This window comes from Vigna unguiculata, chromosome 4, assembly GCF_004118075.2.
Source record: "Vigna unguiculata cultivar IT97K-499-35 chromosome 4, ASM411807v1, whole genome shotgun sequence".
Classification (NCBI taxonomy): Eukaryota; Viridiplantae; Streptophyta; class Magnoliopsida; order Fabales; family Fabaceae; genus Vigna; species Vigna unguiculata.
The window spans coordinates 39,498,819-39,554,655 of NC_040282.1; the positions used below are offsets into that span (position 1 = coordinate 39,498,819).

The following is a 55,837-nucleotide window of genomic DNA, read 5'->3' on the forward strand; positions in this document are numbered from 1 at the left end:
TTAGCAGAAAAAGATTTGGTGAATAAAGTTTAGCCACTATTATAACTTTCAAGATTGTAATCTATAACTTTTATTAACACTATCATTCAAAATTATTCAAATGGGGACATGCCGTACTACAAAAGGTACATAAATTTTGGTGCATTATTGGTGTTAGGGATTGATGCATGCATTACAATTAAAAATTTGGTCACTGAGAGGGCAACTTGTGTTGATAATTAAGGACATAATTCAACAATTTTATTCTATATATTAAAGTCGTAAACAAAAAGGTTAATTTTTATAAAATGTTAAATTTGATACAGAAGAATCAGCTTTTTTTTTCCCTCAAACTAAAGTTATCACTTTTGGGAGCACCAAAAAAGTGATCTCCCTCTTGTAAATAAAAAGTGTCACTAAAAATGTGTCAGCTTAAATCATCAATATTAAAAATTGCACATTTGATCACTTATAATCGTTCTGTACATTTTATCGTTTCTTTAAACATTTTATTATTATCTTTCTTAATTTATATATTTTATTATTACGTTAAATGTATAACGATATGTGGACGTTTTTCCGAAAAGATTACAAAAATGCAAAACGTTAATGGACATACATAGGAATTAAAAGTAGGAGTAGAATTTTTTACTCCATTTATTAATTCACTTAAAAAAAAGGACAAGTGATTAAGCATATTCTATCGCTATTTACACTCCCATTTTGCTAAATGCACCAAAGTTTTTTTATTCATCGTTATATATTTACCCTAGTTTAATAATATACGAATAAAATTCTTTCTTTTGTGTTCACATTTCAAAATATCAATTTTGTCCTTTAAAATATAATTATTTATTATATTTTTGAAAATTGACCGTTACTTTTACAAGCTTTTCTAAAAATCGTCTATCTCAGCTTTTACTCTTTTTCTCTATTTATCAACAGTCATTCTCTCATCTTTTTTATATATTTCACTTTATTTTTAATAAATATAATTTTATTTTATATATTAACTTTAAAATATTACATTATCGTCTCCTACTAATATAATATCACGCATAAAAAATGCGTACACACAGACGCAACGCTAGTATTAAGAAATTAAATTGCGTTCCGAAAATGTTAAAATGTTAAGAATATATATCCTGAAATATGAAAAAAAAGTACTATTTAGAAGTTTTTGTCTTGTAAAAAGTACTTTCTAAACTTTTTTTATTTTCATTAATTGAAAGCAATTTTTGAAAGGTTTAAGAAAATAAAAAATAAAAAATTGTTTCAAAAAGTATATTTTGAAATATAAATAAGAAGTAAAAAAAGTGTTTTAGAAACTAATTTCCGTAAAACTCTTTTTTAAATTCTTTGATGTACTTTCCAAAACGCATTTTATTTTCTTAACGTAAAGAAAATTCGTATATTGGAAAGTATTTTTCAGAATGTAAAAAACGTGTTCTTAAAAGCATTATCTTAAGTGGTCATATTTCTTTTCACATTAATTCATAACGTACATGTTTCAAAACATATTTATTTTTTTAATATTCAGAAAAGTAACTTTAGAACATAGAATAAAAAAGGAAGTAAAAACAAAATATATCATTTTAAATAAAAAAACTAAATGGATTATTTAGCAAAAAAATGGTGTAAATAGCAAGAGCCTTAAGTATAGTATTGTTTGGATTTCAAGTTCTAAGAATTCAGCCCAATGAAAAAAGTAGAAACATGATCCTATCTAGAGATGGCAAATAAACCCGTCCCCGTGGGTATTGTCCGAACCCGTCCTCGTTTTGACGGGGAATCCCCGCATTGACTGGGTATGGGTATGGGTATGGGGAATCCCCGACTTTTTCAGTTGGGTATGGGGATGGGTATGGGGATGTACATATACCCGCCATAATACCCGTTCCCGCCATATCTTCATTCTCGTTTAAATTATTAAAATATTCACAATTAATCAAGTAACCCATATATATATATATATATATATATATATATATATATATATATATATTCTATTTTTTATTTCTTTTAATTATTTCATTTGTCATTAAACTCATTCTCATCTCCAATATATTTTTTATCTTATCATAACCTTTATGTAATTATGTTAAAATAATGTATGTTAATAAAAAAATTATGCCTTACATTTGAATATTTATATTATTTTTTAATATTTTTATTTATTATAAATTTTCCTTTCACATGAGAATGTTTATACTCTCAATTTAAGGTAATATAAAAAAAATTCTTTACTTATTATTATTATTATTATTAATTTTTGTTTAATTTGAAGAACTCTTTTGTTTCATTAAAGTAATTTTCGTTATTTTTCAACCATTAAGTATATATGTTGATATTTGAAAAGTTTTCTTAGTTCTCTGAGATATTTTTCGTCTTATCATACCTTAGTTATACATTTGATTTCCTTTGTGTGATTTTTTTCGATAGTTTCTCAAATTATTTCTAAAACACACATTTGTTAGTTTTTTAATATTTTTATTTATTGTTTTTATTTTCATCATGTAGAATAATATATCATAATGTAATTGTTTCACTTTAAATTCTGTTTGAAGTGGTTAAAATTATATATATATATATATATATATATAATGATATTTAGGAATAGTATATGATAATTCACTACAAGAAAAAATGAAATGGTGACTGATTTAGTCAGTAACCCATATCAGTCACTATTTTTCGTCATTGGTGATAGTAGTTGATTTATTGTCTAAATTAATGACTGATTCAATGATCGAATCGGTACTTGATTTAGTGACCAATTTAATTACTAATTTATTTGTAATTTAATGATAAATTTTTTGGTCACTAATGATATTTCTATTTATTTTTAACCACTTCAAACATAATTTAATAATTAGTTCTCTAAGGTTTTTTTCATTTTATCATACCTTAATTATACATTTGATTTCCTTTGTGCGATTTCTTTCGATAGTCTCTCAAATTATTTCTAAAACACACATTTGTTAGTTTTTTAATATTTTTATTTATTGTTTATTTTCATCATGTAGAATAAAATATTTCGATATATTCTATCTAATTATTTGTTATTTTATAACTCACTATTAATCATACTGTAATTTTTTTTACTTTAATTGTATAAATAACTTTTATTTACTACAATATAAAAATTTAATGTAATTTCTATGAATATTTTTTTGTCACTATGCAATATATATTGAAGTTCAAAAGATACAAAATCTATGTCAAAATTTTATTATTATGTTTATTATTTGTTTTTTGTGTTATTTTGATCAAGTGATGTATTATAACTTTTTATTAGTGTATAAAAAAGAGATTCATTATAATTTAAAAAATTGAAGTAAACAAATATTTAAAATATATTTTAATTTGAATATTTGTTCTTTGTGTCATTTTGATCAAGTGATATATTATAACTTTTATTAGTGTATAAAAAAGAGATTCATTAGAATTTAAAAAATTGAAGTAAACAAACATTTAAAATATATTTTAATTTGAATATTTGTTTTCCTTTTATACTTTTTTGAAATATTTTTTAATTTTATCAACTAAGTTCATTAATGTTGTAGTTTGCAAATTTAATAAATGTTTTGGTTCACATGAAATTTTATTTGGTATTCTAATATAAAATATAAACAATTATAATTTATTTTAATGTATTTGGCATCGAAGAAAATCCTCCTAATATTGAATATTTCATAATATTATGTTTTCTTTACCGTAATTTTTTTTCTTTTATAAAAATTAATATTGAAGTAGTTAGAACATGGGTACGGGTATGGGTACGAGATTATACCCGTTACCCGGTGGGGATGGGGATGGGAAAAAAGTTTGATACCCGTTGGGTTTGGGTATGGGGATGGGGATGAATTTTTTATACGGGAATGGGTATGGGATAGTGAAACTCGTCCCCGCCCCGCCCCGTTGCCATCCCTAATCCTATCCAAACTAATAAGGCTCATTAATAAATAGTCCAATTAATTTAGTTCACTCGAATCTTTTTAATACACATAATAATAAGATCTAACATTATTAAATAATTCCCTTAACAATTACAAGAAAAAATAAATGATAATGAAGATAATTCCCAAAATACTTTTTTTTTCAAACAGGATATTAGAAAAGAAAGAGCCTCCAAATTTTATAAATCAAGACATTTTTTTCCTCTAAATTATTTTTTTTATCCATATTCAATGTATTAGTTGTTGTTGAATTAACATTTTTCCCATTATTAAGGTCGTGGGGCTCATTCCTAAAGTGGGAACAATGAAAATGAGTTTGAACTTAAGAATGCTTCTAAAATTGTCTTTTGCATTATGGTATTCACATGGTTTTCATCTACTTTTGCTTGCATTACAACACAAGATTGAAACCATAAACATGTTTGTTTTATTTATTACCAAGAAGGGAGAATAAGGCTTTGTGAGTAGGGTTTGCAACTGGTAAAACTTTCAAAAAAAATGGGGTTATCTTTGTATATAATCAAGGTTGTTTTAAACTATTTTTTTTAAGTTCTAATATATGTTGGATTGTGTAAACATGATTTTGAGAACATTAAATTATTATATTATAATAATGATTTTCATGTAATTGTAGTGGTAAAATTATACTTACGGGAAAAAGAATTAGAAAATAAAAATATTATATAAAGAATTATCAAAAAAATATTTTACATAATAAAAATTAAAAAAATAAGTAAAAAAGATAAAAATGATTTGACACATCATTGAATAAAATTGTACAAAGAAAAAAATGTATAATTAATAATATGGTAAAATAAGAAATACCTTGAAGATTGATAAAATTTTATAAAAAATAGTCGAATAGGTGAGAGATGATAAAAGTTGTTATAGCAAAATTAAAGTTTTTTAAATAAAACAAAAATTGAGGATAAAAAAATATAAAAGTGTTGGTAGGCAGAGCTACTTCACCTATGAATGAAGAATGGTTTTGATGATGTCTACTGGATTAGAATAAAACATAGATTTGGTCTAGTTAGGTTATGCATTAGGCTAATAGTTTTTCTTTATCAGATGTAAATTAGGCCTGCTTTGTGCTGCTTTGGACCATTACACTCTTGTTGGTGCAAACATGAATGGCTGGTTGTTTAACTAATGGATTAGTTGTGAGTACTGCACTAAGGCCATGAAAATACACTCACGATAATCGACTAGGTAAATTGCTAATCAATTAATGACAGCAGAAAACTCTGTATAAAAGCTGGTTTTAGAATCTGTTTTGGGACTGGACAGCATTGACAAATCACGCAGTTTTTCCTTCTGAGAGAGAGCCTTCTGATAGTCACAGAGAGATTGATCATTCTGGAAGATCATTCAAGTGCAGATCCAAGAAGATTGATAGTTGATTCTACCATGATGGGTCTTGCTTGAATCAAGGAGCATATTGTCAAATCTGCACAACATAGGTGTATTTGTTTCTTGTTGATTCTGTTTATTGTATTCCTGATTACAGTTGCTTCATTGTGTGAAGTGTAGGCCTAGGTACAATTGCGTGGATGCATTGCTCCTAGGGGGAGTTCTTGATTAGTAGATCAAGTTCTTGGGTTTTAGGTTCTAGAATTATATAGGTGTTCTTGTAATTCTTGGATTCTAATTGTATTAGTGGTAAAGTGGATTTACTTAGGAGAAGACTGGACGTAGATTCTTTTTGAATCGAACCAGTATAAATTGTGGTGTATTGCTTCTTTCTCTTCTATCACAATCTTTCTTAATTGTTTTTAAACAGTCCATTAACCCATAACAACGAAATTGATTAATTGAGCTTTAAGACTTAAAGACTCCTTCAAGATTCACATTAAACAAGTGAAAAACTCATTAATCAATTCAGATCCCTTCGTGGTTAAGAATATTAGACAGATCTATTTTTTTAACAAAAAGAAGATAAGTTTTTATGTTACCTAGTAAGTGAATGGCTAACTTGATAGAATACTTCAAATTAAGAGTCAAACTTTTTTTTATGTGAAAAAAATAAGTAATAAATAAAGTATTAAGTAAAAATAATCAAATGTGAGACATAAAATCTATTTTATTCATTGAAGTTGATAATACATTATTTGAATATAAAATCATACAAAAAAATAAAAAATATAATCAAGATTATAATAAGAGAGAAAGTACTTTATGTGAATTTTGTAAATATAGACCAAGTCAAATACTTAAATAATTTAAATGGAAACATGATGATATATATATCAATGCAATATGAGAATCAAGAACTAAAGCATTACATGTATATACATAATCATCCCATCCCCTTATATCCATACTCGTCTTCATATACCCATACTCAATTTAAGAAGATTGAGTCGTAGCCCATAGATGATTTTTTATCAAAACGATAACAACTTAAAATAATGTGTACCAGACAAGTTAATTTACCATCTCTAGTCAAATATATAAAAACTTCATTTAATATAATAGACAATTCTAAATTTAATATAATACAGAAGAAACAAAATTAAAAATATATTTTTCTATTATTAAATGTTTAATCGTCATTATATATAATACTTATTTGTAAAAGAATGAATGAAATGACACTTGCACTTGCAGTTCTTTAATTCTCTTTTTCCTTTTTTTTTTTTTTTGTCTCTTTCTCTTATAGTTGTTGTTGTGATAATGGAATGATCCTTACACACTATCACACCATTGGGAAATTTGCGTGGCTTCTACTTATGCCACAGAATTGAAGAATATGACTGTTGCAGAGAATAAAATTTTGTACCCTTTTATCTTTATGCTTAGAGTTTTTATCACTGTGGGACCATGCAAGGGAGAAAGATGAAGATGACTATGTATGGTATGGTAGGTGAGGTACAAGAATCAATTATAATGCATATATGTCAAAATTCTATCAATTAGAATCAATTACAACATAGGAAGGAACAATGTGAAATAGGTTTAGGTTTTCACGTTCTTTACGTTAAAAACCTCAAATCAATTACTCTGGTTAATTAATCTTCTATCATCTCTTCTACTACTAAACTGTTTTTCTTTTCACCAAAACATAACCCATCTTACTTTTTTATATTTTTTTTTGGTGGAAACAAAGAAAGAGTAAGTTAAAAAAGAAACTATGTAGCATCCCCATTTGAAGAAAATGATGTATCTTTTGCACCAAGTTCAACTACTTTTTATCTATTCCATTAAATATTGCTGTTCAATACAGTTACATCATTGATGAGTACCACACACATTCATAACATTAGTTGGTTGGAGAAGAATTTCAAATTTCAAAATAATAGTTAATTTCAAATCTTAGGTGTACATGGGCATGTGAAAGAAAAGAGGTGTGGTCTTGTGCATTGTTTAGACCTTTGAAATAGAACAAAAGATTTACAAAAACTGAAAGTGTTAAAATGCAAGAAACAATATCCATGAAAATACTAAAATATAAGAAACAATATATCGGAAAAATAATATATCAAATGTAACTCGTCTTCAGTAATAACAAACTGTGGCAAGATTTTATGAAATTCGCAATAAGGGAAAAGAAATAACTAAACAATTTAAATCTTTTATAATATTTTATATAAAGATAATATTATTGGTAAGATGTCAAACATATAAAACATTTAGATAATTCTAAAATTATATATATATTATTAATAAGAAGAAGAAAAAATTAAAAATGTATTTTTCTATTATTACATATTTAATTCTCATTATATACAATATCTATTTGTAACAGAATGAATGAAGTAACACTTAGTTGCAGTTCTTTAATTCTCTTCTCCCTTTTTTTGTCTCTTTTTCTTATGATGAAATGGTCCTTACACACCATTGACAATGTGGCTTGTACATTATACAGGTAAGAAACCTATCTACTTCTGCTGCAGAGTTGAAGAATATCATTGATCCAGACACGAAAATTCAAATATATTTTGTTGACACGCTTACTTCGGTTGAGAACTCAATTCTAAAGATATTTAGTTATTAAAAATAATAATTTTTATATTTACAAAAAATAGAGAAATTGAAAAAAAAAACCCTTAATATGTAAACAAATTTGTTGAGTGAGAAGATAATAGTATCTAAAACAAATTTTGTACTAATCATCATGTCTCAGGGAATTGTTTTCAAAAAACGTTTCGAATGATGAAGAGAATGACAACATTGTTAGGATCAATCATCCCATTTCTTTAAAATGTCTAAAAATATAAGAGAAAGAAGAAGAATTCAAACTACATTTAATCTTTTTAATCTTAACTCTTAAATAATGGAGAATTATTAAATATATCGGAACATAATTATTATCACGGTAGTACAATATCAAGAAAGAAGACGATATTTGATAAATAAGATACAAGGATGATTATATATATATATATATATATATATATATATATATATATATATATATATATATATATATAAATAATGGGTGAAAAGATAAGCGAAAATACGTGAAATATTTATAATACTTGTAATTTTTCATAATTCGTGTACAAGTTTATTCTTATTATTTATTCTTAGATATGTTAAATAAAAGAAATTAAGATATTTTCTTTATTTTATGCATCTTTTAAATTTTATCGAATGAAATTATGTTCTTCTTAATTTAGTATTTTTTATTCTTAAATAACTTTTATATTTATATTTTTTTTAATTTTAGTTAATCCCAAAAAAAAAAGCTGTTTAATCTATCACAACAATTGAATAGGTATCAGTGTAACTTATTTGAGAACTACAAATACTTTTTTTTAATAATTAAGATAATTTTATAAAATGTGGTGAATATTATTTTAACCCACATAATCCATGTTATAATAAAACCAATTATTTTCTCACCCCTGTTTACTATGTATCCTATTCATTTATGGTAATGCTTACTATCTTAAACAATATAAAATATATTCAATATTTATATGTAATAACTATAAATATGATTTGATAATTAACAGGTGACCAAATTTATATATAGTAAGTAAGTAAGAAGAAGAAGACCATATACAAGAAGAAGAAGAGGAAGACCATATACAAAAACCAATAATTTAGAACCATTATTAGATTAGAGGTTCTAACAGATTTTTATTTATTTATTTTATATATATATATATATATATGTATGTATATATGTATGTATGTATACACGGATTTCCAATTAAGTTAAGAAACCAAGAAAATTTAGTTTTAAAAATACTTTATCTAATTTAATGTTGTACAACTTTTTCCTCTCACAATCCAAAGAAAGAAAAATAAATTTGTTTGTTGTTTAGATGATAATAGCAAGCAACCTTATATGGTAGGTGTAAAATATTGAGATCACGTAAGGAATGGTTTCAATTTTGCATATATTCCGCAAATAACACGTTCCCAAAAGAAAGACCCATTATGGACATCAATAATGTGTAAATAAAATATTAATCTCATCAATAGATTAATGATAATTTATTTAGTAACTTCACATAAAACTTTTCTTTTTTTCATTTAAAATTATATAGATGGGACTGAGATAGTAAGACGGTTATTAGAACAATAAAAGGTTTAATATCAGAAATAATGCACCCTAAACATCTTTATACTATGTATAAATTACAAAATGATATTAAAAGAAATTATTTACAAAATAAGAATGTTCATTTACTTCTGCAAGAATAAAAAAAGAAATTTAATTATTTTTTAATAAAAATAAAAGTTGTGGACCCCACATCTCTCGTTTTTCTTTGGAAAGATTACCAACTACCATAGCGGCTGTTATTGCAGGACTATTAAACTAAGGCTCACACTTCCATTGTCACAAAGAACCAAACAAGACACAAACAATGCCTTCTCAAACGGAAAAACCAAAGCTTGTTCTGCCTCTCAAAACCCGAGTTACGTTATCCTTTCTCTCCGCCGTAACGGATTTTGCGCGCCGCTGCGACGGCACCGTTAATCGCGGTTTCATGAAATTCCTCGATTACAAGACCCCATCCAAAGCCAAATCCGTTAACGGCGTTTCTACTAAAGACGTCACTGTTGACGCCAACAGAAACCTCTGGATTCGCGTCTTTACTCCCAAAGGCTACTCCGGTGACGGCGTTCTTCCCGTCGTCATTTTCTTCCACGGCGGCGGCTTCGCTTTCCTCTCGCCGGACTCCTTTGCTTATGACGCCGTGTGCCGCCGATTCTGCCGCCGGATCCCTGCCGTTATTGTCTCTGTGAACTATCGCCACACGCCGGAGCACCGGTTCCCTTCGCAATACGACGACGGCGAGGACGTCCTCAAGTTCCTTGCCGAGAATCCCGCGGTGCTGCCGGAATATGCTGATTTGTCAAAGTGCTTCCTCGCTGGCGACAGCGCCGGCGCGAATTTGGCTCACCAGGTGGCGGTCCGGGTCGCCAAGTCGGGTCTCCGTGGAGTTCGGCTCGTCGGGTTGGTTTCCATTCAGCCGTGGTTTGGCGGGGAGGAGCGTACTGCCGCGGAGGTGAAATTTGAGGGTGCGCCGCTGGTGTCGACGTCAAGAACCGATTGGCTGTGGAAGGCGTTTTTGCCGGAGGGATCAGATCGCGATCACTGGGCGGTAAATGTGAGCGGAGCGAATTCGGAGGATTTGTCGGGTCTGGATTACCCGAATACCCTTGTGATTGTGGGTGGATTTGACCCGTTACAAGATTGGCAAAGAAGGTATTGTGAGTGGTTGAAAAAATCAGGGAAAAAGGCACAACTAATTGAATATCCAACCATGATTCATGCATTTTATATTTTCCCTGAATTGCCAGAATCATCTCAATTGATCTCACAGGTCAAAGATTTCATCACCAACAGAATCTCTGATTTGAAATTATCACTGTGAGTTCAAAAATCAAAGATTTCATATAACTGTTGGAGTCTACCGTTGAGGTTTTGCAAATTTTTTTCTTTAGGCCTTAAAAATATTTAGTATTTTGTATTTCTAAATTTTTATCATTAGTTTCGGGTTTAAGGTTGTGATGATGATTAAGGTGTGTTGTTTAGTAGTATATGCTAGTTTGAATCTTTATAAATGAAAAATCAGTTTTATTGTTGTAAGGTTTATATCCCTGTTCTATTATCTGTTGCTCGAAAATTAATTAGCCGTTAGTTTTAATAAAAAATTATCTTTTTTTTTTGTGTTGAGTATTAAAAATATACTAATATTTAAAATATTTTTTTAATATATTTTTAAATATCAAAATTAATGATAATCGATATATAAAAAATATATGATAGAAAAACAGAGAAACAGTATAGGAAAAATCATCAAAAAAATCCATTTTTTTTTAGTTTGATACACCGTCCCTTTTCATTGCTAATTCTTACCCAGTTGGCTAATTGTGTGGTTTATATTGAAAGTCGCTTTCAAAAAAATAATTATTTTATGGTGAGGGAAATATAATTATATACTTATGGTGCACATACTATACACCAACATATTTAGCAAGACAACAAATTGGGAACATGTGGACAAATTTATCACAAAAATAATAATTTGGTTCAATATGTTACATCAACTTTATCAACTCAACCCATTTTTCTTTCCAATAATAACTCAATTTTTAATAATATTAATGTCTTTTTCTAGTAAGAACATTGGAATAGTCTTTAAGGTAGTTTGTATAAGATATATTTTATATGTTAGACATTATATTGTCTTTTATTTATAATAAATTACAAACTTATACGAACATTTAAGACGATATTAAATAAATGAGTTCGATTTAAAATGTTAATGTTATTACTTAAGTACATAATATAAAAAATATTAATGTTAAATCTACAAGTCTTTTGATGTATATGATAGTGTGTTTATTATGATTATCTCGAGTCTATTGTCTTTTGTAAGTTATATAGAACATTTTCATTCCTAATGTATATAATCAATTAAACCTTAAATCTTGAAAAATGTATCTTCCCTAACGGTGGTTAGTATTGAATGTTATTTATCTTAGATCTTGTCGAATACGTTGGCCCAAATAATTTGGTGGTACCTTTGACAAATTTCTCTTGCCATTTTATGGTAGTTTTTTTTCACTAATTTGAACATATTCAATTACATTACATATGTTAGTCGGTATACGAATCACCACAATAAATATTTGTAATGGTGAAATACATTATTTTTCTGTTTCATTGAATCTTGTTTGGAAGTACTCATCATGATTACTCATAGTATATACAATTTGAAGGGATGAGTTCTTTGACATTTGAAATCGTCGTCAAAATTGATTGTTAGTTTTTATATAACTTTAAATAAATAGTGAATGAATAACTAATTATGTTCTTTTTGATAACCTCGATATCACCTTTCTTCTTAGAATTTATTGTTGTATTTTATATAATTTTATTATATAAAATTATTATTCTCTATTTTATTATTATTATTATTATTATGGATTACTATTAATTAATAAATTATATTATTTGTAAATATCAATTATATTGTCCAATTATTATTAATTTATGGATAATATATATTGAGTTTCTGATGAATGATCCGTGATGGGTTGGATTGTTCAATGAACGGTCTGTGATAGACTTAAGTATTCAGGAACTTGTTGAGAGGTCCCTGGTCTCTATTGGCAAGGATATAAAATTGATATCCCATTAATCAGTTTATTATTATGACGTAACATTACACTTAGATATGAAATACGTTTTAGAATAACCTACCAGAAAGAGAACAACATGGTCTCAACACACTTACCATGGATCTTTTATTGATTTCATGTGTTCTACAAGTGCTAATTTTCCACCTACTCTCTCAATAATGAGGTACCTTTCTCGTTTTGTTTGTTTAAGTATTGAGAACTGTTCAATTAATTTAGGGTTTGGTTTATGTTCTGGTCAAGAAAAGTGCTGAATAATTCTTAACCAAAAACAAAAAGAAAGAAATATCTTTAACCTTAGCTTAAGATATGCTTAGGTAAAAAATAATATGTTCCTGGATCATGGGAGTAACATTCTTATTTATAATAGGTAAATCAGTTACAAATATCATAGATATACATAATTAATACATAATAATCTTAAAGATAATCACAAATATCTTTCTAAATCTCAACTAAAATATTACATCAACTAGCCCAAATAACAACTAATATATCTATAACAATCACCAATCTCATCTTTGCAATCTTATCAGTTCTGATTTGGTCTGCTTTATGACGATGCTACCTTTCTACATATCTCCATCACCATGTCTACATTTCTTCATCACCACGTCGGCTTTATGACGATGCTACCCTTCTATATCTCTCCATCACCATGTTTACATTTCTTCATCACCATGTCGACTTTATGACGATGCTACCCTTCTACATATCTCCATCACCATGTCTACATTTCTTCCCTTGTCTTATTACCGTCGTGTTCTTGGTGAGTACAGTTTATATGATTGATCTTTGTGATTCATAGTCTAACATTTATTTGCTAGAGTTATCAACTATATGTTGTCTTTTCCTTTTGACTAGTTTCAAAATGTACTCTTCTTCATGGATGTTCATAATTTCTTCTTCCATGATTCCTGTATCATTCATGTACTTTGTGTTTTTTGAGATCCACCAAATTCTTTGTATTATTTGGTTATGAAAATGGAAATATGGTTGAGAGAACGAGATAAAAATTTGCTTATATATATATATATATATATATATATATATATATATATATATATATATACAAGTGACGGATCTTTAGACAAAATTTAAGAAGCGTCAAGATAAATGATTAAGTATGTTTCTAATCACTGAATTTTGACACGAGATTGAAATTCGTCATTATTTGAAACTTTGAAACATTTTGGTTCTTAAACTTTATAAATGAATAAATATAATTCTTTTATGTATTAAACACGTTTCCAAATAGTTATTGAAGCGGGAACATGTTAGATAATATAAACAATAAAAGTACTAGCATGAACGTGTTTAACACTTCAAAAGCATTTAACGTAATTTAATTTAATTTAAAGAACTATATTTATTCATTTTTAAAGTTTAAAGATTAAAATATATTGAAGTTTTGGACGATGAACGAATTCTAATTTCGCATCAAGACTCAAAAACTAAAAAAACATATTTAAATGCAAGATAAATATATACAGATTTTAGAGGTATCAAATTCATAAAATATATTAAAATATATATATCTATATATATAAATATATTAATTTTAATGTATAACTAATTTAATTTTAATGTGTTATTCAAAATATTCTAATCAATTTTTAAGATTATATATATATATGATTGCTTCTTAGTCAGGTGACCACCTCCTCAACTTCTTATTTTACCCTCTCCTATTCAAGTATTTTTAATAATGGTCCATCCCACTAATTCACGTCCCCTAACATACCTTAAAAAATCATCACAATAATTGACTTAAAATCCTCATTTTACATTAGGAATGTATAAACAAACCCATAAACAATTTTACTTAAAGCCTCCTCATCTTAGACCTAAATCTCAATTGGCCTATGACCTATCACTACACAATTCCCTGACCTCAGCTTTCTAGAAGTTCATTACTATAGACAAAAATATCTTTCAATTCTTTTACTTAAGGCCCCTTCGGTCTTGGACCTAATACACCCAATTAATTTACTTATATTTTTCAAAATTTTCAAAATTTCAATTTCATAATACACTCAATTATTATTATTATTATTATTAAATATAAAAGAATAAAAATGTTTTTTTTCTCTACTTCCTATAATAAATAGCTGCAACAAACACAAACAAAACACAATTTTCTTAAACAAAGCATGGCTCAATTGGTATTATTTGACCACTACCACTGTAAAAAGAGATAACTAACAACATTAATTTATTCTATTGGGCGAGTTTCTTGTTAATGAAATCCTTGATCTGTGTCATCATTTGAGAAGACTCAGGCAAGTCAGGAAAAACATAAAAAGCATGAAACATTTTCGGATATTCAACCAATTGGGCCTTTTTACCCGATTTTGTTAACCACTCGTAATACCTTCTTTGCCAATCTTGTAAAGGATCAAACCCACCCACAATCACAAGGGTATCCGGGTAATCCAAACCCGACAAATCCTCCGAATTCGGCCCACTCACGTTGCATGCTCCGTGATCACGATCCGATCCGTCAGGCAAAAACGCCTTCCACATCCAATCGGCCCTCTCCATTGACACCAGCGGCGCACCTTCAAACTTCACCTCAGCCTCCGTCCGCTCCTCCCCGCCGAAAAATGGCTGGATCGTCACCAACCCGAGGACCTGGATTCTCCGAAACCCCGAATTCTCAACTAGATTTTCCCGGATTCCCATCTTCCCGACCCGAACTGCGACGTTGTGAGCTAAGTTAGCACCGGCGCTGTCGCCGGCAAGGAAACATTTTGACACATCAGCGTTCTCCGGCAGTACCATGCGATTCTCGTCAAGGAAGTGGAGGAAATTCTGGCCGTCGTCGTACTGCGACGGGTACCGGTGCTCCGGTGTGAGGCGGTAATTAACAGAGAGCACAACGGCGGGGACGTGGCGGCAGATTCGGCGACAGACGGCGTCGTAGCCGAAGGAGTCCGGCGAGAGGAACGCGAAGCCGCCTCCGTGAAAGTAGACGACGACGGGGAGAGTGCCGGCGGCGGGGGAGACTGCGGGGGCGAAGACGCGGAACCAGAGTTTGTTTTCGGCGTGAATGGTGACATCTTTGGAGGTAACACCATTAACGGCGGAGGAGCAGGCTTGGGCCTTGATATCGAGAAGGTTGGTTAGACAGCGATTAATGGTGCCGTTAGAGCGGCGCGCGGCGTCGGTGATCGTAGAAATAAAGCTTATTGAAATGCGTGCCTTCCATGGCATAGCCGGTTTGGGTTTTGCCGTTTCAGACCCTTTGGATGGCACCATTGTCGTTCCTGCGTTTCCAAGAATGAGAAAAGCTTCAGATGGGAAAATTGCAGAAGAACGACAACATGTGCCAACACGGACACTTATTTTGTTTCAAATGTTTGTTCGATGAAAGTTGCTTATTTAGTACAAATATGAAAACAGTATTTTGGTGATTTCAGTTAAAACAAGGTATTCCCTAAATTTAGTGTTCTAGTTTGATGAAATACATTTTAGGCCAATAGATCTTTGATTTTATGTTTTCTGTCTTTTAATAATCTTTAAATTAGTTATTACAAAATCAACATCTTTTAATTATATGATGATTGCATAGAAAATTCCAATGTGCTCACATGTTTTTCACGTGTAATTTGAAATTGAGATAAGAAACTAAGACATGAGGTGATAGAACCAACCATTCCTAGGATAGCCAAAAGATAAGAATTCTGCCTTAGATATTTTGTTACATTCTTTTACTACATACATTCATATATTTATATATTTGTTATAATAATTACTTTATAATCTATCTTTCATATTATTACTGATTAATTAATTGTGTAACTTTTACATAAATTGTATATATTTGTTTAATTTAAAAAATTCAAGCGAGACCCGATGGTTTCGTACGAAATAACAGATTGGTATTGGAGGGCTTTTTTGCCCAGCGGGTCGAACCGTGACCACGGAGCGGTTAATGTGAGTGGACCCAACGGGGTGGATATTTCGGGTTTGGACTATCCGAAAACTCTCTTGGCTGTGGCGGGTTGTGACCCAATACAGGATTGGCGAAAAAAGTACTATGAATGGTTAAGGAAATCGGGTAAGGATGTTGAAATAATTGAATACCCGAATATGATCCATGCGTTTCAATTGTTTCCGATTTTACCCGAGGCTTCTCAGTTTCTTTCTGACTTCAACCATTTCGTCAAAAAACAAGTTGCTGGTAGTTAGAGTTTAGTGTCATGTTTGATATTGTAATATTATAATTATGGTAATAAGATTTTATTTTCTTATAATATTATGGTTTTTTAGTGTGAAATAAAAAGACGTAAATTGCATTATGTTTATGTTGGGTTGTGAAATGGAGCTGGGTAATCATATTACATAGTTATTGAAGATGTATTTAGTCGTATGCAATTATTGTAAGTGTCATAAAAATATAACTTTATTCATATATTTTGTAACCAAAGTATGCGAATGCCTTAAGTAAGTTTTACTAACTTTAATTAAATCAATAATAAGAACTTTGTAAATAAATTTATAATAATGATAATAATAAACACGCGAAAAAATACCAAGAAATAAGTATTGTGTTGATAGTGTACTAAAGTGAAGAATTCAATTATTTATTAACATATCTTTTCGCTTTTATATATATATTTTTTACTTTAAAATAATTTTAAAAAATAGAACATAAGTAAACTACTGCAACTATTTTCGTTCTTCGATATATTTGATATGTATGAGTTTAGGAAAAAAAAAAAACTTGATAAATAGGTATCTTGAAAATACAGACAAAAATAAAATAAACATTCCTTCAAAAGGATCTGACCTTTAGATGGTAGCAAAATTTGTTAAATCTAAATTTGTACTTGTCCAATAAATTAATTAAATTTCATAACAATATACTTCCATGTTATATTTGAAAGTAAAGTTAAGTAAATATTTTAAAATTATTTATCTATACTCTTACATTTAAATGTCTTTTATTATTTTTGTAATCATATCAATTTCAAATCAATTTCAAAGTTTCCCATGTTTTTCCTAAAGAAAATTTTTATGGTGAAAAATTAGTTATTTTTATTTTGATTCATAAAAAATAATATAAGTGGTTTAATATTTTACTTCCACATATTTATTTATATTTTTTTATAATAAATATAATTTGTTTATGTTTCATGAAGACAAATGATTAATGGACTCTGGAGTATCAACATAGCTCGAATGTCAACATTCATATTGATCTCTAAGATGACTTTATTTAGATGTCTCTTATTATATAATTTTTTTTCTACACACAATATAAAACTTCTTACAAGCAAATAATTTCTCTAAACAAAAGTTCTTCTTAATCATCAAATTAACATTTTTTTATAAAAGAAATTGTTTAAATTGTTTCGAGTATTGGATCAAACATCCACTAAAATAATTTATTGATTTTCTCGCTTCAATGCGACCCTCTTCTTGCTAAAGTAATATGTTCGTCAACTGATCGAAGTACCTCTTACAAGTACTTTGATGCTAAAGTTAGTTTAAACTCAATCGAAATAGTTAATGATATAATAAATGTATAATGAATGTACCAACAAACAACCATACATTTGACTGTAGTTATAGTTTTCTCTATGACTTTTGATTAAGGACGACCTAGTTACAACCTAATTCCCTTTAAACTTGTTTACTAACTTGTTTATGCTAATTGTGTGTTTAACTGACTTTAACAATGATCAATCAGTTTTCTCTTCAACCGTCTGATTTATTATATCCAATTTCATTGGATTTGTAACAGTTGACACATATAGTACATACATCATATATAAGAGTAAAGATATTATTATGTCATTTATCAAAATAATAAAAATTATAATTTCATATAAATAAATATATATTTTGTTTTAAGTAAAACTAGTATTATAAATATTTTAACTTTATCTAAGTAATTAATATTTCACCTTGTTTAAAATATAAAAAATATAAATAGTTATGTATGTGAAACATCAATATTAATATATTAATATATTAATATATTAATATATATATATATATATATATATATATATATAGAGAGAGAGAGAGAGAGAGAGAGAAGTGTTGTGGGGAAGTGTTTTACTGATTCTCACATACATTATCAAAATGTTCTAACAAAAACTAGAGAAATATTGCTTAAGTCAGTAACATTCAATATCCCTTTAGAATTTTTTATTTTTTATCTGCAAAGAACATTTTAATTTTTTTATGGAGCATGATGTTGAAATTCTATTATATTTATATATAATTTTTGTTTCTTTATGAGAAGTTATCTTTATAGTTCTAGAAACACTTATTATTATTTTATTACAAGAGATAATAGGTTTGTGAAATACCAAAGAATGAAATTAAGGTCTATTTCCCCGAGTGAGTCTCAAATTCAATTTTAGAAACCAAAATATATTAAACTTCTCATACTAAAATTATACGACTAGTGTATTGTGTAATACCATAACTTACGAAACAACATAACTTGAGGAAAATTTTCTAATAAATCATCATTATTTACTTTGAATATTTATTACTTAAATAATGTATTGTTTGCCATGTTTATTATGTTTATTATATGAATATTCAAGGAAATTTAATAAAATGAAGCAATAAATAGTTCTATTCAAGTTCCAATTCAATAAAAAGAAAAAAAATTAAGCTTAGTAAATAAACTAGACAAGTTTCAACAAACAATAATTAAACCCAACCTTGAACTTTATTGAATATACCATTAAACTACCTATAACACTCCAAAATAATAGTCTAAACGATTTGACAGAATCTTATATGGTTACTATATAAAAAAAACATACATAAAGTATATAAATCACTTCATTTATAGACATCCATAAAGATAAAATTGTAAAAAAGATAAGTTCAAATTCAGCCTAAGAATATGAGCTAGAAAGAGTGATAACTACAGAGTTTTCAAAAGATAACAAGTAGCAAAATGCTAGCTAAAATCTAAACAATTGCACTGTTATCACCATCACTATGGGAGTCAACACCTAAATCATCATCTGTTCACACCAAATATTAGTGATCATTGCAAAAGAAGAACAACAACACAAGAAACACACACACATGCACAAACAAGAGAGGGTAAGGTAATATAAAAATAAATATTCCATTTATCATAAATTAAATCATATTAGGGAGATAGTAATTCACAATATTATGAGCAACAAGTCATATCGTGAAAGACCCATTACACTCAGTTATCCAGATAACCAACATTGAGATAACTACTTGGAAGCTTTGACACTTTTGATGCATAACCTCCACCCACAAGGTTAATCCTACACAGGTTCCTAAAACTACAAATGGTTCTTCCAACCAGGACCTTCTGCTACTCTCTACTCTTAATTTATTTCCTCTACATGAATTTGAATGATTAGTAGAGTGTCAGGATAAACTTCCAAATTTTGAGTGCCTACATCAATGCACACCAAAACACGCATACTTTAAAAGGTTTTTTCCATGAAAATTGTTTCATCATTCTCAATTCATAGTTAAACAAGTCTCATACATTATATCATCAATGTAAAACACACATATCCATTGGCAAGGTCATCATCATCACAGTTTCATACATCATTGTATTCCAAAAGTTCATATCATCCTCACACATTCACTAATCACCAAGTAATTTACACAATAACTTAACAACACCTATGAAAATTGGTTGAGGGTTTTAAAAATAAAACTGCAATTTGTACAAAGCTCAAAAAATTATGTTCTCACATTCAAATGAAAGATAATCGAATCAAGAACTCAATGCAAAAAATAATCAATCCAATTGCGTAGTTGTAGAAAAAGTTATACACTAAACAAGTGACAAATGTCAAAGTTGTCAATAACCTAATGTACAGGAACCTTACAAGAAAAAATTGTTTTCACTATAAACTTTCAAACAAAGAGCACATCGATCAAAACAAAGCATCATATGTTTAGAACTTGTTGTACAATTTTTCAACTTGATCCGACGATTAACGAAACGAGAATTGAAAATTTTGCATGACTCAAAGCTGGAAAAACCCACCTGCCCAGCGAGAGGATTGCTCACCCAGTGAGGAAAACTCTCTGTTAAAATTAATTTTGGCACTCGCTAAGCACGTCATTTGCTTGCCCAACGAGTCTGCAAACACAAAAGCTCAAAATATGCAGTTTTGTCACTGCCCAACAACCAAACTCAATTATATCAAGTCAAAAACAATCTCAAACTAGTTACAACCTCTAAATAATAGAAATATACCTTAGTTAACATGCATTCAAAAAAACTCCCAATTTTTCATAACACGTACAAATCAAGACATGTAAAAAATTAGAGATTTCTCCCTTCACACTCATAAGGAATAAAGTAAATAGCTCATGGATCAAAACACCCATTATGCATCATAACAACAGTACCCATAACATAAATTTAACATGCAAGCAACAAATTTGGCAAAAAAACCATCATGCAATTTGTGAAAACCTAGCTCCCTTCACCTCCGAAGATAACGAGCTTTAAGAACCCTCGAGACACCTTCAAACTCGCGAAAGGTTAACCTCGACCTAACACAATGAAAAAAAATCTGATCTTGCCCACATAACCACCGATTAGAAGAGATACAAGATGGAAATAAAAGAGGCAAATGTAAGCAAGGAAGACTTGCATGCATGTAGAAGAAGCGAAAAAGGCAAGAAAAACTAACTTACTCCAAACAAGAAATTGATCGATAAGAATCAACTGCCTCACTGCGAAAAACGACCCTAAAATCTTGATTCTACAAACGAATAAACAGAGAGTAAAAGGTAGAGGTTCAAAAATGGGTATGGAATTGTGGAAAAGGAAAAAAAAAAGAGTTTTTACTTCTTTTTGAAAACAAAAGAATTAGAATTTGGAAATTTGGAGTTATTTATGAAAGAAAATAGATTTTACATGATATTACACTACAAATATAATTTTTTTGTAATACAACACATCTCTAATATACCATGTGTTTTCATAAGTATATTTTGATTTTACATATTTTACTTTTTGTAAATTTAAATTATAAATCATATTTTAAATCAATAACTTTAAATTATTTTAGTGATATTATCATTTCTTAATTAGATATTTATTTTACATTATGATTTTCATGATTTAGTTATTACAACTATAACTTTTACATCACAAATTTCAACTAGTATTATTTTAAATTATACGATTCATAATATGGGTAATATACTTTTTATACTAGCATACATAATAAAAAATATATTTTAAAAACTATAATTATTACATTAAAAAAGATAAATTGATCATTTTAAATAAATGGAGCTACATGTGCATATCATAGTTCCAATAACAAATAGCCCTTCGATGATTTTATAACTATAACAACTTCACTATAAATTTTCTTACACAAATTAAAATATTCCTCGTATACTATCAAACTTTATTGTAACGTACATGTTTTTCGGACATAAAGCATACATTTATTAAAAAACATTGAATTTCATTCAAAGATTTATTATGCAAATAAATTATCTATTAAAATACAATAATAAATTAATGTAATTTTACTAATCAAATTTAAAAATTAAAAACAAAAACAAAAACAAAAACCAAAATAACTTGCTCGTGGTCTCGGACTAGTTAAGATAAGGAAGTTAATGCATGACGTGACATAACCAACCACCCTCGTCTCAACAGCTAGAGCTAAGAATTTATTAGATATTTATACATAGGACATAGACAATGATATGTTAGACAGTGATATGTCGAGAATTAAATTTTGATAATTATCTAATTTTAAATGTTACTTTTTTAAATGGTTTACAAATATAACAAAATAAGAAAATAAAAAGTAAAAAGTTACTTAAAAAAAATGACACTTTTATATTATAAGAAAAAGTTTTCGTTAAAAAATTATTTTCCTTATACATATATTTATAATAAATATTCATAATCAAATTTAATTAAAATATATTCCCCTCTTGTTTAATTCTAACATGGAACAAACAATAAATTTATATATTTCTGTAATTAAAAAAATCAATTTATTTTATGTAATGTTTGTTTTAAAATATTTACGTAAACGGAATCCTATCCATATGAGAACATCAACGGGGTAGTAGTGCGAAAAATCTTCTCACTGCCACTTCTTAACTTGCTCGTTTCACTCACCGAGTCAACTCACCACCACAAGCAATGGCTGCACCCACCAAACCAACCATTCCATGGAAGCTCCGCGTAATGACCTCTCTGCTTTCTCTCCTTCTCAAAGCCTCTCGCCGCTCTAACGGCACCGTCAACCGCCGTCTCTTCAACCTCTTCGACCCCCAGCTCCCTCCTAATCCCAACCCTATCGACGGCGTCACCACCTCCGACGTCACTGTCGATGCCACACGCAACCTCTGGTTTCGCCTCTTCTCCCCCTCCGCTTCCGCCTCTGCCGCCACCCTTCCTGTCGTCGTCTTCTTCCACGGCGGCGGCTTCGCGTTCCTCTCCCCGGCCACAACCACGTACGACGCTTTCTGCCGCTCCTTGTGCCGCTCCATCAACGCCGTCATCGTCTCCGTTAACTACCGCCTAGCCCCCGAACACCGTTACCCTTCCCAAAACGACGATGGTTTCGACGTCGTTAAATACCTCGACGAAAACGGCGCCACTTTGGGTAACGTTGGTAAGTGTTTTTTGGTGGGTGATAGTTCGGGCGGGAACACAGCACACCACGTGGCCATTCGGGTTTGTAAAGAGAAGCTCCGGTTCGTGAGAGTAATCGGGTTGGTTTCGATTGAACCGTTTTTTGGAGGGCAAGAGCGAGTTGAATCAGAGATCGGAATAACGCAAGACCCATTAGTTTCGTTGGAAGTAACCGATTGGTATTGGAAATCCTATTTGCCCAACGGGTCGGACCGTGACCACGAAGTGGTTAATGTGAGTGGGCCCAATGCCGTGGATATTTCCGGTTTGAACTATCCGAAGACGCTTTTGATTGTGGCGGGTTTTGACCCATTAAAGGATTGGCAAAGAAGATACTATGAATGGTTAAGAAAATCGGGTAAGGACGTTGAGATAATTGAATACCCGAATATGATCCATGGGTTTCACTTGTTTCCATATTTACCCGAAGCTTCTCAGTTTCTTTCTCATGTTAACCATTTCATGGTCAAACAATTAGCTGGTAGTTAGAGTTCAGTGTCACGTTTGATGTTGTAATATTATAATTATAATAAGAATGAATATTTTATTTTCTTGTATTATTATGATTTTAGTGTGAAAGAAAATATATATTTTGCATGTGTATGAAATTAAAGGACAAAAATTGGATAGACTTATAATTACGTTAGCTTATGAAATGGACATGGTGGTCGGGTAATTATATTATATAGTTTATAGAACATGTATACAGTGATATGCAATAAATCATCATAGGTAATTGTCATAAAGATTGCTAAATATATACTTCATATATTGTACCTTGTAGCTAAAGTATACAAATGCCTTGGACAGATTTTAATAACTTTAATTAAATAAGTAATAAGAACTTCATAAATAAATTAATAATGGTGATAATAAAACATGTAGAAAAATGTCATGAAATAAATATTTTGTTAATAGTGTACTAAAATGAAGAATTAAATTTTGTACTTTGAAGAAAATTTTAAGTTAAAAGTGAAGAGTATGATATTATTTTTTTAATTAAAATTTACTTTTCATATATTCTTTCATTTTAAATATCTATTTACTTCAAAATAATTTAAAAAAACATACATCTAAAACTTGTTTCTCTTTTCAATATATTTGGATATATATATATATATATATATATATATATATATATATATATATATATATATATATATATACGAGTTTAGAAAGAAAAAACACACTTTGATATTGATTGAAAATCATGTCATGCTAGATATACATCGAGAACCAACCACATTGGATATACATATACATTTTATTGAGAACCAGCCATGCTGGATATACATTTCAATGAGAACCAGTCACGTTGGATATACATATACATTTTATAGAGAACCAACCACTCTAGATATACATTGAGAACCAACCACGTTGAATATATATCTATATATCTATATATATATATATATATATATATATATATATATATATATATGAAGAAAGACAGGAGATGTCAATGAAAGCTCAAAGCATCCTATGAACAAGAAGTAGTACAAGAAAGTCAAGAATGAACCATTTCAACTTGAGGTAAGTATAGTTCACACTACATTTTCATATTATATGTTGAGGGCTCGAAAACATTCTAAGCAAGGTAGTGTGATTTAAGTTTTGTATTATATACTGAGGGTTTGGACACATTCCGAGCAAATTATACAATTCATTTTCATATTATATGCTGAGGGCTCGGTTACATTCTAAGCGATGTGCTTTAAGTTAGTTTTTGCATTACATGATGAGGGCTTAGTTACATTCTGAGTTGTGTGCTTTGAGTTAGTTTTTGCAACATATACTAAGGGCTCCTTATTTTTCCTCTTTGGGTTCAACCAGAGGTACGTTATACGCAAGCACCATACATATTGTTCTAAGTTTAAAGTATGTTTAATATTCATATGTTAAGGGCTCAAAACAAGACACACTTACATTGTATTACTTGTATCTTTTTAGCTTTGAAAAATTGCAATGCTTGAATGATAATTAAGCTCTGACCGTCAATAGAAATATTATCATGAAAAGCTCATAGTTCGACAATATAGATATTTTAACTTATTCAATTACTTTCCTTATTGAAAGACATTCATGAAAGGTGATAATGAGTTAAAAATGGTTGGGTGGTTACCAAGCATTATTCTCAATTTACCAAAAGTTACTTTGTATTTGATTTTACCATTTTTCTCTATTGAAACATCAAGTGCATATGATAGGTAAGTTTTCACACCTTTATTCACTGAGGCTCGTGAAGGTTATTGATCCTGATAAACTTGTCAATATATATATATATATATATATATATATATGTGTGTGTGTGTGTGTGTGTGTGTGTGTGTGTGTGTGTGTGTGTGTTATTTGTATTGTTTCTCTTGATGTTGAGGGCTCAAGAATTACCAATCTGACAACACGACAAAAGAAACTCCAAGCTCGACTTAAGGGGCGTGAACGACCGTTTAAAGCAACTAACTTAGCTCGGCTAAAAAGTAAGGTAAATGAGGCCATAAATTATTGGGCAGCTAAATATGAGAAAAAGTAAAGGTATGACACAATACTAGAAGATGGTGGACAATTTATAATAACATTTCATCCCAGCAAGGTGATGACTCAAGGTTAGAGAGTTGTGTATCGTCCGAGTGATTTAGGGCTGACCACATACTCAAATATGATATTAAACGACGAAAAGTCAACTTAAAGTTTATGGGTCTTGGAATTGGGCCTAAATTTGGTCTATATTTAGTTTAAATTTTATTATCAAAAAAGGATATCTTATATGTGGTTATTATTTTTGTAATCTTTTGTTATTATCTTTATAATTTTTTTTATCCTTATAACTGAAATATTCCTTGAATTTTAGAAATAAGAATGATTTGTGATTATTTTTACCTATAAATAAAATGCTAACTCCCACAACTAAAGAATAAAATTATTTTGGCTTGAGTACTCTCTAATTCATCGTAGGTTAAGAAAGTTCATCATATTTGTCTTCGGTAGAACACACTTAGTTTTTTTGTCGAAACATATGGTAAGGTCCTTCTATTTATAATCTTCATGGTTGATTATTGCACGTTGATCCTTTATTTATGTGTTAGATCTTGATCAAGGATTAGTAATCTTTTAATTAACAAAATTTTTGTCTCTTTATTTTTTTAAATATGTTTTCAGTTTCTGAACTTTGACACAAAATTGAAATTCGTCCATGACTCAAAATTTGATGCATTTTGATTCTAAACTTTAAAAATGATTGGATATATTCATATTTTACCTAACTGCGTTAAATTTTTCTGACATATCAAACACATATATGACATCTTTATATAGTTATATAGGAATATATATATATATATATATATATATATATATATATATATATATATATATATATATATAACAAGAAAACAATACTCTACAAAATATTTTTTGAAATGAAGTCTTCATAAAATATGTTATATTCTCTTTTTGTGTATTATGTTAAAACTTAAGTTTAATATTTATATTTTGTCTATCTTAATAAAAAAAAATTCTAATGTCTTCTTTAGTTCGTCAAAGAGAATATAAAGATTTGAAAATAATACTACTTAAAAAAAATATTTGAAAAAAAGAAAACTTCATGAAAAACAAATCAAATTAATATTTAGATATTTGAAAAAAAAAAGTAAAATTATTATTTATATTAACAAGAACTAATTATTAAAAGTATTGTTAGATTGATAATTAAGTAAAACTTGCATTTTTTTTTCAAACGTAATAAACATTATAGTATAAAATTATATATTTTTCAAATATATATATTCTCTTTGATATATATATATATATATATATATATATATATATATATATATATATATATATATATATATATATATATATATATATATATATATATCCATAAGTTCCGTAAATGAATTTTCATATTAAACAAAATTTATGTTTGATATGAAATTAAATATATATAGAAAGAAATCATGTGTGAACATTGATTAGAATAACGTAAATGTACTCAAAATTATTAGAATAATGTATTCGCCTAATCAATATTAATTCGTTGCCATCTATATATACTCATTTGGCATAAAAAGAAAATCACATGCTCCTTATTAATTTTGCGTGTACATATGTTGTTCTTGAAAATTACATTTGTTTTTGGTAACGAAAGTGATGTTATTAAATGGAAGGAAATGAACATATATCCCTATATACTAGGCAAACGAAAAAAGAAATAAAACAGAGTAGTAATAATAATAATAATTAATGTCATATAATACAATAAAAACTTAGAGAAATACAACTTTATGAGAAAAAGTCGAAAGCAAAAAAAATTATTGTGTCTACTTTTATGCAATTGTCAAATAACATAGTCTAAAGCCAAAAATTTTGTCTATTTACAATTTTATGACGAGATAATTGAAACCTATAATTCAAATTTTTTGTAATAAATATTATATTATTTTTACATAATATATGAATTATTACTATTTATTTTAATTTTAAATTTGACTACGACACGACATGAACAAATTTAATAAACAAAGAACTTTATTTAAAAAAGATTTTGAGTTTACGTTATATATATATATATATATATATATATATATATATATATATATATATATATATATATATTCCATATTCCTATCACAACTCTTAAAAACTTATTGAACATGAACTAATTCAGCACATATAGTTATTATAGTGAGTTCATCAAATTTTGGCTCAATAATTTAAATTTCGTATAGTTGTTACATAATTTCATAAATATTAAATGAAGATGCTCAAAGAGTTTCAATTTCTTAAAGATTACACAACTGGATTTTAATTTATCTAAACCTAAAATTAGGGTATGATAGTGAAACTTAGGGGAAAAAAACTCAGTAGTACAAAAGAAATTTAAACATATTTTCATTACATAGATATCAAAAATATTATTTAACATGTAGTTTTACTGAGTCGAAATTTATTTTCTTGATTTTATCTTTAATTAATTACGGCACAACTCGCTCTTTTGTAAATTTTATATTTTTTTATCTTGTCAATTTTATTTTTTAAAATTAAATAAAACAACATTAAACATCACTTTCACTTCCTATGTAATCTTTTTAAATATATATATATTTTAAAAGAAAAGGAAGGTTTATATAGAACATTAGAGAAGTTGTGTCCATGTAACATAAGAGTATACGAAGAAAATATGTTAATGTAATTTATTGTGAAAAAGAATATCAAAAGTCTTCATTACATTGTCATAGAATCTCACCACCATTCTCTCTTGTTAGAAATAGCCAACTGAGTTGACTCACCAACCAACCATGGCAACCACCAAATTAACCCTTCCATGGAAAGTTCGCTTGTCCATTTTCGTCCTCTCCGCTCTCAGCGACGCCTCTCGCCGCTCCAACGGCACCTTCAACCGCCGCATCTTCAATCTCGTTGACCGCAAGGCCCCGCCCAACCCCAACGTCGTTAACGGCGTCTACTCCTCCGACGTCACCGTCGACCCATCACGGAACCTATGGTTCCGCCTCTTCATCCCCTCCATCTCCTCCGCCGTCTCTGCCGCCTCCCTCCCAGTCTTCGTCTATTTCCACGGAGGCGCCTTCACATTCTTCAACGCAGCCTCAATTCCCATAGACGCCTTTTGTCGCCTCTTCTGTCGCTCCCTTAACGCCGTTGTTGTCTCCGTTGACTACCGCCTCACCCCGGAACACCGTTACCCCTCCCAATACGACGACGGCCACGACGTCTTAAAATTCCTCGATCAAAACAGTACCGTTTTGCCAAGCATTGCTGACGTCAGCAAGTGCTTTTTGGCGGGTGATAGCGCGGGTGCGAACTTGGCACACCACGTGGCGGTTCGGGTTTGCGAAGACAAGCTCCGAACCGTGAAAATTATCGGGTTGGTTTCGGTTCAACCGTATTTCGGAGGGGAAGAACGAACTGGTTCCGAACTCCGATTAAACCGGGTTCCGGTCCTTTCATTGAAAATGACCGATTGGCACTGGAAGGTGTTTCTGCCAAACGGGTCGGATCGCGACCATGGAGCGGCTAACGTAAGTGGGCCCAATACGGTGGATATTTCGGGCTTGGATTACCCGAATACGATTGTTTTTTTGGGTGGGCTTGACCTGTTACGTGATTGGCAAATGAAGTATTACGAGTGGCTAAGGAAATCAGGAAAAGGTGCAGAGTTAGTCGATTATCCAAACGCATTTCATGGTTTTTACTTATTTCCTGAATTGCCCCTCGCTCGTCTCTTCTTTTCTCGATTGAAGGAGTTTGTGACCAAGCAAATCTCAAACATGAATTGAAGCTTATGTTGATATAAAAGAAATAAAAGTGACTACATTGAAAAAATAACTTTAGTAGATCCATGAAAGGATTTTCATTTTTTACCTCTAAAATAAAATTTGAAAATTTTATTTTATAAATCTGGTTTCTTTGCTGAGTTTGCTGGTATTGTCCTCTGTTGAACATTAAAAATATATTATTTTAGTACTTTAAAGATAATTTTAATATATTTTAAGATTATTGATTATCAGCGTATTTTTGAAGGTACAACAAAAAAAATAGAGAATTTAAACTCAAATTTTATTTATCATGTTACTCATTCTCTATGTATCAAACTCAATTAAGAAAGTAACTTTATTTATTTTTCATTTTAAATTAAATAATAACTGCTAGTTACATGACACTAATAACAAAATTTAAGTAAATTACAACCCCCATTTCTAATGTAGCTCTTTATTAATTTTGTTTCCAGTTTAAACAATTTTGTTTAATAAGATTGTTGTAGTTTAGTAATAGAATTATTCTAACCCATTTCAAATGTTAATTAAGAAGATTTCATAGTATTTGAAATAATCATTTTATCAATATTTTAGGTCCATTTCATCTTGTCGCACAAAACAAGAAGAAATCATAAATATTATACACTAAAGGTTGTAATAATGTATAATAGGAGATTATTTTTATAACTTGTTTTTAAAGAACGTTTAGGAAAATAATAACTTTATAAATAATTTGAAATTATTCTTTACAAAAAAAAAATAGTGATTGAAACTCTTGGGTCTACTTTTATATAATTGTTGTACTATATGGAGAATTGTTGTAAGGCTCATGAAAATTCTGTTTATGAAATTCTGTCCTAAAGTAAAGGGTTGCCCTTGTAATTGGGCCTAGGGCTGGCCCAAGTGACAAAACTGAACCCTAATCTGACTAACGCTTCCACTCTCTCATTCTCACAAATTCAGCCGTCATCTCTTCCCCCCCCCCCCCTCTCATAGAAAGCTCTGCTAGGGTTAGGTCCCTGCCATCTTCAAGCTAGCTCGAAGCTGTTTCCTACTCCATCTGCTCCGTTCGTTCCTTGAGCTGCTGTGTTCTCACGCTTGGCTGCCAAAGTTTCCTTAATCCCTTTCCAGGTAAGGGAAGCTAGAACCCTCCAAAATGTTTGAAATGTTTGTGGTTATTGGTGTTGGTCTTGCGTTTGATTGCATTTTGAGCACTGTTATGGATGTATAAGATGATTGGATCATTGTTCGGTTTGCTATGTTGTCCACTGCAGGAGAAAATAGTGGCGAGGATTGTTAAACTCGCCTAAGCGGGCATGTCTCGCCTAGGCGAGGTTAACAGGGGCTCGCCTAAATGTTTCGCCACGAAGGGTCGCCCAGGCGACCCACGGTGATTTTGAGCGAGCGAGCATCTCGCCCAGGCGAGAGGGGTCTCGCCTAAGCGAGATCTCGCGTGTGTTTCTGCTCCATTTCTCGAGCCCTCGCCTAGGCGAAGGGGGCTCGCCTAAGCGAAACCCTTCAGCCTGAGCAAGGGGCTAGGCGAGACAGGGTGCTGTTTGGATGCTTGTTGGTTCTTTGATGATTGATATTGGTTGAGTATGAATGTTATGATGAGAAATATGTATGTACTGGAGTATTAAGTAAGTTTGGTACGATTCATGAATTATAAATGATGGGTTTGGTATGAGTATTGGCATGTGAAATAAATGAGTTTGGTGTTGTTAAAGTGGCATGATAATGAGATGAGTTGGATTCTATGTACATGGGTGGATTATGATGAGTTGGAATGGGTTGGATCTGGAAATGCGAAAGGTAACGGCTTTAAAGGTTGACATAACGAATGTATCATTGTATGGTGAATATTATTTGACTGTATAATCGTATTTTTGTCTGTGTCAGCGCATAATTCCTTGGGGTCTCTATGTGAGACTTTTAGGGTCGCGCTTCAGTGGTCAGAACGTAATTCTATGACCCCTATTAGTGGGTGTTCATGGTGGTGCTCCATCTGTATAACTAGGTAAGGATTCAAGGTAAGGTTGCATCCTGACACTTTGAGGAGTCAGTTAGTCTCACCTAGAGCGGACTGACTCCTGTGGTGAGAGTAGCAGGAGGCCTGAAATTCATTAAGGGCTAACCTTGTGGTGAGGGAAAATTGATCCATCGTAACACTTATAACACATAGCTCGGGGGTGAGCAGCTCGGGGGCGAGCAGAGGTATCCACCACAAGTGCGGGCATCCGCTGAATCCGACCAAGTTATACGTATCCGGATGAGTCGAGTCGTAGTGTATTGATTGAAAAGTCATAACATGCTTGGTTGTCGTATGAATATTGGATGGTGAAAGTATATTTGACTGTATGATGAGAATATTGTTGGCTCTAGCTTACCCTGTTTGTTGTATGGTTGTCTTGTATGTGGTTCTTCTTTCTTGCGATGATCATCAATTTGATTGATGGGAGCAGATGGACGAGGTTCTCGTGGCCAACAAGGGAATGGTGATTTCACTGCTTAGCCATCTGGGTTGGACTTATTTTCTTCATGTTTTCTTTAGGGCTATGGCCCATGTATCACTTTATGCATTTCTACTCTACACTCTTTATTAGGTTTGTATTCAGTTTTCCTTTGGCATCGTGGTGTGCCCGGTTTTTTTTGTAGGGGTTGTATTTAGAATCCCAGGACTACGCTACATTGTTATCTCTGTGTGACGTTTCCTTCAATTTACGCATTAAATTAAATGGGGCGTTAAGCATTAAATTAAATGGGGCATTACAATTGTAATATAATTTATGACTTTATCACAATTTTATTGCCGACAAATCCTACGAGGATCATTAAATTTTATGATATTCAATAGTTGTATATCATTTCAAGAAATGAAATCTATTGGTGTATAGATAAATACCGACTAAACGTGGAACGTGAATAGAAGGACAATTTGACATGTTAAGTAATTGCATGTTATGGTAATAGAAAAATTGTAATCAAATACTACTAAGATGGTTGGGTAATTATAGAAGTGTTGATAATGTGTGATTATCGTTGTATTGTCTAATATAATTTGGTAATATTTATTTAAAAATTCTTCTTCTTTACTTTTATATGTTAAAATATTATTGTTTCAATATGTGTAAGAGATTTATGTTGTTTACGAAGTCAGAATAAGAATCATTTTAAGTATTTTTTTTTTTATCAAGTGATGAATTTTGACTTAAATTTTTTAAGAAACAAAATAATATACTAAAAATTTATATATTAAATATTATTGTCACTGATTTAATAAAAAAGAATACATAATTTATAATAGTTATAACTATAAACAAAATTACACATCTTTAAATGATTGTTCATCGTTTTTTCATATTTTTTAATTCATCAATAATTAAATCATAACTAAATTTTTCAGCTATTGTTTATTCAACGTAAATAACCATATTATTTGCAAAATGTTTATCTTCCATTTCATTAATGAGCATAAATTGATTCAAAAGTCTTCATAAGCTTTCATTTCATTATTATGCGATGAGCAATCATATTATCTTGTTTTCATCATCACCTGTACTTTCTCTTTTATCAATTTTTAAAAAATGAATTTATTCTTTTATTTTTTTTCATCAATATACCTACTTAAAAAGAAGTTTAAGATTAAAAAATAATTTATCATAATCTAATAAAAAATTGTGACATATAATTGCTAAAAAAACTATAATGATCATGTCACAATTAAAAACCGGTTATGAAAAATCAAATAATACATTACTTGTTTTTCTATATTCATAAAAATAGAATATACAAAAGGGTCATGAGATAAAAAAAATAGTGTAAAATATTAAACAAATATTTCACTATTAAGTGAGACAAGAGGGTTGCCTTTTTTTTCTTTAGGGGTGTATTATCATAAGAAGATGGATTTGAAAGAGAGTGTAGGGATGAATTTAGGTGAACTTGAATGGTTGGATGTGTGTGTTTCTTTGAATAAATTTAGAGGGTAAATGAGTGGATTTAGAGATGAACTTTGTGAAAGTTAGAGAGTGATTTAAGTTATGGATAGATTAAAAAAAGTTTTAATAGATAGAATTTAAAGATTACTAAAATACCCTTGATGATAAAAATAAAATGAAATGATTATTGGATGAGTTGAAAATATAAAAATTTAATAAATTGTAAAAAGATATAATAACACACATTCTTGGAATTTAAGAATGAAATTAAAATTTTTACTTTTTTTTTTGTTTTCAAGTTCAAAATATATTGAACAATAACACAAACAATACCACACACAACATCGGTTACACACACGCAAAACACCGGTTAGCACACCAGTTAAACACACACAACATCGGTTAACTGATGTTCCACCTACACACATTGAACCACCAACACATACATAAGCTTCACTGCTCTCACACACATGGACCTTTACCACCATCCGAGAAGAAAACTCATCTACATGTTAAGGTCGAAAAGCTTCAAGCACAAAACACAACAGTTCAATACGTATGCTCTCTCACTTCCAAGGTTCATGACGATTCCACCAACACGCACAAACCCGCAAAGGGTCATATTTAATGGCAACGAAGGTCCATAGTTCAAGATAAATCTTTGGCACCAAAGCAAAAGAAAAAGCACGTGACAGGGTCAAAATGATAAAATGTCATAGGATACCCTCAAACAAACACGTTCATTTTTACTATTCATCTTCGGTAACTCCGGTAAACAATGTTATCGCTACAAACGAACACAGCATAAGAATGGAAGAAAAGATATGAAAAATAAACATAAAAATAATGAGTTTTTGCCTTCTTTTTTTCTTCGGTAACAAAAGAAAACATGTAAGCCTAAGAGATGAATAGTGAAAAACTCAAAAGACAACAAATGAGAAAACAAAAAATATCTTAATAATTTTTCTTTATTGAATTTGATTTTATATTTTATTATTTATTAACATTAAATGTTCTATTTTATAAAAAACAACATACGAAAAAAATACCTAATTTAATTTTTATTAATTTTTCAGTATACTACTACCTAATTTTAAAAAATACATATAATTTAAATAATTTTAAAATATATAATTTAAAAAAGTTTTAAAAAGTTTGGAGGTCCCACTGCCCCTTCTAATATTTATATAAAAAATATATTAGAAAGATTATATATTCACTAATAATCCATCCCAATATCAATCAACAAGTATATGATTCATTAAAAAGTGTAACACTAACACCAAATCAGTTTTGATATAAAAACATGTAGAGTTACTAAGTTTTTTCTTTATTAGGTTTTAAACCACGACAGCACTTGTGTTTTTGTGTTTTTGCTGAAGCTGAACACAGAAGAAAATGAATCAATGAATCATTTTGTCGTCAAGAAGTTTAATTATTGTTTTTTTACTTTTACATGCAATAATTATGCATGTGTACTTTTTATGCATCACTACTTTTTCATAAGACTTTGGGACTTGGGTTGCTGGTGCATTATCATATCGAGAAAACATGGGAAAATACCAAACATTAAGGGTTTGTTCACTTGGGTAGATGGGTTTGAGAGAGGGAGATATGGGTTTGAATGAATTTGAGAGTGAAATGTGTGTTGTTTTTTTGAAGGGATTTAGAGGTGATTGTGAATGAATTTGAAAGTAAAGTTTGTGAGAGTTTGGGAATAATTTGATTGATGTGATAGATAAAAGAAATGTTTTAATATATAAAAAAAGTGAGATTACCATTTTACCCTTTAAGTAATAAGTAGTATAAATTAATATTTGTATTAATTAGAATTATTTTTAAAATTTTTATCTAATACTACAAATAAATTGCAAAAATAAATAAAATAAATTAACTTTTTTCATAGTATTGTAGCAACACATTGAACTCCACCACCAACTAGTACGTGCCTTCATTAGTGGACAAGCACACAAAATCTCTATTTCAAAATCAAATGCTTTATTAGGGTCAAACATGTAATTGCATAATAAATATACATTATTTCCCTTCTTTTCTCTTCATCTGATCGAAGATGGTTGTTACTCTCTCTCCCACAAATCCGTCTCAGCATATCACTCCAAATCTATCGAAACGAACGCCTCTTCCACTCGCTTTTCAATCCTCGTCTACAGAAAATATCTCCAAACAAACACAGCCTAAAGATATGGAAGAATAGAAAACATAAAAACTGAGAACAACTATTACAAGGTATTAAATAATAAATAATCATAAAAACATATAGTAGTCTCTCATCATGATACTTAAGATAATTTTTTCAAGATATAAATAAGCTGAATGTTTGAACTTCTTGAATAATGATTATTTTTAAGTAACTCAATATTTATATATCATCAAATGAAATAGATTTTGATTGGTATCTAGATAAGTACTGATCAAACGTGGAATGGAAATAGAAGCCTAATTTGACACATTAATTAATTACATGTTATGGTAATAGAAAATTTTTAACACGAAATGCAACTAAATTATAAAGGTGTTGATAATGTGTGATTATTGTTATATTGTCTAGTATAATTTGGAAATATTTATTTCAAAATCTTCTCTTTTTTTAACTTTTATTTTTATGGTATATATGTTAAAATATTATTGTTTTAGTATGTATATTGTTTAGCAGTTGAGATTAAAATCACATAAAAATTTTAAAATATTTTTAATAATAAAATTGTAATAAAATTTCAAATTTTAAAACAAACAATTTCTTAAATGAAATTATTGATCACCGCGATGATAACTTAATATATTTGAAGTAGGAAGGATTATTAATATAAGATTAACTAATTATATTTATGTTAAGAATTCATATTAAAAATATCATATACTCACTAATAATCCATCCCAACCCATCAACAAGTAAAAGTGTAGACTTACTAAGTTTTATTGGTGATATTTTGTAAGGACAGGAAAAAATTCATGTATGAATCTTTCTGCAACGCAGGATACGATTAAAAGAAGACTAAAGTTCCAAACTATTTAATAAAAAATAAAACCAACAAAATTTGTAATTTTTCATGAATCACAACTAATAATAGAACCATGCTAAAAATATAATATTTGTGAGAGTATTGCAAGGAATCATTTTCGTGAAAAGTTATTTATTTAGTAGTTCAAATCTGCTCAAAGCAAAGTCGATTATTTCTAGCAAGTTCAAAAATAAAAATCACAAGAATTGTCGCAATTGTCACACATACACCGCCGTGTAATTCCCAGAAACATAAACTAATCAAGAAAATCCAAGTTGAAACAAAATGATCTCTTCGCAGCATTATCCATTCAGTTCCCCAGTGGAAGACAAACAAATGATCAATGCAAATATCTTGAAAGAACATAAGAACCATCTTCTATTTGGAGTTCTTACTGTTCACTGCTTCCTTCAGCTTCCTCCCTAATGCAAATGCCAGAGGAGGAGGCACAGCATTACCAATCTGTCTGTGCTTGTGAATGATATTGCCAGAAAATTTATAGCTATCTGGAAAACCCTGCATTCATTATAGATGAAAATATGCTTAGCTATATAGATTATACCAAAGCAGGAGAGTTTTGTAATTAGCTATAAAGGATTATTATGCTCATTAGCTAATCATAGAAACTAATTTGTTGGATATTGCTATTAAACTTGACCAGAATTATCTGTAACAATTCAAAACTAATAGAAATTTCAATTATCAAACCAAGAGTTATCAACTTACTTGAGATCGAGCACACTCACGAACAGTAAGAATCCTATCTTGGTCAGGGTGGAAGCACATTCCAACCTTCCCCATTGGTTGAGGGTCTGTAATGGAAGTTGGGAAATTCCCTTGCCAATCCAATCTACCAAATAGTCCCTTCCATTGATTGTGACGCTTAGCCGTGTTGGGCAAGCACCATGGTATCAAATCAACAACTTGTCCATTAGACAATGTTACCTGCATTTCATAAGGTTTCACAGATTAGATAGGCCACAAATTGCTGTGTTAAAAGTTCGTAAGAATTTAGCTCCACCTTTTCCTGCGGAAGATCACGCCAATCACAACCTGGCCTCTTGGGAATTTTCTGGCATCGAATCAAGTTCAATTCGTTCATCTCCTTGGAAATATGATCAGTCAAGACAATCATCTCACCACGAATTTTCTTTTGAAACCATGATACAGGGTCATTTTGATACTGCACAACATAAAACAAAGGCAAATAGTGAGTGAAAAATTTAAGAATGGAAAAATATGTGACATTTATATTTCCTATTTACATACCTCCATGTTTCCTTTTGAGGCTCCATTGCCCACTGCTGGGAGATCACCAATGGTATCTTTAACAGTTATTGCACGTAACGGAGCACCATTTGCAGTACTACGGACAGCAGCATAATGAACATTTTCAGATAATGTGATCTTCAACTCAGGGGCCGAAAATACATGCATTGGTTCTGGCCACTCTGGAAGCACATCATCAGGACAGGCTGCCCATATGAATGCCCTTTTTCTTGATTGGGAAACCCCAAATGCTCCAGCCTCAAGGATACCAAACCTCACCTTTTGGACAAGTAAATCATACATTTATTAGTTCATCGAAGTTCTATTTCTCAAAGGAATGCAATTACTCAAGGAAGAAAGTTGCAGCAATTTTACCTGATAACCCATCTCAAGAAGTGAAGCCAAGGCTAAACGGAATGTCTGCCCTTTATTGAAAGACACAAAGTTCCTCACATTCTCCAATAAGAAATATCTTGGCCGGAAATAATCAGCAAAGGATAAGAATGCCAATATCATCTCACACTGGACTTTACTCCAACTGCTCTGGTTAAACCTATTCATCCCAGAGAAACCCTGAAGCAAAAGCAACAGATTATTGAACAATTACCCAATAATATATTCATCAGAAAAATATACAAAAAAAGTCAACAGCTAGAGAGACCTGGCATGGAGGACCCCCATTTATGAAATCAACTTCTCCAGGCATTGGTAAACTACTTCTCTCACTCTCATCAAGCTTTGCAGCCAACTCTGCAGCCTCAGTCGTTGAGATACAATCATCTATGTCCCCACACTTCTCCATTACAGCCCTACATTACAAAAAATCAACCAAGTCACTTAAACAGGTTCGACACCATTCAACATTTAGGCCTGGAACAGTTAACTGAATGGGATTATTTACCTAAGAATAACATTGCAATTGTTAATAAAGACTAAAGCATCAGGATGATTAGCTTTAAATGCATCACCAGCAGGCTCTTCATACTCGATAGCCCATTTAGTTGATGAAACACCTGAACCATTTTAGCAATAAAATACACGTTATATTATGCATTGGTAGCAGATACAATATGGTTTTCTTCTTGCTATAATAACGTAGTTAAGATTACCTGACTGCTCCAACCCCTCTGATAAACCACCACAACCAGCAAAAATGTCCAAGGTGGCTAAACGTTTTTCATTTAATGTTTTTCCCTCCTTAGAAGACTCTGAATCGTCATCTCCCTCTTTACATTTTCCTTTTCTCTTTCTAGTAGCAGCATCTGATGTTCGTCCAGTTGAATATTTTACTTTTATGTGAGCTGGCAACTGTCAAGTAATTGAAAAAAAATAATAGTTAATTACCGAATGTGAAATTGATGTCATGAAAAATAATAATGATGACGATAGTCTTTATCTTATGCTAAACTAAAACCTTTTATTTCAATCACAAAATATAACGACAGATAGAAGATTTATATAAAGCATTTACAATGACTTAAAACTTTTGGATTGAATTTTAATCTACACAACAATCCATAAAGCAATCATTGCTAGCCAATAGTAAATCGTAGACTCTATATCATAAATATCAACATATTGGAAGACTTATCCACTGGATTAACAAGCATATTGCCTGCTTGTATATTAGGTACAAATACGCAATACCTTTTTCAGTGACCCAGTGGCAGGATCATACAAGAGCTCGCAGAAAAATACATTTTGGAACATTCCGGGGGCACTTTGTTCAGGAATATCACTCTTCTTTCGGACTTCACATTTCCCTTCTATTGAATCTACTGAGATTATATGCGTTTCATCACTATAATACACCTGAATTATAAATATGAAATACAAGTCAGTACAAAAACTTATACATGAAATACACAAAGTAGAACCAATAGTAGAAATAGAGCAGCAATATGCACAAATAGCAGTTCACTTATTACAGCCAGATGAAGCATGGATGACTCAAGAAAAATAATATTATAAAATTCACATAATCATGCTATGTAAGACTTATAGCTTATACCTCCTGTATATCAGAGCAGTATGCCTTCTCATTTGATACATCTTCTGGTCGATAGAACCTCCTGATTTTGACTTGTGTAGATTTTATTTCTGGATGTTTTATTTCCATTTTAAGCACAATCTCTAGCACTTGACACACAACATAAGCTTTCAGTCCCACATTCCTGCCGCTCTTATGAGTTCCTTGCTCGATCTTTTCCTCAAATTCAAAGGGACTTACATAAACAAAATCATTAAGGGAATACTCGATTCCTTTAAATAGGAAACCAGACTTGGAGGAATTTACATTGAAAATATTCTTCGCCTTTTCATCGTCGTGTATTTTGCAAGAGGAGCAAATACCAGAGCCTTGACCCAAAGTATCAAATGGAAGGCTAAAGAAAGCGCCTCTTTCAGGCCAGTACAGGCTTTTACAATAATATTCAGTAGGTAGTCCTTTCTTCTTCCTTTCTTCTGCTCTAGCCCTGTCAGCCCTATCAGCAATGGCATTATCCTTTCGATGCTGATGCCCCCAAGGCCTTTTTCGAATATTTACAACAACTGTTTGCTTAACATCCTGCAGTCCCAGATCCCTACACTCATTAGTCAAAAACACCTCTCTCTCATTAGCAGCATTGCCAATAACAGTATGACAACCATGCTGCATCATCCTACCATGGAACATTTTTCTTCCATTCTTCGACTCAAACATATACTCAACACAATACATGTCTGGAAATTCATCTGCTCCATCAACTTCCACTAACACGAATTTTCCTACAGAAATAACTTCCCCATTAATTATTGCCTGCTTATAAACAGGATATCCAGAACTAGTCTTCCCTTCAGGTTTTCCTTCCCATGTTATTTCAGCATTACCCGAAAATGTTTTGGTTTGCTTTGAATCTGAATGCCTCTTCGAGGTTCCATCCAAAAGTATTGGCTCCTCTTCGTTGTCCTCATCTTCATTTTCCTCATGGTCTTCCAATTCATCCTCTTCCTTTAACTCACTGACAGCCCCCTCTTTTTGATTTTCTGCCAAGTGGTTTGAGTAATACTCTCCCCATATTCTATTGATTAGCTTTGTTGTTGTCGCTTGCATAGCTTTCCTCTTGGAAACAACAAGACCTACAGCTGCTCTAGGATTTAAGTTTGCTTCGATCCTTGGCTGATTTTTCTTCTTCTTCACTAACCATTTGGTATGGTGTCGCTCTTCCATTTTGTTTGCAAGACCAGTCACAAATGGACACTTTCTGATCTCAGAATCAGGAAATACTGCAAAAAGTTGCAGAATAATCTGTCCGTGGACAACAACATATCTCTCAACAGCCAATGGATCAGAAGAAATGTAAGAACCATCATTCTGACTAAACTCAGATACTTTTTTTATGACATCTCCAAAGGAAAGTCGTGATACTCGGCTCTGTTCCTTCAGTAAAGTAATAATGGCTATAGCAAGCCTTGCAGTTTTCAACACTGTCTCATACCAAGGAGCATACTGCTTTGCTGGTTTACCAAGTCTGTACCTGAAAAAAGTGACGTATGAATGAGTCTGGTTGTCATTCTACATACTAATTGTATTTATTTAGAACAAGATTATTATTAGATGAAGTTATATACAGTATTCACATATGTTTCATTAATAAGATATGACAAGATCATCCAAACAGCTTTTTTGAGACAATTTGGTTACAACATATTGTATTTGACAGTTTGCTAACAGGTTCATTGGAAACATAAACAATATTTGGACAAGAGGCATCATACCAGCCCATATCTGTTCGGATGGATATGAAAATCATCAATGATCCAAATTCTATCATCCATTCCTTTATGGCACTCAGATAAATTGGTATTCCATCAAAAGTCTGTGGTTCTGAACTAGTGGAAGAAGATTGGCCAACCTCAGTTTCAAGATGGAACCCACTTCCATCATCTAATTTCATTACACCTGAACCAAAGATTGCAACATCCATGTCCGAACAAGGTTTCATAGGAAGAAGTTCCAAGGAAACCAATCTTGCGTCTGAATTGTATAAAGACCAATTATGAAGTATGTTTCGAGGAAGATCATCAACATTATACTGGTCATAGTCATCACCACAAATTATAAACTCGTCTGTTTCTTGAAGAGAGGTTCTGTAAAAAGCAGGGAGAGGATAATCATTGGCAATTTCATCTTCATTAATTTTGATATAGTATTTGCTTGATTTGTGATTTTTCGGCTGCTTCAGAGATTTCCAATACTCTTCTTCTTGGAGCAACCGTGCTAACTTTGAATCTTTTTTTTTAACATTTGGTGAATCAGAATCCATCTGATTCTTGTTTTCTTCATCTCCACTTCCTGAGCCAATCCTTAAACTCCCATTTGAGGGCATTAAATGCATATATGCATCCTGCTTCTTAGCCTCATCTCTAAGAGCAATAAGAGCAGCGATATCTGCAAACATCATGTCATTTGTCTTGGATGTCATGTCCAAACCAATGAGTTGCTCATAAATGAAATCACCCTGATAAATAACATAATCCTTTATAGATGCAGTTCCAGAAAAGCATTTGCTACCACTCATAGACCGTGCCATGCCAGCGAGTAGCTCATCAAGACTTATACTAGGGTCACCCCCCGAGGACTTTGTAAGTTTTTTATATACCTCAACACATGCACGAGCCTTTTCAAAGAAAAAATCATAAAACTTTTTGTAACTAGCAGCAGGTTTCTGACAATCATAATCAGCAACATCAGTGGAAATCCATATCACTGGAGAACCATCTTCATATCCAGATATGTCCCAAGATTCAATACGACCGAATCCTTCACACTTAACCCCTTTCTCTCTTTTCTTGCCTGTGCTTGCTTCAAGCGGCAATACAACTCCAGTAATATATAAATCGATAAATTCAAGCATCTCAAGATGTTGTGCTTTACCCTCTTGATCATGAAGGATAAACTCTGTAATTCGTCTATTTGGGCGACCATCATCTTGTCCAGCAGTCATACTGACAGCTACAATTTCTTCATCTACAGTCTGATCCTTCTTTGTTTCAATGAGACAAGACTTATCCGATATTGAAAAGGATTTCTCTTTCAAATCTTTACACGCTGCGGCACGTTTTGGCATTTTGCGTGGAGCTGGAGCCTGCTCACCGCTCTCTGCCAAACTTCGTTTCTTTTGTTTGTTTTTAGCCATAACTTCTCCTTCTCCTTTGGAAAGAGCAAAATCCTGTTTACCCTTGGTGTTCTTCACACCTAATTCAAACACCAGAAAAACATAATGAGAAATTTACAGAGAAAATAACAACTATAAAGACAACAACAAAGGTCAATCAGACAAGTCGTACATCAATAAGTGCCTTAACATGATCACTGCATTGATGGCAGAACATGATTAAAGAAACAATAAATTTCTCTAATATGAAATCTACCCACAGAAATTATCAACATGGGCCAAGGTCAAATCTGCTATATAGTCTCTTAGCCAAAGTCAGAATCATGATAAAGTCAAAAGATCGAATATTTCACACAAAAATCCCTAAAAATCGGAAATAGATATTTGAAAAAAAATCAATTATGAACTAACATAACACTTAAAATCTTGTGATATGAGAAACAACATCCCCTTCTAAACAGTGACACGAAAACAAAAATGGTATCTGAAACAGTTTCTACAAATGGTAATGAAAAAGGGGTAAAATCAATTGTGAAATCAATAATACAGAAAAAAGAATATGCATGCTATGAGACCAAAATTCGCACCCGAGACAGTAGTAGTCAACTAGACACAGAACCAAAAGACAGTAAAATGAAATCAAACAGAATATTAAGGAAAACAATAAAATGGTTAAGACCTGGTTCTGAGGAATCCAGAAGAGAAGCACAACCCATATCTTGAATCCTCTAATTTTATTTTTCTTACAAATGGTTTGTGTTTTATGACACTCACTGTGTCTGAAAAATCTTATGAGGTTATTTCAAGGTGACTTTTTTCAATTCAGGGTATTGCTTTTGGCGGGGATGAAAATATGGGAAAGGAGGGTTTTTTTGGCGCCCATGATCCCTCAAACTACTAAAACCTTAGAAAAAACAAATGAATAAATGGAAAAGAATGTCCACATCCCTTTTAAATTTTCATTTCGTCATTACCAAGATTAGATGATAAAAAAAGTTTGAATTTTTATTTTTTTATCATGATTTTTATAATAATTATCTTTTTAATAAATAAGTACCTTATAATTTGTTCATAAATTTTCACTTTTTAATTTATATTTTTTTTTAAACATACAAAAATGATTACAAAAATTAAAAATGGTCATTATGAATTTTTAAATTAACCGTTATAAATTATATATAAAAATATTAATATAATAACGCATTATGTTTTTTAAATATTATATTTAAAGCATCTAATTTAATAATATTTAAAACTATGTATCAACTTTTTTATTATTTTATTCAGTATAATCATGTTTTTATTTTATATAATTTATGTATTACGTTTTTTATCAAATATCATTTTCTATTTTAGTTATAGGATTATATAGTTACTTAATGATTTGTCCAAATGTTTTAAATAATGATTAACTAATTTAATTACATCTTACATTTTTTAATGGGTAATTAATTTAAACGGAGTAAAAAATAATAAACAAAACAGAAAGTTATGTTTATCCCAAATCTAGAATAAAATAAAAAGCATAATTATAAAAAACTGTTAACTTATTTTTTAACTTTAAATATTTATAGTTTTATTTAGTTTGTTTTTGTAATTAAGGTATGTAATTAATGTTTACTTATTTAAACAGGATGTCAAGAGGGGACAAATCACATGCAAAAAGAGAAATGGACAAAACCAAATGTAAGAAAAATCTACAAAATCCAGAATACAAACCTCTAGGTCTTCCTCTGCTCTTTTTTATTGTACTAAGAAGATCAGGTGGGATGAGATTTGAACTATGAGTAGAATCTAGAATACGAACTTGTTCTACTCTTTTTCTCTGTACTAAGAAGATGAGGAAGATGGGGTGGATGAGATTTGAACTATGAACATAAGATGGATGGGATAAGTTCAGACTATGAGTAGATGATGGGTCTGAGGGATTTCAGTTCACAGTCTTGCAGCTCTGGCTGCGCAAGCCTTTACACTCAACTTTCACACTCTTTCAAAAAAGGTAAGTACACAGCAGATCTGGCGGCACAAACCTTTTCACTCACAGCTTTCACACTATCTCAGAAAAGGAAACTATGCAGGAAAACCTAACTTTCCCTGTTTTATTGCATATGTAATGGGCCTGCAAGTTGGCCTGTCCCACCTTATCTGTGTGGCCCGACAAGTTGACAGGCTAAACGGGCCAAAATCTTATGGGCTGATGAACTCAAAAGATATCAAAACTTACCATAAATCAGTTGGGTTGACGGACTGGCCTATAAGATCCAACCCACTTTATCATCCATAAAGGTATGTAATATAAAAATAAATATTTCATTAAATTAACCTTTTAACTTAATTTAAATAAAATAAATATATAAATTACTTTTATTATTTCAAAGTAAACCATCGCAAAAAAACATGTAAAAACAATTGTGATGAATTTTAAATATTTTTTAATGTTATTTAATAAAGACATTTAAAAACTATTACAAAGCTCAATCATTTAACCAGGTTATAAGGTAACTTTAATTATTTTAATTCATTAATTTTTTATTTGTTAACACCTAAGAAACATTTTATCCAACACTCTACCATTTTATTCTTTTGAAATTAATGCAATATCATATAACTAATCTTGTTTTAATTTAACATTGTTATTGTAGTGATAGTTGGAAAAGAAATCGTTCTAGTAAAAAACTAGTTTTGCAATTTTTTTTTAAGATTCATAATTTTTAATTATAAAAATTAAAAGTTAAAGACTAATTTGTTAAATGTATTTATTGGTATATTATATATTATGTGAAATAAAAATATTAGAAAATTTAAAGCATATAATTTTATAATATTTAAAATCATGTATCAACTTTTTTGTTATTTTATTTACTGTAATCATTTTAATATAATTATGTATCCAGTTTTATTTAAAATATCATTATCAACGTTAATTATAGGATTATATAATTACTTGTTAAAACTAATTATGATTTGTCCAAATATTTTGAATCATGACTAACTAATTTAATCATATCTTACATTTTTTTTATCGATAATCAATTTCGACTGAGAGAATAAATATAAGAAATATATATATATATTATGTTATATTATTTAGTTAGGCTTTGATTTGGACTTTAAATTACGAATCTATTTAAACCATATCTAACAATAAAATAAAAAGGATAATAATAAATTAATGTATTTGAAATATTTTTATTATTTTTTGTAAGTAAATTGATTTAGTTTAAAATATTTATAATTTAATTAGTTTGTTTTTGCATTTAAGAAGTATCATTAATGTATATTTAAATACGTTGTCCAAATTAATGAACCAAATTACATGCAAGAGGAATTGACAAAGCCAGATGTAAGGAAAATCAATAAAAACCAAAATACGAATTTGTTGGTGTGAGTGCTCCACTATTTTGCTCCCTCCTAAAAATATATGGATGTGATGAAATTTGGATTATGAGAAGATAGGTGAGAGGAATTCGAGTTCACAGTCTCCTAATTTTTGCAATGCAAGTCTTTACACTCTCAACTTTCACACTCTCTAATAAAAGGTAAGTATACAGGAAGACCTAACTTTCCTTGTTTTGTTGAATATGTAAAGGATCAACAAGTTAGTCTATCTCATCTTATGTGTGGCCCGACGAGTTGACGGGCTGATCAAACCAAATTCTTATGAACTAACAAGTTTAAAAGATGTTCAAACTTACCTTTAATAAGTTGGGTTGACAGACTGATTTAATCCACTTTATCATCCATATATTTAAAGGTCTTTAATATAAAAATAAATATTTTAGCAAAATAAATTTTTAATTTAGTTTAAATGAAATTAATAAATAAATTACAATTATTAGTTTGTTGCATAGAGTAAAACGTCACACACAAAAAAATGTAAAAACAATTGTAAAAATTTGTAATTACTTTTTAATGTTATTTAATAAACACATTTAAAAACTATCTATAAAGTTTAATCATTTAACAAATTTATAAGGTAACTTTAATTATTTTAATTCAATTAATTTTGAATTTGTTAACATTTAAGATGTACTCTACTATTTTATTTATTTAAAATCAATCAAAAGCTAAAATAACTAATTTTGTTTCATATTTAACACTAACAAATAGTTGAAAAAGAAATCTTAAAGTAAAAACTAGTTTTGAATTTTTTAAGATTCATAATTTTTAAGTATTAAAATTATAAGTTAAAGACTAATTTCTTAAATGTATCTATTGGTTTATTATATCTTATGTGAAATAAAAATATTGTTAAAACTAGTTAATATGTGTGTAGACAAATATACAAAACATAAATAAAACCAATTTTGAAATGTTAAAATTCTTGGAAGCACAGTTATCGCGCGGTGAACAAAAAATGATGATAATTTTATGAAGTTGAGGTTGTATCTTCAAGGATTCATTGTAATGGTCATCTACCGCACAAAAATTTTCGACAATCAAATTAGTTGTTAAAAAGACATAGAATTATAAATTATATTTAAAAATATTATTTTAATTTTCCATTAATTGTTTTTAAATATTATAAATTTAAAGCGTCTAATTTTATAATATTTAAAACTATGTATCAACTTTTTGGTTATTTTATTTACAGTAATCATTTTAATATGATTATGTATTCAATTTTATATAATCTATCATTATCCACGTTAACTATAGAGTTATATAATTACTTGTTAAAATTAATTATGATTTGTCCAAATATTTTGAATCATGACTAACTATTTTAATCATAGCATACACTTTTTTTATCGATAATCAATTTCAACTGAGAAAATAAATTATATATATATATATATAATGTTATTTTATTCGTTTAAGCTTTGATATCGACTTTAAGTTATGAATCTATTTAAACCAAATATAAGAATAAAATAAAAAGTGTAATTATTTAAGATTGTATTTGTAATATTTAATTAATTTTTTTAAGTTCTTAATTAAAGTAGTTTAGTTTTAAATATTTATAATTTTATTTAATTTGTTTCTGCATTTAAGGAGTAGGAGTATCATTGATGTATATTTATTTAAATAGAGTATTAAAACTGGTCAAATTAGAAGCAAGAAGAATTGACAATGTCAAATGCAAGAAAAATCAACAAGGATAAGAATATGAAGTTGTTGGTGTAGTTGTTCCACTTTTTTGTTATGACCTAAAAGATTATGGGAAGTGATGAGATAAGATCAAATTTGAATTATGAGAAGAAGATTGGTGGGAGGGATTCCAGTTCACAGTCTGGCAGATCTGGCAGCGCAAGCTTTTACACCCAACTTTCACACTTTTCAAAAAAGGTCAGAACACAGCAGATCTGGCAGCGCAAGCTTTTACACTCAACTTTCACACTTTTCAAAAAAGGTCAGAACACATCAGATCTGGTGGCCCAAACCTTTTCACTCTCAGTTTTCACACTATCTCAGTAAAGGAAAGTATGCAGGAAGACCTAACTTTCCTTGCTTTATTACAAATGTAACAGGCCAGCAAGTTGGCCCGTCCCACCTTATTTGTGTGGACTGACGAGTTGGCAAGTTCAGCGGGCCAAAATCTTGTGGGCTTTTACACTCAACTTTCACACTTTTCAAAAAAGGTCAGAACAGATCAGATCTGGTGACCCAAACCTTTTCACTCTCAGTTTTCACACTATCTCAGTAAAGGAAAGTATGCAGGAAAAGCTAACTTTCCTTGCTTTATTACATATGTAACAGGCTAGCAAGTTGGCCCGTCCCACCTTATTTGTGTGGATTAACGAGTTGGCAAGTTCAGCGGGCCAAAATCTTGTGGGCTGACGAGTTCAAAAGATATTCAAACTTACCATAGATCAATTGGGTTGATAAACCGACACTTAAGACCCAACCAACTTTATCATCCATATATTTAAAGTTCTATAATATAAAAAATAAATATTTCATTAAATTAACTTTTTAACTTAGTTTAAATAAAATAAATAAATAAATTACTTTATTATTTACCATCACATAAAAAACGCGTAAAAACAATTGTGATAAATTCTAAAAAAAAATTAATGTTATTTAATAAATACATTTAAAACTATCTATAAAGCTTAATCATTTAACCAGGTTATATGGTAATTTTAATTATTTTAATTCAATTAGTTTTTTATTTGTTAACACTTAAGAAACATTTAATCCAACACTCCACTATTTTATTCTTTTGAAATTAATGCAAGATGAGATAACTTATCTTGTTTTATATTTAACATTGTTACTGTAGTGATAGTTGAAAAATAAATCGTACTAGTAAAAACTAATTTTGCATTTTTTTTTAAGATTCATAATTTTTAATTATTAAAATTAAATGTTAAAGACTAATTTGTTAAATGTATTTATTAGTGATAATTTTATGAAGTTGAGGTTGTATCTTGAAGGATCCATTGTGGTGATCATCATCTACCATAAAAAGTTTCTCTTATAGTAAAAAGTAACAAACACGTAGAATCATAAATTATATATAAACTAATATTTTAATTTCCCATTAATTTTTTTAAAATATTAGAAAATTCAATGCATCTAATTTTAATATTTAAAATAATGTATCAACTTTTTCTTTTTATTTACTGTTATCATTTTAATATAATTATGTATTCAATTTTATATAAAGTACCATTATCTACGTTAACTATAGGATTATATAATTTCTTGTTAAAACTAATTATGATTTGACCAAATATTTTGATTCATGACTAACTATTTTAATCATATCATACATTTTTTCACCGATAATCAATTTCAACTGAGAAAAGAAATGTAAAAAATATATATGTATTATGTTATTTTATTCAGTTGGGCTTTTATTTCAACTTTAAATTACGAATCTATTTAAACCAAATTTAAGAATAAAATAAAAAGTATAATTATTAAGATTGTATTTGGAATATTTTAATTAATTTTTTATTTTTTAATTAAAATGTTTAAGTTTTAAATATTTATACTTTTATTTAGTTTGTTTATGCATTTAAGGAGTATCATTAATGTATATTTATTTAAATAAGGTGTCAAAATGGATCAAATTATATGCAGAGAAGAATTGACAATGTCAAATGCAAGGAAAATCAACAAAAATCATAATATAAATTTGTGGTGTTATTGCTCGTCTTAAAAGAATATCGGGTTGGATTATATGAGATTTGAATTATGAGAAGAAGATGAGTGGGAGGGATTCAAGTTCACAGTCTCATAGTTCTAGCCGCACAAACCTTTATACTCCCAGCTTTCACACTATTTCAGAAAAGAAAAGTACACAAGAAGACCTAACTTTCCTTACTTTATTGCATATGTAATGGGCCAACAAGTTGGCCCATCCTACCTTATTTGTGTGGCCCGACGATTTGACAAGTTGAGTGGACCAGAATCTTGTGGGCTAACAAGTTCAAAAGATATTCAAACTCATAAATCAGCCTGCCCAAACCTTTACACTCTCAGCTTTCACACTATCTCAGAAAAGGAAAATACACAAGAAGACCTAACTTTCCTTACTTTATTGCATATGTAATGGGCCAGCAAGTTAGCCCGTCCCATCTTATGTGTATGGTCCAACGAGTTGGCAGGCTGAACAGACCATAATTTTGTGGACTGACGAATTTTAAAGATATCTATATTTACTATAAATCAGTTGGGTTGACAGACTAATCCGTAAGACCCAACCCATTTTATCATTCATATATTTATATAAATTTAAAGATCTTTAATATAAAAATAAATATTTCATTAAATTAATTTCTTAACTTAGTTTAAGTAAAATAAATAGATAAATTACTTTTATTATTTGAATGCAGATAATAAAACATCGCACAAAAAATATGTAAAAACACTTGTGATAAATTTTAATTATTTTTTAATGTTATTTAATAAATACATTTAAACACTATTTATAAAGTTTAATCACTAAACCCGGTTATAATGCAACTTTAATTATTTTAATTCAATTTATTTTTGATTTGTTAACACTTAAGAAACATTTCATCCAACGTCCTCCACTATTTTATTCTTTTGAAATTAATTCAATATAAGATAACTAATATTGTTTTATATTTAACATTGTTACTGTAGTGATAGTTGAAAAATAAATCGTACTAGTAAAAACTAGTTTTGCATTTTTTTTAAGATTCATAAGTTGTAATTATTAAAATTATAAGTTAAAGACTAATTTTTTAAATGTATTTATCGGTATACTATATTTTATGTGAAATGAAAATATTATTAAAGCTAGTTAATATGTGTGTACATATATACAAAAACAAAAAAGCAAATTTAAAATGTTGAAATTGAGATTGTACCTTCAAGGATTCATCGGTGATCATCTAGCCTAGAAATTTATCTGACACTCAAACTAGTAAAAAGTAGACATGGAATTATAAATTATATAAAACTAATATTTTAATTACCCCATAATTGTTTTTAAATATTAGAAAATTTAAAGCATCTAATTTTATAATATTTAAAATCATGTATCAACTTTTTCTTTTATTTACTCTTATCATTCTAATATAATTATGTATTCAATTTCATATAAAATACCATTATCTACGTTAACTATAGGATTATATAATTCCATGTTAAAACTAATTATTATTTGTCCAAATATTTTGAATCATGACTAACTATTTTAATCATATTATACATTTTTTTTTATCGATAATCAATTTCAACTGAGAAAAGAAATATAATATATATATATATATATATATATATATATATATATATATTATGATATTTTATTTAGTTAGACTTTTATTTCGACTTTAAATTATGAATATATTTAAACCAAATTTAAGAATAAAATAAAAAGTATAATTATTAAAGATTGTATCTGGACTATTGTAATTATTATTTTTTTATTTTTGAATTAAAATGGTTTAGTTTTAAATATTTATACTTTTATTTAATTTGTTTTTGTATTTAAGGAGTATCATTAATGTATATTTATTTAAATAAGGTGTTAAAATGGGTTAAATTATATGCAAATAGGAATTGACAATATTAAATGTAAGGAAAATCAACAAAAAAATCATAATATAAATTTGTTGGTGTTGCTGCTCCACTCTTTTGCTCTGTCCTAAAAGAATATGATATTAGATGAGATGAGATTTGAATTGAGAGAAGAAGATGAGTGGGAGGGATTCAAGTTCATAGTCTCCCAGCTTTGGCTGTGCAAACCTTTATATTCTCAACTTTCACACTATCTCAGAAAAGGAAAGTACATAAGAATACCTAACTTTCCTTGCTTTATTGCATATGTAATAGGTCAGCAAGTTAGCCCGTCCCACCTTACTTTATTGCATATGTAACAGGCCAGTTCTGGCTGCGCAAACCTTTACCTTTATACTCTCAGCTTTCACACTATCTCAGAAAAGGAAAGTACACAAGAAGACCCAACTTTCTTTGCTTTATTGCATATGTAATGGGCCAACAAGTTAGCCCGTCCCACCTTGCTTAATGAATATGTAACAGGCCAGTTCTGGTTGCGCAAACCTTTACACTCCCAGCTTTCACACTATCCCAGAAAAGGAAAGTACACAATAAGACCTAACTTTCATTGCTTTATTGCATATGTAATGGGCCAGCAAGTTGGTCCGTCTCACCTTATGTGTGTGGTCCAACGAGTTGACAGGCTAAGCGGACCAGAATTTTGTGAACTGACAAGTTCTAAAGATATCCAAACTTACCATAAATCAGTTGGATTGATGGACTAACCCGTAGGACCCAACTCACTTTGTCATCCATGTATTTACATATATTTAAAGGTCTTTAATATAAAAATAAATATTTCATTAAATTAACTTCTTAACTTAGTTTAAATAAAATAAATAGATAAATTAATTTTATTATTTGACTAATAAAACATCACACAAATATTATGTAAAATGTAATAAATTTTAATTATTTAATAAACACATTTAAACACTATCTACGAAGTTTAATAACTAAACCAGGTTATAATGTAGCTAATTATTTTAATTCAATTAATTTTCGATTTGTTAACACTTAAAAAACATTTCATCAAACGAACTCTACTATTTATTTCTTTTGAAATTAATGCAAGATAATACAACTAATCTTGTTTTATATTTAACCTTGTTACTGTAGTGATAGTTGAAAAAGAAATCGTACTGTAGTGATAGTAAAAACTGGTTTTGCATTTTTCTTAAGATTCATAATTTGTAATTATTAAAATTATAAGTTCAAGACTAATTTGTTAGATGTATTTATTTGTATATTATATTTGTTTGTGAAATAAAAAGTATTATTAAAACTAGTTAATATGTGTGTACATATATACAAAAATAAATAAAACCAAATTTAAAATTTTCAAACTCTTCATGATTCACGCGCAGTGAACAAAAAAAAAAGGTGATAATTTTATGAAGTTGAGGTTATATCTTCAAGGATTCATGGTGGTGATCATCTACGCTAGAAATTTATCTGACATTCAAACTAGTAAAAAGTAAAAAAGACATAGAATTATAATTTATATATAAAACTATTATTTTAATTACCCATTAATAGTTTTTAAATATTAGAAAATTTAAAGCATCTAATTTTATAACATTTAAAATCATGTATCAACTTTTTTGTTATTTTATTTACTGTAATCATTTTAATATAATTATGTATTCAATTTTATATAAAATATTATTATCTACGTTAATTACATGATTATATAATTACTTGTTAAAACTAATTATGATTTGTCCAAATATTTTGAATAATGACTAACTAATTTAAACATATCTTACATTTTTTTTATCGATAATCAATTTCAACCGAGAATATATATATATATATATATATATATATATATATATATATATATATATTTATATATATAATGTTATTTTATTTAATTAGGCTTTAATTTCAACTTTAAATTATTAATCTATTTATGATAAATCTAAGAATAAAATAAAAAGCATAATTATGAAAGATTGTATTTGTAAAATTTTAATTAATTATTTTTTTTGAATTAAATTGGTTTACTTAAAAATATTTATAGTTTTATTTAGTTTGTTTTTTTATTCAAAGATATCATTAATGTACACTTACTTGGTATGTCAAAATTAATTAAACTATGTGTAAAGAGAGGAAACGACAATATCAAAATGTAAGGAAAATCAACATAAATTAAAATATGAATTTGTTGGTGTTCTTCCTCCACTATTTTTCTTCCTCCTAAAAGAATATGGGATGAGATAAAATTTGGATTATAAAAGGAAGATGGAGGAGAGAGATTAAAGTTTACAGTCTTGCAGTTCTGGCAGGACAAACATTTACACTCTCAGCTTTCACACTCTTTCAGAGAAGTAAGTATAAAGGAAGATCTAACTTTCATTTTTTTATTGAATTTGTAATGGACCAACAAGTTGGCCCATCCCACCTTATGTATGGCCCGGTGAGTTGACGGGCTGAGCGAGCCAAATTTTTATGGGATGACGAGTTCAAAAGATGTCCAGACTTACCTTTAATCAATTGGATTGACGAACCGACAATAGAACCTAATCCACTTTGTCATCTTATATTTAAAGGTCTTTAATATAAAAATAAATATTTTATTAAATTAACTTTTTAACTTAATTTAAATAAATAAATTACTTTTATTATTTGATTGCATAGAGTAAAATATCACACAAAAATATGTAAAAATAATTGTGAAAATTTTTAATTTATCTTTTTAATGTTATTTAATAAACGCATTTAAGGAATATCTATAAAATTTAATCATTTAACCAGGTTATAAAGTAATTTAATTATTTTCATTCAATTAATTTTCTATTTGTTAACATTTAAGAAACATTTAATCCGATATATTGTACTATTTTATTTGAATCAATCTAAAGCTAAAATAGCTAATCTTGTTTTATACTTAATGCTGTTTCTGTAGTGATATGTTAAAAAGAAATCTTATAGTAAAAACTAGTTTTGCATTTTTAAATATTCATAAATTTTAATTATTAAAATTCTAAGTTAAAGCTCAATTTGTTAAATGTATTTATTGGTTTATTATATCTTATGTGAAATAAAAAATTATTAAAACTAGTTAATATGTGTGTACACATTTATACAAAAATAAATAAAACCAAATTTAAAATGTTCAAACTCTTATTATGGTTATCTCGCAGTAAAAAAAAAAAAAGGTGATAATTTTATGAAGTTGAGGTTGTATCTTCAAGAATTCATTGAGGTGATCATCTACCTTAGAAAATTTCTCAACAGTCAAATTATTAAACAGTTTAAAAGACATAGAATTATAAATTATATATAGAAATACTATTTAATTACCCATTAATAGTTTTAAAATATTGTAAAATTTAAAGCATCTAATTTTATAATATATAAATTTATATGTATCAACTATTTTGTTATTTTATTTACTGTAATCCTTTTAAACTAATTATGTATTTAATTTTATATAAAACATCATTATCTATGTTAATTATAGGATTATACAATTCTAGTTAAAGTTAATTAGGATTTGTCCAAATATCACGATTAACTAATTTAATCACATCTTACATTTTTTTTTATCGATGATCAATTTTAACTGCGAAAGAAACATATATATGTTATTTTATTTAGTTTGGCTTGGATTTCGACCTTTAAATTATGAGTTTATTTAAATAAAATATAAGAATAAAATGAAAAGATAATTATAAAAGATTTGTTTGTAATCTTTTAGTTTATTTTTTAATTTTTTAATTAAATTGATTTCGTTTTAAATATTATAGTTTTATATGGTTTGCTTATGTATTTAAGGTGTACTATTGATGCATATTTAATTAAATAGGGTGTCAAAATGGGTCAAATTACACGCAAAGATAGGAATTGATAATGTCAAATGTAAGAAAAATCAACAAAAATCATACTACCAACATGTTGGTGTCGTTGCTTCACTATTTTGCTTCGTCATAAAAGAAGATGTGGTGGAACGAGATTTTGACTATGAGAAAAAGATATGCGTTAGAGGA

At 29.4% G+C, this 55,837-nt stretch overlaps 5 protein-coding genes across 7 annotated transcripts; 3 read left to right on the plus strand and 2 right to left on the minus strand.

Moving 5' to 3' along the window:
- The first annotated feature begins 9,703 nt into the window (after window positions 1-9,703).
- Window positions 9,704-10,989, plus strand: LOC114181109 (probable carboxylesterase 18). The gene has a single exon (XM_028067460.1). The coding sequence runs from the start codon at window positions 9,761-9,763 to the stop codon at window positions 10,772-10,774; it is 1,014 nt and encodes a 337-aa protein (XP_027923261.1). The 5' UTR covers window positions 9,704-9,760; the 3' UTR covers window positions 10,775-10,989.
- Window positions 10,990-14,674: 3,685 nt separating this feature from the next.
- On the minus strand, window positions 14,675-15,978 carry LOC114181642 (probable carboxylesterase 18). Its single transcript, XM_028068150.1, has one exon. It carries the CDS (start codon window positions 15,804-15,806, stop codon window positions 14,766-14,768), a length of 1,041 nt encoding a protein of 346 aa, XP_027923951.1. The 5' UTR covers window positions 15,807-15,978; the 3' UTR covers window positions 14,675-14,765.
- Window positions 15,979-22,588: 6,610 nt separating this feature from the next.
- Window positions 22,589-23,765, plus strand: LOC114181696 (probable carboxylesterase 18). Its single transcript, XM_028068220.1, has one exon. The coding sequence runs from the start codon at window positions 22,708-22,710 to the stop codon at window positions 23,689-23,691; it is 984 nt and encodes a 327-aa protein (XP_027924021.1). The 5' UTR covers window positions 22,589-22,707; the 3' UTR covers window positions 23,692-23,765.
- A 4,588-nt stretch (window positions 23,766-28,353) lies between these two features.
- On the plus strand, window positions 28,354-29,651 carry LOC114182593 (probable carboxylesterase 18). The gene has a single exon (XM_028069490.1). It carries the CDS (start codon window positions 28,503-28,505, stop codon window positions 29,499-29,501), a length of 999 nt encoding a protein of 332 aa, XP_027925291.1. The 5' UTR covers window positions 28,354-28,502; the 3' UTR covers window positions 29,502-29,651.
- A 6,902-nt stretch (window positions 29,652-36,553) lies between these two features.
- LOC114181637 (DNA (cytosine-5)-methyltransferase 1-like) lies at window positions 36,554-44,916 on the minus strand. 3 transcript variants are annotated; one of them, XM_028068145.1, is made up of 12 exons: window positions 44,583-44,916; window positions 41,464-42,943; window positions 39,719-41,222; window positions 39,355-39,519; window positions 38,817-39,015; window positions 38,609-38,720; window positions 38,369-38,516; window positions 38,083-38,280; window positions 37,708-37,986; window positions 37,460-37,621; window positions 37,165-37,383; window positions 36,554-36,954 (listed from the first exon to the last, which is right to left on the minus strand). In XM_028068145.1, the coding sequence occupies exons 2-12, from the start codon at window positions 42,882-42,884 to the stop codon at window positions 36,817-36,819; spliced, it is 4,545 nt and encodes a 1,514-aa protein (XP_027923946.1). In that variant the 5' UTR covers window positions 42,885-42,943; window positions 44,583-44,916; the 3' UTR covers window positions 36,554-36,816. The 3 variants fall into 3 exon arrangements, with proteins under 3 accessions (XP_027923946.1, XP_027923945.1, XP_027923947.1); XM_028068144.1 differs by lacking the exon at window positions 44,583-44,916 and adding an exon at window positions 43,543-43,764; XM_028068146.1 differs by lacking the exon at window positions 44,583-44,916 and adding an exon at window positions 43,036-43,053.
- Between the last annotated feature and the right edge of the window lie 10,921 nt (window positions 44,917-55,837).

Excerpts from the sequence above, each read along its gene's own strand:
- LOC114181109 (XM_028067460.1), top strand. The coding sequence starts at position 9,761 with ATGCCTTCTCAAACGGAAAAACCAAAGCTTGTTCTGCCTCTCAAAACC.
- LOC114181642 (XM_028068150.1), bottom strand. The coding sequence starts at position 15,806 with ATGGTGCCATCCAAAGGGTCTGAAACGGCAAAACCCAAACCGGCTATG.
- LOC114181696 (XM_028068220.1), top strand. The coding sequence starts at position 22,708 with ATGGCTGCACCCACCAAACCAACCATTCCATGGAAGCTCCGCGTAATG.
- LOC114182593 (XM_028069490.1), top strand. The coding sequence starts at position 28,503 with ATGGCAACCACCAAATTAACCCTTCCATGGAAAGTTCGCTTGTCCATT.
- LOC114181637 (XM_028068144.1), bottom strand. The coding sequence starts at position 43,579 with ATGGGTTGTGCTTCTCTTCTGGATTCCTCAGAACCAG. Across the intron at positions 37,987-38,082 it reads TTCTTGAGATGGGTTATCAG|GTGAGGTTTGGTATCCTTGA; the intron begins GTAAAATTGCTG and ends CTTGTCCAAAAG. Across the intron at positions 37,384-37,459 it reads GTGATCTTCCGCAGGAAAAG|GTAACATTGTCTAATGGACA; the intron begins GTGGAGCTAAAT and ends TATGAAATGCAG.